This window comes from Tachysurus vachellii, chromosome 8, assembly GCF_030014155.1.
Source record: "Tachysurus vachellii isolate PV-2020 chromosome 8, HZAU_Pvac_v1, whole genome shotgun sequence".
Classification (NCBI taxonomy): Eukaryota; Metazoa; Chordata; class Actinopteri; order Siluriformes; family Bagridae; genus Tachysurus; species Tachysurus vachellii.
The window spans coordinates 10,784,790-10,856,878 of record NC_083467.1 but is presented as its reverse complement, the minus strand read 5'-3'; the positions used below and the strand labels follow the sequence as shown (position 1 = coordinate 10,856,878).

Genomic DNA, 72,089 nt, shown 5'->3' with positions numbered 1-72,089 from the left:
GCTGCAAGTCTGTTGTTCAGTAACCTTTTCTCTTTTTCTATGCTCAGCCTACTTATTACTTCCCAAATTATTTAAAGTACATGGTCTTGTGTTTGCTAAAACATTACATGGAATAACTAAAGGGTTTGAGCACCTTTACTTTTTTTATATACATGTAGGTGTATTTCTTTTCCCATTTATTTATTTATTTAAACTCTACTTTCAACATTGATGGTCTGATTTCTTCTACTTGCATGATTGACATCCTGCTGTTTAAAATGCACATACATAGAGATATGCAAGTGCTTTCATATGGCACTTAGCTAAGTGTTTAATAATTCAGAACACACCAGAATAGCCTGCCGAATTAACAGGCTTCAAGGGACCATGGTTTCTGAACAGAAGTCCAATTTAACTTTGACGTCCCATCTGAGATTCTCAACATTGCGCATGATTAATTGTGTGATGACAGTCTCCAAAAATGTCACCATCTGGATGAGGTAGATTTTATTATTTAGCTACCTATGATGGTGTGTTTAGTTGAGTTCATGCAGCTGCTGATTTAAAGCTCAAGGTCATAGCTGAACCAGATGATCGCCACCAGTTCTTATTACTCCTCACCATCATCTCTCTTGTTAGTCTAAGAGAAATAAATTGATTCAGTTATGGGAATATCAATCTCGTAATTGTTGGCCTTTTCATCCTGAAACAATTAAAGAAATTATATACATTTTTTTCTGCATGTTCACACATAGAGCTTTCAGCACTTCATGCCACTAAGTTAGAAACATTCTAAAGAGAGGTTTGGTGTTTAGGTGTTTGGGTTTTAGGTTTGTTGTCATATCATAGGAGCAGTAGCCGTGTGTGCTCTCTGTCATGGATCACGTCCGCTCTACTGTCTTTACCCTCATTAGAAGTCACTCCATATTCGCCTCGACTTTCGTAAATTTTGTTGTGTTGCTTTCTATTCACTTTATCACTGCGAGTCACTGTATGCGTGAACATCGCAGTAGGCTGTGTGTCATTCGGGAGCAAGTTTTCTTCAAACCCTGATTGTTATTTTCCAGTTTAACACAAAAGTATCCACCTGTGAAGTTTCTCTCGGAGAAGGATCGCAAGAGGATTTTGGTAAGAATACACCTTCTTTTACATTTGAACATTTTATTTTCACTAAAGTCCAGACTAGAGGCCCAGGAGTGTCTTGTCCTCAAGTCAGTGTGTATGGCGTATCATGCATTAAGTGTTTCGCTTATAAATGGAAAAATTTAAAGTCGTCTTTTGTCATTTTCTCCTACAAATTTAAGTCTATACTAAGCTTTTAATTTCTTGTAATGGCATTGTCACATTTTTTCTGCAATGTAGTGCACTCACTAAACGAATGAATCAAGAGAACAGATATTAAATTGTAGTCTAATCTTGGCAATGAGATATGGCAAGGATGAGAAGAAATTCGTCTAATTTGTTTTCACTAGGGTTGTTTAGCATGTGAGTAGCTCACGTCTATATGACGTGTAGAGGTGTTTAATGAGATCGATGAATAAGAGGAAGGCATTCAGTCGTATTTAATGTACCAGCTATGATTACTGATGGAAGCTAGCCCTCACGTTTTTTAGTGAATTAGTCATTTAATTCATCCTTTCTGCTGTAGATCACTGGTGGTGCAGGCTTTGTGGGCTCCCACCTGACTGATAAACTGATGATGGACGGTCATGAGGTAACTGTGGTGGATAACTTTTTTACCGGCCGCAAGCGCAATGTAGAGCACTGGATCGGCCATGAGAACTTTGAGCTCATCAACCACGATGTAGTAGAACCCCTCTATATTGAAGGTGAGTATTCCTGCACTCTTACACAGTCTGAAATAATAAAAAGGAAAACCGACTTGACATTTTAATTCAATTCTTTGCCCAGAGGGATATATGGATGTGGCTATAAAGATAACACTGTTTATGAATAGTTGTAATCCTGTCATAACATTACATTGTAGAGCCGTAATTAAGGAACAGAGATTAAAGATTATACAAAAGATACGTAAAAATAAGATATATACGTAAAAATTATAGGCTGTATATATTTCCTTATTGATTGTTACACCAAATGTGCTCCTGTTGGGATAATTATTTCAGATTTAAAATACAACCTTTGAGTTAAGAGAAGATGAAGATGACGCGTAGCCTTTTATAGTTCATTCTGAAGCATTTTGCATTGCTGTTTTTTTTCCTTCCTTTTCAGTGGATCAGATTTATCACTTGGCCTCCCCTGCATCACCACCCAATTACATGTATAATCCAATCAAGACCCTTAAAACCAACACTATTGGCACTCTGAATATGCTTGGTAAGTATTGTTAGCAGAGTCTGTGTTTTCTTTTTGTTTTGTTTTTTTTATTCTGTGTGTCCCGGAAAAGATAAATAGAACCCCTTCATTCTAGCTTCAATATTGGTCCACCTTTACTCTCTAATTTACCCTTTACCCAATTCTGCATCAGTTTCTCCAGCTGCAAACAGCAGGAAAAAGGAAGTAACAGGAATTACGTGCTCTTCGTGAACTTGCTCGCTTTAATGTACTTTGCACAGATATTGTAGCTTATAAAGAATATTACTGCCTGAGTTAAAGCTCCTCCTTTTTCAATAGCTGTACCTTGACTCTTTGCCTTATTCTTGCGTCTCTCTTCTTGTTGTTCTTTATTCTCAGGTCTGGCGAAGCGCGTGGGTGCTCGACTACTACTTGCATCTACATCAGAGGTGTATGGAGGTATGGGAGTAACTAATGAAAGTGTTCTGCTTAACACTGCATGTGTAAATATGATCAGCTTCAAACAAGGTGCATAACACTGTCCAAGTTCAAATCTTAAACGAAATGTGACGAAAAGATGAAAAAGTAACTGAGTGTTATGCATCTGTAATGATTGGTTATTTTCAGGGGAGCTTTTAAGAAAACTGTGCTTTAGGACACTGTAGTGATTTGAAGCAAAGAGACAAGTGTTGTGTGGTGAGCTGAAGCTGAAGGACACACTTGACTATCTCAATTTGACACTCAGATTGACTCCAATATAATGAGCCACACACACACACACACACACACACACACACACACACACACACACACACACACACACACTTTTAGCCTCCCCCTCTCTGTGCATTGTTCAGCTGGCTAGGCACAGCAGGGTGTGTGAAAGTGAGTTCTCTGGGGCCGTGTACTATATTTGTGTATGCGTGTTCGTGTGTGTGAATAAATGGACAGCTTATCTTATCAAATTAACATTGTAGCTTAATGATTTGCTCTTTGTGTACATGTAGATCCAGAGGTACATCCTCAGAATGAAGACTATTGGGGTCACGTCAACCCGATCGGACCGAGGGCATGTTATGATGAAGGGAAGCGCGTGGCTGAAACTATGTGTTACGCATACATGAAACAGGTACATCTCGGTGTTACTACTGAGCTACTCATTAATAATGGATTTATATACAGTATTCTTTGTTGGGAGAGACCAGTGAGGAACTCACTGGTATTAGAAATGGGGCAAAGAATGATGGGGAGCAAACTAATAAATCTTAACTGGAGCTTAATTTTGTGTAGTAATAGTTTATTTATTTTTTTAGATTTTTTTTTTTTTTTTATAAGAATCATGGAGTGGTAATAATAGGACCAAATCTATGTAATGGATTTTTTTGTCATGTCCAGTAAAGGGTAAATCCTGGAGTCAGTGGGAATTAAAACATTTTTTTCCTGTGGGTGAACTTTCCAAGTGTCTACATCATTACTAAAACAACTGAGCCTGTAAACACACGCTCTATAGTTCTTAATGCTCTAAATTGTAATAAAAGCTCCTTCCTGCCCCACTACTAAGCATTATTCCTCTGGAGGGTTGGCAGTACTGTAGTGGGGCTTTTGATAAACATGTAGTTTTGCTTTATCTGATGCTTTTCATTCTGGAGAACTGTAAGAAGAATTCAGTTGAGGTTTTTATATTCATTAGAGTTGCAGTGCGGTATTGCCTTTAGAGCAAAACGTACTAGATCGTGATTTACAAAAAAAGACAGAGAGGACAAAAGCCTATAAGCTGGATAAATAAACACCTTTTTATCTGTCTATAGCAGTGTGCAGAAATGTACTCGCATCCTGAAGTGAACACAGTTCTGTTCTGTTCTGCATTTACATCTGCATTTGTTTGGAGCTTATTAGCATACAACAGTATTTCATTGTGGATTATGTATATTTGAATTCTATACATCATATTAATCTCACATTACTGTCGCTCTCTCTCCCTCTTTGTCTGTCTCTCTCTGTCTCTGTCTTTCTGTCTCTGTCATGAATGTATTGGAATACTTTTGTTTTTACTGTACACCTGAAAACATTTAGGTTTGAATTGAAAAATCTAAATTTCAGATTTCATTTTCTGGTATTTACATAGAGATGAGTTCAACAACTTACAGCATGACAACTTTAGTTTGAACACTCCAGTTTTTTTTGTATCTTGTTGCCCTGGTGTGCTCTGTTAGATTGATTGTTGGTTTGAGGCCTGGGTTTCATCTGTGACGACTGCATTTGTTGTTAAAAAGATAAGCCAACATGAAGGTCAGCGAGCTAGTCATTGGCCAATATAATTTGCAATATCCTGAGAAAAAAACTACTGGAAAAAGCATATTTTTGGAGGGGAAAGTGCCTGGCCGGGGCTCTATTAAATGAAACAGTAGTATTTCAAAAAAGAAACAGAAGAGGAACATGTAATTTGGCTATAAATGCTGTTGTAATCATAGATTGTAACCTGTACTAAAGCCCATGAGGAAAATGTTGTAGGAGATAAATGCCATTTTGGCAAAAACATTTTTCTTGACTATCTCTCTAAGTGATTGGCAACAGCCTTTGGTGGATCAGGCTGGATCTGAAATCTTGTTGTCATATCATCAGTTAATTTCTTATCTCCTTCATGCAGTCAGAGCCAGGCTTGCTGTGTAATGTCATCACTTTCATTATCTCACTCTTTTTTATACACGCATAGAATTACATGACCATCATGGAAATGTTTTCAGAAGGACAGATAACCGAATAACCAGAGATGATTTTTAGACAAGCTGTCTTCATCTCTTTGCCCCTAATGCAAAATGGGGATGAGGCCTGAACTCCTCAGTTGAAACAGTTTGATGTAATGTTATGTTGTCTTATTTTTAGAATCAAGTTCAGAGACAGTCTGCATTTTGTGTGTAAAGCACAGAGCTGACTGGGTCGTTTTTCTTCTAAATATTTTCCTGATGATTTCCTGATATGGGTGAAATCCTCCAGTTCTTTAAAGATCCATATATCTGTATAACTCACTCTTTTTCACAAATCCATAATGCCAGTATTGCAGGAGTAGGGGCTATTATTATTGTGCCTTTCTTACTTTATCTCTGTTAAACCAGGGAATGCATTGGAGCAGCACGTCCAGTGTAGATTTGCTAGCAGTCAACCCCGTTTGTTACCTCAGGCTAGTCTTTTATTAGCAAAATGTCAACACATATGTCAAGTTCTCCTGCCATCTCCTTGTCTAATCAGATTACTACTTCTCATATCCACTTATACTACTTTACCGCTCAATTTACACAAATGTGAACATAAATACCTGCACATATACTTATACTATATATATATATATATATATATATATATATATATATATATATATATATATATATATATATATATATATATAGTATATCAGTCAGGCCCATAAATATTGGGACACCGACACAATTCTAACATTTTTGGCTCTATACACCACCACAATGGATTTGAAATGAAACAAACAAGTTGTGCTTTAACTGCAGACTGTCAGCTTTAATTTGAGGGCATTTACATCCAAATCAGGTGAACGGTGTAGGAATTACAACAGTTTGCATATGTGCCTCCCACTTGTTAAGGGGACAAAATAATAATCATAAATCAAACTTTCACTTTTTTAATACTTGGTTGCAAATCCTTTACAGTCAATTACAGCCTGAAGTCTGGAACGCATAGACATCACCAGACGCTGGGTTTCATCCCTGGTGATGCTCTGCCAGGCCTCTACTGCAACTGTCTTCAGTTCCTGCTTGTTCTTGGGGCATTTTCCCTTCAGTTTTGTCTTCAGCAAGTGAACTGCATGCTCAATCAGATTCAGGTCAGGTGATCGACTTGGCCATTGCATAACATTCCACTTTTTCCCTTAAAAAACTCTTTGGTTGCTTTTGCAGTATGCTTTGGGTCATTGTCCATCTGCACTGTGAAGCGCCGTCCAATGAGTTCTGAAGCATTTGGCTGAATATGAGCAGATAATATTGCCCGAAACACTTCAGAATTTATTCTGCTGCTTTTGTCAGCAGTCACATCATCAATAAATACAAGAGAACCAGTTCCATTGGCAGCCATACATGCCCACGCCATGACACTACCACCACCATGCTTCACTGATGAGGTGGTATGCTTAGGTTCATGAGCAGTTCCTTTCCTTCTCCATACTATTCTCTTCCCATCACTCTGGTGCAAGTTGATCTTGGTCTCACCTGTCCATAGGATGTTGTTCCAGAACTGTGGAAGCTTTTTTAGATGTTGTTTGGCAAACTCTAATCTGGCCTTCCTGTTTTTGAGGCTCACCAATGGTTTACATCTTGTGGTGAACCCTCTGTATTCATGCTGGTGAAGTCTTCTCTTGATTGTTGACTTTGACACACATACACATACCTCCTGGAGAGTGTTCTTGATCTGGCCAACTGTTGTGAAGGGTGTTTTCTTCACCAGGGAAAGAATTCTTTGGTCATCAACCATGGTCCATCAACCTTCCGGGTCTTTTGGTGTTGCTGAGCTCACCGGTGCGTTCCTTCTTTTTAAGAATGTTCCAAACAGTTGTTTTGTCCACGCCTAATGTTTTTGCTATCTCTCTGATGAGTTTGTTTTGTTTTTTCAGCCTAATGATGGCTTGCTTCACTGTTAGTGACAGCTCTTTGGATCTCATCATGGAGAGTTGACAGCAACAGATTCCAAATGCAAATAGCACACTTGAAATGAACTCTGGACCGTTTATCTGCTCATTGTAATTGGTATAATGAGGGAATAACACACACCTGTCCATGGAACTGCTGAGAAGCCAATTGGCCCATTACTTTTGGTCCCTTAACAAGTGGGAGGCACATATGCAAACTGTTGTAATTCCTACACCGTTCACCTGATTTGGATGTAAATGCCCTCAAATTAAAGCTGACAGTCTGCAGTTAAAGAACAACTTGTTTGTTTCATTTCAAATCCATTGTGGTGGTGTATAGAGCCAAAAATGTTAGAATTGTGTCGGTGTCCCAATATTTATGGACCTGACTGTATATACACATACACCACATACCTTAACTGGAAAGCTGAACTTATAATAGGAATTTATTCTTTTCCAACTTCATGGGTATATAACAGTACAGTGAGATTCAGTATTGAGTGAGATTCAGGTCACTGCACTCTTTCTGGCCCAGCACTACACTTCTACACTCCAGTATACTGTGTTCCTTCTGCAGTCTAGAAAGAATTTCTTTTTTTTTTTCTCGGTTTGCTTGCTTTATTTATTTTATTGATTTAATTTTTTTTATTTAAATACTTATATATTGTGATTTTTCCATAAACTGCAGTTGTCCATTTGTTTGGGGTTGTTACAAAATGGGTCATAATGTCTGCTAATTCCCAAATATGTGATTTAATGTAAAATAGATTAGAGTTTCACGTTTTTCCATTAGTCTCCATAGAGCTCATAATGACAAAATGATTTTTAGAAATTATTTTTCAATAGTTTTTTTTAATTAAATATCAATTTTTTTCTTTATAAAATCTCTTTTATATTTATACACACACACACACACACACCACAAATACAAATAAAGTTTCTTTATTGTGTTCTCAGGAGGGGGTAGAGGTGCGAGTGGCACGGATCTTTAACACGTTTGGTTCTCGCATGCATATGAACGATGGCCGGGTGGTTAGTAACTTCATCCTGCAGGCTCTACAGGGCGAACCCCTGACGGTGAGCTTATGTGCACAATGCCCTAAAGTAACACACTGTACTGTGCCAGTGATTTATTCTTTTTTCATGCTGCAACACAATACTCTAAGTGTTTTAATGTATGGAGAATGGAGCCTCTAATGATATCATTTTAATATATGTTGTGTATCTTCTCTTTTTTTAGGTTTATGGTTCAGGATCTCAGACTAGAGCATTTCAGTATGTCAGGTAAAGTATCAGTCACCTTCACTGTCATGTTTACTGTGGTCTGACTGTCACTCTCACTGACTGACTCAAGCGCATACGACTATAAAAGCTATGAAGAAAGGCTTTGCTAGTCAAAGTTTCATAGTGAAACTAGTTTCAGAAGTTTTGTTCCCCAAAGACTGGGTTTTGATATCTTCTGGTTCTTAAGTAGCCATTTTTTTAAGTATTCTGATGTGCCTTTGTTCTATAAGTGTCTGATTTAAATAATCGTATTCAATACAAGTGACAGGTTTGACATGATCTTTTCCTTGCATACTTTTTTAAATGAGATTTTCACCTTGTTTTGCATTCTTTTCCATGCCCAGCGTTTTGGCAGACACCCTTTTCTAGAGCAGCTTCTATATTATTTATGCAAATTGAGAGGTTAGGGCTTGTATAAGGGCCCAGTGGTTACAGCTTGGTGGTCATGGGATTTGAGCTCACAACCTTCCTATCAGTAGTCCAAAAACGGAGCTGTCACTTTCATTCAGAAGGCATTACAGTAGATGAGGACGGACATCAATGGGAGGAATAAAGATGCTGTTTGATGAAGTGGTGGAGCCAGAACATTTTAACTTGGGTTTCCAGAGTAGGATAGATTTTCAGTGTTGTGGTTGTAGACAAGCAAGACATAATGCCAGAGTCTCTGAAAGCTTCGTCATGCTCAGTATTGCTTTGTAACATTTTTATTCCTCTTCCTTTCTTTCAGTGATCTTGTGAATGGTCTTGTGGCCCTGATGAACAGTAACATCAGCAGTCCTGTTAACCTGGTGAGAATTTTACTTATTAATTGGTTGTTTGACTGAATTTCTAAGACATTTCTGTCATTATGTAAGGAACATTTTTACCTACTGTCTAATAGGGAATTTTTACCCACTGTCTAAATTTTCTTATAAGAATTGTACCTTCAGTAATTGACTGAAAATTGAATAATGAACATTATTCTTCAACTATGAAGTCATTTGTCCTATTATTTCCTATTAATTCCATACGTCGATACTTAGTTTGATTTTCCTTAATGATCTAATGCTAACTAATAACTTCATTTCTTGGTTGTATTTATGGTCAGCGTGTTTGTAAGTGTAAATTTTTTTGTATTTCATTTGTAGAACATGTAGATTTCACATTTCTACACAATTCTCACTGGCAGTGATGATGAATGGACAAATAAAGTAATCCAAACTGAATACATGTTCCAGAAAATAGAGCAAAAATAATGACAATCTGTAATTAAATAATTCATTCCTTCATTAATGATTTTAATACTTCACTGACAATGAAATCTGCTGTCTGACATTTCGAAGCTTTTAATATTTGCCATGTAATTTCTCAGCACGCATCAACGAGCGCATGAAGCAGAGGATGATTTTTAAGTGTGTCGCTCTCACATGTCTGGTGCGTTCTGCTTTCAGGGAAACCCTGAGGAACATACCATACTGGAATTTGCTCAGATGATTAAAAGTCTGGTTGGTGAGTAGTAAAGCAGTGGTGTTCTATTAAAGACAGCTAGGATCTCACTCACACATGCTCTCCCCTCACTTCCTCCTTTAACTGATGTCTATTACTGTTTAAATGTCATCATTCTGACCCTGATTCTGCTTTCCTCACTCTGTCTCGCTGTTCAGTGAGTCGCAGTCATATCCAGTTCCTACCAGAAGCTCAGGATGACCCTCAGAGACGGCGGCCAGACATCCGCAAGGCAAAAATGCTCCTTGGCTGGGAGCCTGTGGTGAGCACTACAATGCATTATTAACTGTAATGAAATAAACATGCCCAGAATTTGTTTTTGTGTAGGTGTGTAGTATGTGAACATATTTATAGTTAGACAGTGTTTATATTGAAATTGAAAGATGTAGATGTGTGTAGATGTAATATAACCCCACAGACCTTGTTGGACATGTACTGTGTTTACTATTGCAGTTACTATGGTAACCACATGAGCGATACAAGCAATATTCACTTTTTTTTTTATACAGAGTCAGGGGAACTGAAAGAGATTTGCTGTTTGGCCGAAAAGCTGCGGAAACCTTTTCTGACATTTAAATCCCAATAGAGAAAAGCTTTCTGCAGTCATGAAAATCACAACCTCACAACCTAAGAAAGCTCATTCCTTGTTGGGGGTTTTGTAATGTGTAATGCATGTGTGTGTGCTTCTTATTATAGGTGCCATTGGAGGAGGGGCTGAACAAAACTATTCAATATTTCAGCAAGGAGCTGGAACATCAAGCCAATAATCAATATATTCCCAAACCCAAGGCAGCCCGTATGAAGAAAGGCAGACCAAGACACAACTAGAGAACAGGCTTTCTCTCAGGGATGCTGGGACCGTGTGGCCTCATGTGGCCTCGAGCAGCCAATTCTCACTGAGGGATTTTCCCCATGAACTGGGGGATTTGGGGTTCTTTTTTGCCCTCAGTTTTTGGAAAACTGTTCTATTGAGAACTGTCTCTTTTGATCTTGCTTTTCAAACGTGTGCCTCAGAAAAAAAGAGAGAAAAACCAGACGCCGAGTATCATGTCTTGCACTTTGGATTTTGTCAATTGCCTATTATTTAAGAAAATGGTGAAAAAACTCCTTTTTGTGATTTGTGCATTTATGCCGGCCATTAAGTTTGATGTGATTCTTTTTTTTTTTTTTTTTTTTTTTTTTTAACTAATGTCTTTTTTTCAGCGTTGAGATTTATTATGGAGCGTAGTGATATCCACTTTATTTATCTTGAATGTGCTGCAGTGGGACGTTCTGCGCTAATCCGAAGAAAAGAGAAAACGATGTGAAACGTGTTTTCTGCTTTTTTTTTTTTTTTTTTTTTAAATGTCATTTTGAGCCAAGTCTACTGTTGCCATTGTCATACTTCTTCAAAGAGAACAAATGCTTTTTCTGATTTCAGGTGAAAAACAAAAGCTATTTTAATAAAATATTTACACTGTACATTATACTGCTTTTTAACTCTCACCTTCTTTCATTTTTCTTTGGTAACAGGTGGAAAAAAAAAAGATGCAGTATGTTTGAGTGATCAATTAGCCTGATATCAAGCTTTTTTTTATTTATTTTTTTTCTGTACATCAGCTGACTGATCATTGAATAGAAATGCATGCACACACAACAACAGGAAAGAAATATTAAAAAAAAAAAAAAAAGCATTACATTGCAAAGTAAATGCAGTTTTGTGGACTTAAAACTTCAAGCGTCTGAGCAAGAGCTAGATTTATTTACTTTTTTGGTATGTCAAAGCAGAAAAAAAAGAAATGTTATGTAAAACTATAAATGCTGTACTTCTCTACAAGTTCTACTACTTGCTTTGCATCCTAGCATGCTTTTGATTATTGAGGGGAAGATGAGTTCTCTAAAGCTAAAGCTGTTAGTATCGATTATATTGATGAATTACAGGTGACCAGGATAATCAATAATGTTACTGATTACTGTGAGAAATGTCATCATTCAAATCTGTAATTATTTTTTTATCACATAGTTCGGTTCAATTAGATTTTATATGTATAGTGCTTTTAGCAATGTCTCACAGCATTACAGAAATGTATCACTTGATTTAGCCTTGATGAGGTCATTCCTGAGGAGAAAGGAAAGCTAATAGTAGTCATAATTGACGTTTGCGCCATGTCTGTAAGAGGTGGAGTAGCGAGGGCCCATGGGAGCGTTTTCATCATGGTGATGCTGCCGTCCCTGATCTGTAGAGAGCGCTTGGTCCTTCCAGTAAGCCAGGTCGGCCTCGAGTCTCTGAAATGAAGATCAAACGCCACCTCAGACATCACACGTTTCTCAAGGATATTCAGCTGTGCTCTGACGTTACTGAGTTTGAAAAGATGCTGTGACAAATCTGCATGTGTGATGTCAACCACCCTGATTAGTAGCAGAAAAGAGACAGGAGGGTGGAAATGCTTACTTAGAGGAGGATGAAAGAAAATAAAAAAAAATTACTTCAGATGTAGGAAGTGTGTTATAAATGCCCCATCACTTCTACATCCAAAATTGTAAGTAACCTTAAAATACACATGGTTCCTGACACAAAGTTCACCTTTAGGGGCATTAAAAACCATTTTTTTTGGTTTAAGCCTCCATTAAAATATTTCCAGTTGAGAGGCATCATGAACTTCTTCATGAACTCATAAGCTACAGTCACATGTACAGCGATTTTATTGCTGCTAGTCTCCAGTTCGTCAATATGTTACCATAGTAATAATGTTTATCGGCAACAAATCAAGTGTCTTGCTGCTAAAATGCAAGAATCTGGAGGGAGATTTGGTGTTTGTGTATAAAATTCAGTAGGTGTAAATCTGCACCATATTGTGATATTATTATATATATTTTATTCACTGCTTTTGGTATTTGCTTTGTTGCGTCACTGGAAATGCCCACATCTAATCACCAACACTCGTTCATGTCAGTGGAAGTGATGAGCTTTCTAGAAGATAAATGGCCTCCTGTCGCTTTGTCATTGTAAGTCGCTGTATGTGTGAATGTAGCAATAGTAAGTAAGTAAGTAAGTAAAGTTTATTTATATAGCACCTTTCACAGATAAAATCACAAAGTGCTTTACAAAATATAACAATAAAACTTAAATGTACAATAAAACATTCTTGCAAAGTAAAAAAGAGAAATTTTTAGAGACAGTAAAACTTCAACTCTAAAATAATAAAACACACTACAACAGGGATGAAACCATAAAAGCCCAGTCAGCTAAAAGCTTGTCTAAATAAGAGTGTCTTCAGTTGCTTTTTAAAAGAATCAGCAGAATCAGCCAATAGTGTTACTAAGACCTTTAACTCACCGCCTCGTCATACCCCAGGTACATGAACTGCTGGATCCACTGCTGCACATCAGGACGGCTACGATCCCACAGGTTCCTCTTAGGCCTTCTGAGAGAAGCCAGGAACTGCTTGGCCTTAGTGGGAGGAACCACCACAGCCTCTGCTGCCTTCACCTCACCCTCGACTAAAGAGAAACAGATGGATTAATGGTCAGATTACAGCCATGAAAAAAGGAACAGACCTATCTAAATGATATAAGTATTAAGGAAAAGGCTGGAAAAATCATGAGAACAGATGTTAGATTTTCACTCACCTTCTCTCTTCTTCAGAAGTTTGTGCAGCGTGCTCTCACTTGATACATCTGGAAGCATTCATGAATGAAATAAAATTAGTTTTACATCTTCAGCAAAGTCTTTAGGAAGAAACCACATGTTGTGAGAAGGTTACATTACAGTCTCAGCTGAATTATTCCACTATTCATGAGCACTGATTTCCATAAAATGCACATGCTGCACATTCCTCAACACTGAACACACAGCAACTGGCATATGGAGGTATTCAGCAGAGAGGCCCAAAAAAACTTCTAATTGAGTGTAACTATTTTTATTCTTGTGATGGTCATTTTCTAAGATACACAGACATTTTCTCTACTTTCCTTTTTTTTCCATATTATTACTGAACCTCAACCAGCCTCAACTCATGACCATATATTTTGTTAGAGCAGGACATCAGCTAGAAAGGATGTCTGTTATGAACATTAGCTACTATAAAGTGAATTTTAAGGGATCCCAGGTGATTCATCCCCAGATCAGGATCTTGCAATATCCCTACACAATGATCTGATCTCCCCTTTAGTCACAGCTCGCAGGGTTTAACCATGGATAAATAACTGTCCTTTTCCTTGTATGTTGCTAATGTGACATGCTCATGTTGGTTTCTCTTTTACAACAACAGAAGAATTCGGCCATTTTTATCAACACAGGCTGCTCGGGTACTTGTTCAGCCTCTTGTCATCTCGAGACTGGATTATTGCAGCTCACTGCTGGCAGGCTTACCTATGAACGCTATTCATGTAAATGATCCGAAGTGCAGCTGCACTTGTTTTAAACCTGCTTAAGTTCTCACATTCCACCCCACTGCTGATCTTTCTCCACCTCCTTCTTACCTCAAAGCCCTCATCACTCTTCACACTGCACCTCGCTCCCTCAGATCTACCAGCACTGCTCGACTGGTCCCACCATCTCTCAGGGTAAGAGGTAAGTATACAGCAAGACTGTTTTTTGTTCTGGCACCAAGGTGGTGGATTGAACTTCCCCTAGATGTCCGAAATTCAAACGACGGGTGAAGACCTGCCTTTTCCTAAAACACTTGGAACAGGCATTTTTTCCCTGTTTATGTGTATGTTAAAATAAATAAATAAATAAATAATATACTGAACATGGTATCCTAAGTCTGTAATCTAGTGAACCAGTGTTAATGTATTTATCAATAGAGACTTAAAAGCATTTTGTACATCACTCTCGATAAGGGCGTCAGCCAAATGCTGTAAATGTAAATGTAGATCAGCAGCTCATTTAATTGCCTTTATTCAACTGTAGGTATCTCAACTCAAGGTAACATCAATAACCAGAGCTGATGGATTTCAGCTAAATTTCCAGCTAACTACATCTCAAAACACATACACAAAAGACCTGAAATAAATCCATTGTTTCTTATTTACAGATAATATCCACTCCATAATCGCTCTTTCCCTTTCTCAATCTGTAATACAGCCGGACTCGCTGCCTGCACTTACTGTACATGCTGCCTTTTTGCAGAAATGTAGTCGAGCTCATTCTGATGATTTGCTAAAAAACGAGATCCTGGCATCAGCATAAAGCAAAAACAACACATTTAGAGAGAGAGAGAGAGAGAGAGAGAGAGAGAGAGAGAGAGAGAGAGAGAGAGAGAGAGAGAGAGAGAGAGAGAGAGAGAGAGGCAGACAGACAGAGAGATATGGAATCTTTCCAGGCACATGTTCAAAGTTAAAATTTCAAGGAGATATGAGAAATGCACACAAGCAGATCATTATTTTTCCACATGCAGTACAGATTCTATGAATAAGCAAATGGAAGTTACCCCGAACCCAGCATGTGTCCGTCTCATACGCAGGGTAGATGTATGGTCGTTTTTTCTCTGTTAAACTGAAATATCACTTGCCTGGAATATGATTAAGTCTCATTTCATCTTCACCGTAATCTATAAACAAACACACGTTCTGTTCACATCCATACAAAGTTTTATCCAGTCAATCTTTCTGGACTGTTTATATTGTCATGTTGGTGTAGAGTTTAATGTAGTGAATCATGTTACTAGTTACTTGTTATTCACCTAAAATTTATATTGGCACAAAGCAGCTTTATGTGAATATATACATTTAGTTAAATTTTAAATGTATGTGTTTCCCTAATGAACAAGCCAGAGGTGAAAGAAAATACTCCCTGAGACGATATGGGGAGGAAGAGGCAGCAGACTCATCTGGGTGACTTGGGACAGTGTGATTATAATAAATTCCCTTCTGTCACTGCGTACCATATGGTAAAAATGTGCAATTTGTGAAACCAGGAGCTTTTGCGAAAGTGTAATTACTCATTACAGGTCTAACATGAAGTCTTTTCTGTTGTTTTTCATCAACTGTTCATTGATGGAATTGCAATCGCCATCCAAAGTCCAAACCATCTCCATGGTTTCTAAGTGCTACCATTCGCAGCAATTCCACACAATTACGTCTAAGAGCACTGAGGCAAAGCCTTGTCATGAATGTTAACACTGAAATAATACATGTAATATACAACAAACCCTGCACTCTATTGTTTCCACAATTACCCAGGTGTATAGAAATACTTTGACTGCATGACTTTCAATAAGGAATTGAGCCAAATGACTGACTGCCAGTTGACTTCAGTGGGGACTTGAAAAAGCACAGAGACTATTAATGAATCAACACAGAGCACAGCAGAATAACTTGCAGGTTAACACACCTTCAGGCTCCTAAGGCATGAGTCTGAGCAGTGAGATATGGAACCGCAATTGAAATTTAATTCAAATCGGTTTATTTGTATAGTGCTTTTAACAGCAGACGTTCTCAAAGCTGCTTTACAGAACAAAAGAAATATAGTACAAAAAGTTCAAGATTAAGAATATGCAAAAGTTCAAGATTAATATTAGACTTTAATTTAAACATATTTGTATTTATCCACAATGAACAAGTCTGAGGTGACTGAGAAGTCTGTTTCAAGGAAAAACTCCCTTAGATGGAAGAAGAAGAAACCATGAGATGAACCAGACTCAAAACCCCATTCTCATTTGGGTGACACTGAAAGGTGTGAGAATAATTTATTATAAACACAGAAGAGTGTTTAAGTGAATAACGTCCTTTCTACAGTCCAACAATTGTTTATATGTTGTCCTCAAAGACCACATGTAGTTGTCATCTCCTCTTTAAGTGTCCAAAATCTCCATGAATCAGAATCCATTTGGATTTTAACATCCTGTGACCTTAAACATTTAGCAAGCTGTCAGCTATGAGGGTTGACAAGGACTGTATGTAACCTTTGGTAATTATCTTCAGTGCACATTAATGAGAAGGCTCATAGACCCCCAGGAAGATGTTCTTAAAGTTTCCAAATAGGCCAAGAACGTGGCTGAAGTTCTAAATAGAAAAAATATCAGGTATATACATCATAAAGTTGTGTAAAAATTGTGCCATTTCTTTAATAAATAATCAAAACCGCTGAATGGAAAAAAAAAAGTTGGCTACATTGAAGGGATTTTTGTGCACACAACTTGATGTTTCAATGCTAAAATGCAAACCTTTAGGACTGCCTGTGGGTATTTCACTGTTTTTAACTGCTATTTGTTGCTCATCCTCTTGCTTCCACAGCTATCATCTGCCTGCAAAAGCATGTTTTTTAGTACAAGAATAGAAAAGCAAGGACAAACTCACTGCTTATTTATCACTGAAAGATCTCGTTTATAATGTTCTGATTTTAAATCTATCATCATTTCATCACTGTGCACACAAATTAAAACTGTACTCTTTTATACAGTTCTTTCTGTATCTTAGGGTTCACAATCCATGAGACAAAACCCAAACCGTTTCTATGTAGACCTTGAGTCTTTAAACAAAGAAGCCTCCAGCAAGCCTGAGTGCTAATAGCATTAGTTTGTAACAAATATGCATATTGTTGCATTTCATTGTGTATGCACATCTATAATTGATTACAAACAGCAGAATGCCTGAGCCGTAGTTTGTCTCAAAATACAGAGAAATGCATTTTGTAATGTTTCGTATAGCTAACATGCAGAAAGGAAAGTTTTAGCAGATGTATGTAAAAGGAAGGATTTACCTGAAAGAGGCAGCAGAGTTATTATTGCCAGGAAAGTAAAGAGCCGTAGGTAAAGCTTCGGGTATATCATGATGGAGTCCTTTCTTTGTCTGCACACGTTTACTGCTGAGGGTCCAAACTCAATGGAAGGAGAAAAAAAAAAACAGAGAGGGGGAGAGGAACAACTATGCAAACACTCCCAGTGGAAACTTGCTCAGCTGCCTGAGGGTCGGAAATACTGCAAAACCAAACAGGAAAAAAAAGTGTGCCTATTTTCTGATACTTGGTATTGCTCTTTTATATAAATACTGTATACAGTATGTCTATATAAAACAGAAACAGGTAAAGAAGTAAAGAAGCTACTATACTGTCAGTCAAGAAGCAAATCTCCAGCTGTTCTACTGTGAACATCTGTAAGAGGGGCAAAACCATGAATCCCATAAACTTCTTTAACATTTCTCTCAGCATTCAATTCAATTCGTAATGTCTCTTTCCTTGTCTCAGCAAATTTTTAAACATGAATGTGCCTTGGACACAATGCAAAAGTATTTACCTGAGAAGAAGCCGTGCTGTGCTGTCAAAGCCACAGGCTCCTGGACATTAAGGTAACTGGCTTGGTGGAAATTAAGTCATCCTTATCAAAGCTCATATGCTCAGGTTATCCAGGTGTGGATAATACAGCTGTTTTATGGCTGTAAGTTACTGACTTTACTTTCTCTGACAAAAAAGAGAGTGCACTATTATGCATTTGAACATGTCCAAGAACAAGTCATGTGCAGCTGTAGGGGAGCAATATTTATTTTCTAGGATTTTTACTGTAGGTTTTTTTGTGTCGTATAGTTTCATGTACATAGGTGGGATTTTTTCTTCTTTTGTGAAAGCTTTCAAATACATTAATTATTAAACCAAAAACTATATAAATTCTAGGTAAAACATAACTTTTATTTTTGTAAACAGATCTAATAGTTGGATTTTTAGGCCTCACATGCACCCACTAAACTTCACTATTTAACACTACTGACAAACCAGCAGCTGAGAGGAAACCCAAAATCAGCTGAAATGTAAAAATAAAACATGGCATTCACAGGGTCTAATGTGCTATTCTATGCTACTAAACCTCTAAAGCACTTCCTAATTAATGTTATTATTTCAGGAAATAAGCAAAGACTAGCAATTATTTACTATAGGATTTAACTGCTTGAAATTAATGGAGGATGTAAACACTGAAGCCCTGTTATTTTCTTTAATAGTAGACTTCCTAGAGCATGTTGTGAAACCGGAGGTTTCTTTCTCTTACCAGGAGCATTTAGTTACACTGCTTATGAAGAGAAATGAATTACTTTTCAACATCATGACCATAACAGCACATGAGGAATCGACCAAAACAATGTCTTGTTTACTGGTTATTTATTGTCGAATTCAATTCAATGTATACTTTTCATTCTTGACCTACCATAAGCAGAGAGATAGGAGCTCAGAAATTCAGAAGAATATTTGGATTGTTGTACAAGTATTTGAGAAGGCACCAGCATTACAGACGACCTGTCTCAGCCATCTCACCCATCTCACAGACTCTTCACCTTCCTGCCATCTGGCAGGACATACAGAGGTGTCTGAGCCACCACCACTAGTCTCTGCAACAGTTTTCTCTCTGGGGCAGTCAGGTCACTTGACACCCTGCTGCCTGCCAATGCTCCCCCTTTCAAGTCAAACAGCTAACCAAGTACGTTTACATTTACTTATCCAGAGCGACTTACATTTATCTCATTTATACAGCAGAGCAATTGATGGTTAAGGGCCTTGCTCAGGGGCCCAGGAGTGACAGCTTGGTGGCTCTGGGATTTGAACTCACAACCTTCCGGTCAGTAGTCCAAGACCTTAACCACTGAGCTACCATGGCACCTGAGTAGATCTAACCTTTAATTAGGACACACTGTGCTTCCAGTATTGTTACTACAAATACACAACAGTTTATAGTCCATGTTCTGAGTATTTATTGACCTGCACGCAACTCACACTTGTATTTAGACTTGTATGTAGTTTAGCGTACTGTTATGTGCATCATGATCCTGGAGAAACAACTCTCTTTTCTAATGTATACAAGCTGTATAGACGAATGACAATTAAATCCCTCTTGAGCTGAGATGACTTGAGATGATTTTCATGGTGGTTATAAAATCTCCAACTCAACACCAAAGTTCTCTACAGCAGAATGTAATGGTTTGTAAAGGCTATTTTTTTCTTTTTTTTGTCTACTTTAACACATTATATTAAATCAGATATAATGGTGAGCTTGTTGACTAATGAAAGAATATTTATTTCACAATACATGAAACCTGGGTAAGAGCATTTCAGCTTATTATGTATAAGCTTATTATGTATAAGTACTACCTTCTTTACTATGTATTTTTTCTATGAGGTTGTAAAAAGGAGCTGTTTTGTTTTTTCAGTTATGATACAGGTTTCAGCATTTTAATGTATTAAATATTCTGAATGTTTACTGATTTCACTGTTAATATGTGTATATGTAAAGACTTGGTGGTGGAGTTTGTAGCCAGTCTCCTGTCGTCTTCTAGTAACTTTTGTTAATGGAAGAGAGATGAGACGAATGAGAAGTCAACTCAATATCTCCAACTCCAAAAACTTAAAGACTAAACACAACCTCATAGACAACTGATCACTAGAAATGCACCTGATATGTTCTGCTGGAGAAAAACGACTGCAGTAAAATAAACCTGTGCAGTTTGTTAATTGCATTCTTATTTATTTTGTTCATTTTTATGATGGGTGTCAAAAAATCTTAGAGATAGCGTTAAGTGTTTTTGGTCCAATTCACAAATCACAACACATTATTTCACAATGTATTCATGTTAATCAGATAGCTGTCAAAAGAATAATAATAAAAAGCCTAAGTTAGAGAATTATTGGTGTCTGTGAGTTATTAAAAGCATGTTTGATAAAAGCTTATTAGTTATATAAAGAAACTACATTATTCTATAGTGTTTACAGTAGCAGCAAGCACATGGAATACCAGCTTATGGGAAGAATACATAGCCAAACGCTGTCAGTTGTCAATGTCCTCAGACTCTACTGAATAAGCGATAGAGTCATAACCTAAATAGCTGGTGAGAGGAAAGTGAGCCCAGTAGGTTCTTGCTAAGTCCAGCATTGTATCATATGCTCCCTGAGCTCTTAACTCCTCCATCCAGCCATAGAAGTCTGAAGACCACATGTTCCAGTAGGGCAGGATGTACGTCTCCTCACGCTCCATTTTGCTCACAGTATCTGTGTTAGAAGAAGCAAACAGCTTGTTTTACCTCAGTGTACAATGAGTGAGGAGAACTACAACAGCGTGGAGGACTAGGACCTAAAATAATACCTACCGTCCACTGAATCAAGAGAGCCCTCTCCACTTTCAGATCCTGAGTGAGAGACTGACACAACGCCCACAAAAATATGAAGCATAGGAAAGCATGAATATAGATTTATTGATAAAGATACCCCACTTTTAAATCCATAAAATCTACCTAGACATAATTGGGAATTAACTCTATCTCATGTGGTTGCTTTGAGATGGCAGATGTGTCCATATCTGGAACATTCAAATTCATACATTCTAAGTAAGAAAGTGTGAAATCCATCATATTCCCATATGTACTCGTTGTTCATCCCTTCCAGATGTACCTTCCCTTTTCTGTTCTGATAATTATAATCACTCCCTCACAGATTTAGCACTTTTGCGATCGCAGTTATTACCAAGTAAAAGGAGCTTTTTTCAACTATACCACTGATTTTAAATGAAAAATGAGTCATAAACATGAACATGAGTTAGAATTAGTCAAAACTCAAAACTTGACAAACAAGTGTTTGTAATTTTGCCAATTCAATTGAAGTTTTTGTGAAAAAGTTTTGGAAATGAGTTGCAGCATACTGGAGCATTTCTGGCTGCAACATCTTCCATAAAAAAAAAAAAACTCATGGAAGATCTGAATAACCTTCTTTTTCTAGAAAAGCTTTGTACTAAATGTTAAAGGGAGCATTAATGTGGATTTTGTGCATATTCAGCTACAAGAGGTTAAATGACTTCGGACAATCAGACTGCTGTTGGGAGAAGAGGCTGTTCCAATTCGTTCTAACTGTGTTAAGTGGGTTTGAGGTTAGGGCTCAAACCAGTCAGTATCTTCCTGTTCTTTGTGCACAGGGGCATTGTCACTGTACTGCAACAGGTTAGAGCCACTTAGCTCCAGGAAATGGAAATTGTAATGCTACAGCAAACAAAGACATTATACAATTGTGTGAAGGTCAGATGTCGACATACTTTTGACCATGGAGTGTATTATAATGTTACTCATGTGCACAGGTAGGATACCTGCAATGGCGAGAGGAAGCAGAATCACGGTGTAGAGTATCGCAGAGGTGCACAGACGAGACATGCTGTAATTCTGTCTGCAAGAAAAGGGCAGCGTTTCAAACAAAAACTAAAAGCACAGAACACTAAACAAAAACTAATATATCTGGAATCTTCTCAACTTATCACATTATTTATGCTATTTACTATTTTATTCTTTACATTTTCTTATTTTATTAGCAGATTACTTTACTTCTATTAATATCTTAAAACGATCAACATAAAAGATCAAAAGAATATTGTACACAAAAAGTCTACAAATACGTTTAATACCTTAGATTTGTCTTCAAGATGTGGTAAGCATTTAATATGCAATATTAAATCAATTAAAATGTATTCAAGATATTTTAACTTGCTAACATGTTTTTTTTTTTGCAGTGAGGTTTTCAAAAAACTAAACTTCTGTGTTGTCTGAAAGAAACCATTGCATGTCAAATGAGCAGAATTCTGGTAAAGCGTCAAAAATGTTCAAAAGTTTGATCCAACTTGATCTGGAATTAACATACTGTGGTATTTTGTACTTTAACAGAATACAGTTTCTGTTTATAACAAAATCAATTAGGAAATGTTTGAGTGTTTAAGCACGTTCTGTGATTATACCGGGTAGGACGACAGATTAAAAAATACAAAAAAAAAGAATTAGTCTTCGTAAAGGTGTTTAAAGTCTAAAAGCTTGTAACTAAGTAAACAGGGAAGGACTGATTAAACAAATCAGAGATTATTTACTTATTAAAGAGATGATGATGATGAAAATCATACTTAATTTCCATGAGAGACTTTAAATTAAAAAAAAAATGGCAGGGATAATTTTTCATAAGTAGATTAGGTTCAAAACGCAGTCTTTAAATGTGTTTTTCTGCCTTTCCACTTGTAGATCATGGATAATGCAAACACATTTTATAACTAAATATAGTAGAAAATGTCAACATTGCTGGGTTTTCCCCAAGCCGACAGACATCTGGGTCATTGAGAAACAATCAGGAAATGCAGTCTATAAAAATAACATCCACAAAAAAGACGTACCTGGAGATGCTAGCAGTGAGGATCATACAGCAAGCTCTACACTGGAGAGATCTTCTAACAGTAACCTAAGTGGTCAAGACAGAAGCTAGTTCTTTATCCTTCTCCTCTGGCCTCCCAGGCCACTGCATGGCACCTCACAGCCAAAGTGCCCTGTTTGCTTTTCCCAGGATTGTGTGCCAGTCCAGCAGCAGACTCCACATGCCCATGTGAGTCCTGCACTGAAAGACAGATTTTGACAGTACAGACATAGAGAGGAGCCCAAATAAGCACATATTTCCAGATAAACCTTCACAAACTCAAACCTCTGCCAATGAGAAGTCTTAATTCTTGATAATAAATCATGTAACATGACTACAGTGCCTTGCATAAGTATTCACCTCACACGCATTTTGTTGCAGCCTGGGACTGAAATGGACTTAAACGGGATTATGTCATGAATAAATACAAAAATCTATACAAATTAGTCCATAGTATTGAAGTTAGTTGTGGATCACTCCAGCATTACCTTTGGCCTCGTGGTTGCTTCCCTGATTAATTCCCACCTTAACCAGCACATGTAGTATATGTAATAACCAAACACTGATTGATACTTTACCAAAACAGGTATGTTCTGTAACTCTGGAGCCAGAACACGTAAGGTCATGTGTTACTCTTTTTTTTTTTTGCATACACGTCAACTCCATTCTGCTTATGATGTGACTTCTGAGTAATGGGGTGGGTGAATACTTTTCACTAATCTTATTTGTAATTAATTTGGCAAACTACATTGATTTTCCAGTCAACTTCAATATTATGTAAAATTCTTTGGTGCTTCATGACACATAATTTAGTTCCAGGATGTAACACAACATATAGAGTGAAATACTTATGCAATGAACTATTTTAATATTAGATCTTTTTTATTAATATGTGTATTATTGATGGTCTACAATTCTTATCCTCTAAAAGTACAGTAAAAATGATTTGTACCACAAAAGCCCAATTAACAGACCTCTTTCATCAGACATGATTATGCTATAGGGGTAATAACATAGATGCATGAATGGCAGCAGCATTCTAAACAGCTCAAGCGGTTAAGGCTGTGGGTTGTTCATTAGAGGATTGGGGTTCAAACGCTATATAATGTCTACTGTACATGTATGAAATATAATCACACATGAAGCATATTTGTTACATACATGAATGAGAATGTAATCACATACATTTAAATATTTTGCTTATACAGGAGGAGATAAAACCTACATTGTCTGAGAGGAAGGGAATAAAATATCACCTTGTGAAAACAACATCCTTGTCATTTTTCAGTCATAATGAGATGGAAAAAAAAAAGAAAAAATAAAGCTCTAAGTGAAGAATTACTTAAGTGTAGAGAAATCTAAGTGTAGAGAATTATACTCAGCATTATTAGCAGAGGTGTAAAAAGGACCCATTAACACTGGAGTACAGCGCCGTCCTCAGTCACACTTCAATAAACTAGACAGTGTGTTCATCAAGAGCATTTACGGTCTCCTGAATCTTTTGACTAATCTTAGCTGATCACTGTACATAAGGGTGCATCCAGAGTACATCAGGCTAAAGATGTTCTGTTTGTTTCTCTTCTAGATGCAGTGACATGAGGTGTAATAGTGACACACTGGTGGAATCACATGAAGCACACGAAGCACGCTTAACCCACCTCCAAGAATCACACATTATTAATGTGACATAGTAAGTCATAGTAGTGATAAATAATGAATACTTAAGTGTTTTTGTTTCATTGCAAACACATAACACATGTTCAGGGGTGTAAAATCCTATACAAAATTCATTCAATGGAACAGTGAACACTACAGTGTGTCCTCTAACAAATCTCTCAACGTCGTGAAATGAAATATTTAGCTGAACATCTTCCAAATAGCAAAGAATTTTTTTTATAAACTTCTATCAACCATTTTATTTCATAATGTGCTTTTCAGACTAGTGTCATAACTGGAGGAACTATTGATTATTGAACTTAATTCAAATACCATGTTTAATAAGAAATTCAAATTTGAAAGTGACAAAGTTTGAATTTAATTTTTTTTTTAAATAAGAAATGAAAAATTTTAATTTCTTATTAAACATAGTATCTGAAGAAAAGTTCATGATCCTCCATTTTCTCCTCAGATCCTTAAGTTTCTTGGTAGCAGGTTTCAAATAAAAGTAAAACAATAAAATAAATAAATAAATAATCAGAATATGCAATAAATATATATATATATAAATAAATATATGTTAAATATGCAATGTGCTGTTATTATATATTTTCATGACGAACCGACAGAATGTCATCCTCAAAGAATATTAATCCCACTGGTTAGTAAAATGATGCATACAATAAAGGGAAAATTCCATGTTTTTCTTCTATGATTTTCTTAATGAAAAACAGAGCAGATTTTGATATGTAGTCATTTTTTCACCCCAAAAATGACGTGTGTGTCTACATCATGCTATGAAGAAAGAAGAAAAGCCACGATCTCAGAGAAGCAACTGTTGCTGCTTAACAATCTGAAAAAAGCCATGAGGTCATATCCATACAATCTGAAATTAACCATCTACAGATGATAAAGACAGATGATAATTAGCTCAGAGAAACTCATCTGGAATTCAGAGCAACACCGGTTTTCCAAATATACTGGTCTCCAAATAATGCAGTCACAACCGCATCTGATCATTTGTCATTAATAATGTGTGCCTCATTCATTTAATATTTAAATTGGTATCAGTGACAGGTTGATTTACAGGATGATTACAAGAAACAATGCAAGGCAAATATTATGTTACAGTGCTATAACCTCAGAACAATTTTATATAGCCATGTGTTCAGACACATCCAGAGTGCATCCAAATAATGTGTTAAGTGGGAGACTCAGGTTTAAGCTTCATTCCATAGGTCATTGCTCATAGCACCTGGAAAACTGGACAATTTTTTTGTCAGTGCATTACATCCACTCATCCACTAACAGTTTATGAGAAGTACCTGCACACACATATATTCATGCAAATATCTAATCAGCTATCATGTGGCAGCAGTGCACTGAAGAAAATCACGCAGATACAGACTGGCAGCTTCAGAGAATGTGGAAAAAAAATATCTTGGTGATTTTGACCATAGCGTGAATCGATATAATGTTTTTGCATAACAAAGGGATAAAAATCCAGTAAGCAACAGATCTGCAAACAGAAACAATTCAATTTATTTGTATAGCGTTTTTAACAACTGTCTCAAAGCAGATTTACAGAAGCATAGAAACAGAATAAATTGTAAAGTTTCAAATTAAATTTTATGAAAACACATTGTTGAGGTGGGTCAGTAGAAAAATGGCAGTATGCAGAAAAGCATCACAGAATGCACATGTCGACCGTTTAGGTGAATGAGCTAAGACAGCAGGATAACGCAACATGTCATAAAGCAAAGAGGGTCTCAATCTGGTTTCATGAACATGATGAGTTCAGTGTTCCTCTCCGATCTTCCCAGTCGCTGGCTCTGAATCCATTGGGATGTAAAAGAAGGAGATTCACAGCAGGAAAGTGAACCTAAAAAATCTGCAGGTTTGATGTGTGATGCAGTCACGTCACCATGGAGCAGAATGAAAGGATTTCCAACATCTAGTGGAGTCAATGCAACCAAGAATTGAGGCTGTTTTGAGCTCAGTGAGAGTGTGTATAATAATCTGCATGCACTACTAAGACTCTCTGCCAATAAAACCCAGTAGAATTATTCAGAACTGTAAAGGGTTTTATTTCCCTTAATCTGACTCATTATACAGTATGGACCAAATCAGCAAGCAGGTAGTACGTTCTGTAGATTTAACTTGCCAGTAGTGCAGACAAATCCCTAAGGCTAGAAATGAGCAAAATGGTGTCCCACAGGGTTCTGTTTTAGGCCCTCTAATATTCTCTCTTTATAATTAGGGCTAATTATAAAGAGAGAGTATTAGGGGGCCTAAAACAGAACCATGTGGGACACCATTTTACTTTGACATTGAAAGGTTATGCTTTCCCATACAGCAGATATATTATGTGACTATAATAACTAATAAACCTTTGAGTTTGGAAATGTAAAGAAACACAAGAGGTTTAAAGTACAGCAATGTGTGCAACAAGAAATTCGCAAGCAAATCCCAATGAAATTTAAGAGATCAGCATCACCATTTTATAAGATGCTTTATCGGCAGCATTACCTTGCCCGCACTTTAGTTCTTTTTCTTCCTCCTTTTTTTTTGCTATTCTGGTTAGTTTAAACAAAAGACAAAAATTTAAGGCACACTAAAATCATTTTCTGTTATTCTGCAAAACTTTTATTGAACAAAAGTATTTGAATTCTCATACCACACTGTCCTCAGTACAGTACCATAATCCATAATGCTGGATCTAAACGATTCATATATGCAATTTATCTTATGAATACGTATATATACATATAGTGGAAAAAAAGAATTAAATAACATTGCTCAATAACATTCAGACATATCTTATTCATTCAGATACATCTTATTCTAATCATTAAAAAAATCCCCAATCAACACTCTTCTTGGTAAACAGATGGGTGTGACAAAAGTAAAGAAAATGTATTATTACTCTTAGTGTTCAGCTATGCAAGTGTGGGTGTTATTTTGAGAAGAAGAGACGACGTGGGTGTGTGTGAGAGGGAACTCTGAGTTGATAAGGGCACTAAGCATAGCCATACTGAAGATATGTGGCACATTTGGCTGTAGAAAGAGACACATTCAAACTCCTGGCTGGACTACAATGATGTCTAGCCCCGTCTCTTCTTTAATGCATCAGGTCTGATAGACATAGCCCCTTTTATAAGCACCCTGAACCTAAAGAAACCCTGAAGAGCCACTTATGGTAAACATCTGAGCTGAGTACAGTAAGAACTGAGAAGGTTCACTCTGTGAGCACTGAGTAAGTGAAATTGTTAGCTGGCATGAATAAAAGTCAGCATTAGGAATCGGCTTCAAGGCTGAAACAGTCTCAGGAGGATATGAGTGCGCACAGTTCAGATTAGCAGTAGGTCTACTGAGCTCCAGGTCTAGTGCTGAAGTACATTTATACTGAATTCTGCTAGAGTTGCATTGGCAGACATGCAAAGAAGCTGATGTGCTCTACATACTGGCTCTTTAGGTGGACACACAATCTGGGCTGTGTCCCACTCTGCACTTCATGCATTTTTCCCTTAAAAACCAAATACATAAAGCAGTACAAAAGATCAATATATGAATCTAAACCGGTGCTTAGCTGCTCATCACATGCTATGACCAAAATCCTAGTCCATCCTTACTGTTGGCCTGATATGCCACAAATTAATGCACAAAGTGTAGCACAGAAACAGTCTAGGTTGGAGTGAGATAGGTTCTAAACGCAGATGCTATTTTACCAAACCCAGTAGAAGAGCAGAAGAGCTGTATGCCAAAGGCAGAGGGAATGCTAACAACAGTCACACAGTGAATCAGACCATATTTATTTCTAGGTCCTCCTCAGAGGCTGGAATTCGATCTTTAATCAAAGAATGTTTAACAGGCTTATGGATATTTCAACTTAAAAGAACATCCACTTTCTCCATGACAGGGCCTGGCAAGAAAGCACAAGTCAAAATGTCCTTTTTTTGCTCATGAAAGGATCCTGCCCTCCAGCCCAAAGGCTTGCTTAAAGTCCTATGAGGTGAAAAATTAGCGAGAAGAAAATGGCAAAAAAAATAGTATAGGGAAGGCAAAACGAGTCAGGTAGGACAGAGCCATGTTCAGGCAAGAGGTTTCACCAAGTAGAGTTTGTCTCCCTGATCACTGGTGAAGATAGGAGCTTTTTTGTAGTGCTCCACCAACTCGTCCATACTGTTGAAACGCCGTTGGCCAATGCAGTAGACTCCATCCTGCAGCTGCACCTTGAAGTGTTTATTTTTCCTCACTGCCTTCAATGATACGGAGAAATCGCTGGGCTGTAAATGAATGAGAAAGAGGGAGAGAGAAAGAGAGAGATGTGTTTTATTAAACAATATTAGGTAAAAGGGTTCAACTGCATTTTCAATACTTCTCCACTAGATAGCAGCAGTAACCTTTACTGTCAGCTCATGAGAAAAACAACCCAAGTGCATATTTTTTTAACTGCTTCTTCTTGTAGACAAAGCACGCAAGTAAAAGCAAATAGCATTATGTCACCATGTCAGGATTTTCTCTGTGCTTCCTGTTTGGTTACAGAGGGAAAGTTGATCCTCACCGAGGACTCGCTGTCTCTTATAAGGAAGTCTCCCTCGACTCCTCGCTCATTAAGTGCACACTCCGCCTGATGCCGTGTCACGTTACCGTAGTACCACTCCTTGCCTGCAAACTTGCCTGTACGGGAGGGACCCATGTGGCTGATGGGTGGGGAGGCAAGGCCTTGTCCAGCAGGCATGTCATTCAAAACCGCCACATAGTTTTTTGGCACAAGGCCGATCACACCCTTGCTGTTCCTACACCTCCACCACTCAGGGTCATTCTCAGGCTTCTCCACCACCTCCATGGTCTCACCCTTCTCAAAGTTCAGCTCCTCATCTGTTACTGAACTGAAGGGATATAGAGTCTGGACCACATGGAGTACTGAGCTCCCTGAGCCTGCCATCCGGCCATTGACAAGTCCCATCCCTTGCCCCGCCCTCAGGGAACGAAAGCTCCCTAACGTGTCCCCGCCAAAGCCTGCATCTGCGTAGGCCGGTTCCTCACGGACATAGTTGGACGGGAACCAGCCCACACGGCCGTCGTGGCTTCCCCTCCACCAGCCATCGCTGCACTTCTCCATCACCACCACTCGTTCTCCTTTAACTAAACTCAGCTCGTCATCGCGCTCTGCTGTGTAGGAGAACTTGACGACTGCCGGAATGTTCAGATCGTAGATCCGCTCCGCAGCACTCATTCCACTTCCTCCTGCGCTCCCGTTGGATGGGTACTCTGCATCTGTGCTGGGTGTGGGAGATGTATCACGTGCACTTGTCTTCCTTTTCGTTTTGCCGAGACCTGAAAGACAAAAGATGTGTTGGATGGTCATACACGAAGTGAACAGAACTAATTCAGAAGGACGGTGTAAGCTTGCAGTGTCATCAGCAAACGGTTTCTTACAATGATTTTTGCCGAGCTGTTTCATGCATCATCCATCTGATGGATTAAACAACATAAACAATTATACAACCCTTAGGTCTTGTTATAATTTTACACATGAAATATTTATTCTTCCTCTGGCTCCAGTGGCAGCAGTGACAGTTATTTAGCTAGACTGTTATCTAAAAGATCTAATAGAGGACTACAGGCTAAATCAGAGCTCCAGTATCTTTAGAAAACGCTCTTTTAGTGGAGTGATTAGGTAATGAAGAAAGAAAGAAAAATAGAGAGAAAAACAGAGAAAAAGAAAGACAGAGAAGGACAGAGAGAAGGACAGAGAGAAAGAAAGAATGAAAGAAAGAAAGAGAGAAAGAAAGAAAGACAGAGAAGGACAGAGAGAAGGACAGAGAAAGAAAGAAAGAAAGAAAGAAAGAAAGAAAGAAAGAAAGAAAGAAAGAAAGAAAGAAAGAAAAAGCCATGGTCAATGCTGGTCTCTGTAATCTAGCAACGTTATCAAGATCTTAAGTGCATTCAGAAACAAAGTCAGCTACAAGGCACAGATGCACGTGCTGTCTGGTCGACACAGAGTGCATGCAAATCATTTAAAATGCACATCTATCTATGGAAGAGGTACTCGTGTCTATTTAAATCTCTTGCAAATGGGACAGATGCATTACCTGTGCTAAGTAGGACAAATTCTGTTGTCAGATAGTGGCATCTCCTATACTCAGGCAACGTAAGCAATTCTCCTAGACCCTATTACCAGAACAACAGAACTGGGGGACATGATAAGTCTGCCCTTGTTGTATGGTGAGTGAATTGAGGCACAGTGAGTGAATCGAGTCCTGCTGACTCTCGGTCAACCAGCATCTGAGGCAAGAAGGACAGAACTGGTCTCCATATGCCAGTAGAGCATGGGGTGGAGGGGTAGAAGTGAGTGTGTCAGGGATTCATTTTTTTAAATCCTCACAACAACAACAAAAAAAGCTATTAGCTGGTGACCAGAACAATAACAGAGACGCAAGGGAACATTTAAGTCCTGTCACGATTCTCCAAGAGGCTATCACACAATCTGAAAGACTTTTTTATGTCTCTATTTAGTGCACCTGCCTCCAGTGTACTTGTCAATTCATTCGTACTGGATGTCAACTGTATACAAAAACAGATTTCCTCAAAATGCATGCAAGAAACTGTGAACTTTCTTTAGACTCTTTCAGCAGAACAATCTTTGGCAGCATCATTATATGACCATTTGGAGAGTCATAAAGATCAAGATTGAACATACAGTACAATACAAGTAGAACAACAAATCTAGTACTAGCACTAAAGTATAAAAACATGTGCTGTACAATTGTGGGAATAAAATAATAAAAAAATAAAAAATCCACAGAAGTCTAAAACACGGGTCTAGTAGGGTTAGTTTAATCTGTGAGTGGTACAGTTACTGTTCAAATCTAAAAACAGACACAGACTTTATTGATCCAGCTCAGTCTTGATGTACGGCAGACAGAAGCCTGCAGAGGGAGGACATGGCCTAGTGTATACAAAGAACATTGCACAGTTCAAACAAAGTACCAGTCAAAACTTTTCCTCTGTTAGTGATCTGAGAATGTGTTTCCTGGGGAGCTGCATGCAACTTCTGAGGCTTCTGCTGACAGGGAATGAAGGCAGCAACACAAACAGAACAAAAAAGCTTTTGGGAAATCAGAAAATAGAAGCACGTCCCACCAAGTGCATTCAATACGTGAGCTGAAAAGAAGAAGAGAAGAAAAGATAAACTGAAAAAGAGTAGGACGAGACGAGGCGAAAAAGACCTTGAATGCTAGAATATTATGTGCTGGTAGGCTAAGACCAGACAAAATGTGAGCTGCAAAGGTTCTTTTTTTAAGGAAATTGCAGAGGGAGAAAGCTGAAGACTAAAGATCCGAGGATGAGTGCAAGACAGGAGCAAGCCACCAAGTGACCAAAACTTTGTAGCATGGAGGAGAACTGCTAAATCATTTACTGGTAAAGTGTGTGGATGGGGCTGTTACTGTTTTTAACACTCCCTTCAAATCCATTATACTAAGTCTACATGACTTAAGTCTCTCCTACAATCTTCACAGCTCTTTTTCTTCAGCGGTTTAAATGTGTGCTATGTTTTTTACTCTCTGTTAGCAAATAAAATCCTTTATCATGATGGTGATGATCGTTGTGGGCGTCAGCAAAGTCGTTATCATAACTCATGCTATTTTTAAAGAAAGGCACTTGGGCAAATTTCAGAGTCTTCCTAAGAAAGAATAACTACCCTTTTCCACCATTCGTCTGCACCTAAAGCAAAACGCTATGAGAGGTTGTTTCCATCCTGAACACTCAGCTTCAGAACACAGGACTGCTTACAACAAGGGTGTGGGGAGTGTGAGTGAGGAGGCCCTTTCAAAAAGATCAGCTAAAAAGGGTGGCACTGTGCTGCTTGCCTTCCACCTACACAAGGGGAAAAAACATGAGACAAAACCTCCATTCATTAGAGAACAGGGTTAATTATGCTTGCAATCCTACAGATAAATGGTGCGCATGAGTGCACTTCATGAACTACTACTTCAAAATCAACATCCAAACACCTTATAATAACCAGCCTACATGTGAGGATAGAAGAAAACTTTCCATAAAGAGGTAAAAACTAAAACTGATTTGAAGAAGAATAAAATAAATGTCATACTGGACACCTAGAAATGGAGCCTGTGTTCACTTCGGTCAGTAAAAATAATTACATCATTCTTGTGACCTTTTGTACGGTTTATTTCTCACTATCATGGGAAACTTGATGGGGGGATTATTATTTCTCACCATCATGCTATGTTGCACCACTTACGGAACATGGCGGTGGCTTTGGGCTGCTTCTGTAGAGATACACCCTGCCCTACACTGATGAATGTGCAGCAAAACGCTGGATATTTTTCACTACGGCTTTTCTTTTCTAGAAGTTTTATACCGCTGCTTTAGCTGGGGTTTCTTTCTCAGAAGGCCGTAAAGGATCTCTTTTCATTTACTACCATCACAACCAATTAAGGCTGATTCTAGGATTATCGGCCATTTTTGGGTTTGCATAGGTCACGTCCCATTAACGGTGACGATTAATGGCCATAGACAGGAAGAATTAAACTACAAGGCTTATATAAGGAACCACCTCATAAAACAATGTAAACCATTACACAAGTGGCCGCCTTTTCTTTCAGAAATCTGTATATTTCCTAAAATCTGTGGATCGGTTCCTATAAAGGGAACAACCTGATTTTTTATACCCGTTGAGGGACATGAGAATGTTGTGTGATCAAATGTTAATACTACATAAGCAGAGAAGAACGGATTGTGTGCTGAGGTTACAAATCTATTTACTAAAGAACCCGGTTTTAAATGATGAATCATGAATAATACATATTCAAAAGAGTTTTAGTTTCAGTTTTACAATGGTGTGTATACAGAGATTTAGAGAAAACTTTCATTTCCAAGATTGAAAAGTGGGGGGGAATAAAATTCGGTAATCCAGCTGACAATGTAAACTTGAGCAGATGTCAATTTAAATACATAAATAAACTTGGGATAAAAATGGGAAGCTTATAAAGCATAAAAGATATACTACTAATAGCTAATAACCTGGGCAGAATTTTCTTATATAACTAGTAACTAGTGTTGCATTAATTGCAGCATTAGACACAGTGCAGGTTTGACGTAAAAACACTGTTAGGACACCCAGTCACTTACCCAGTGTATCTTTCAGGTTCTTCACCAGCGAGGCTTTCTTAAGGCTATTCTTACGCTCAACGTAGTTAGATGGGACGTAGCCGGTACGATTGGAGGCATTGCGGACTCTCCACCAGGTTTTAGAGTCATCCAGGAGCCACAAGCGCTCGTTTTTCCGGATGTCAAGTTCTTGGTCCTGCTGAGCATTGTAGTCCCACTTGGCTATAACAATCACCTCCTCTGTCATCTTTCATCGAGTCAAACTGAAGCCATAGAAAACAGGAGAGAAAATACTCTTTGAATACTTTCAGATTTGAAGAGCATCAGACTTTTCTTAAGACGTTACTCGGCTCCTAACTCCCTCTGCCCTGCTATGTCTCTAGTTTACCTGATGACACAGCTGTGTTAAATAGAGCGCATATAATCATGCCTGTCCTTTGTCTGAAGCATAGTAATGATTAAGGCTGATTAAGGTCTACCACTCAGAGTCTCCGAGCTCATGTCTTTCTGTGGCCTTTTTTATTCTACAGTTTTTTCTACTTTGTGCATTTTCTCCAACGATACTTCCATCCAATCCGTTATTATATCAGTGATTTACTTTTTTTTTCCAGTCACCATTTAATCACACCTTTAAGTTTCCTCCTGTATATTTTATCAACATTAAAATGACATGAACTTCATCTGACAAGCTTTATAATAACGATTAGATATTGACAAAGACAGAAATGGGAAGAAACAGCCACTTCTGTTAGTTGTACATAAAAAAAAAGTGTGTGTGTGTGTGTGTGTGTGTGTGTGTGTGTGTGTGTGTGTGTGGAGACAAAATAAGACCTAGTAACTTAATCTATTCCATTCATGATGGAAACATCTTCCCGCTGAGATATTATTAAAAATTACAGAGCAGGTCAAAATATGAGCAGCATTTTTCAAAACATATTTCTATGACTTAAGGCAACCGCTGCAGCAAGCATTGAAAAATTAATAAAATGGTTAATGAATCTGACATTTCTCCAATGTATTGCATGGGTTATAAGATGGCACTGTTGCATGGCAGAATATGCACTGAATAGTAATCAAGTGATTAAGTATTCATGGTATTGCAGGCAAGCACACTTAAAACCCTGCACTCCTGTTGCGAGAGACCCTCAGGCATGGCTACTCAGTCAAAACAGCCATTAGAGAGGCAGCGAGCATGTTTAAGTGTGTGTGTGTGTGTGTGTGTGTGTGTGTGTGTGTGTGTGTGTTCAAAGACAAGGGCTATCATACAGAAAGCTAGGGTACACATCTACTTATAAATGACTGGATACATGCATGCGGTCCTGGATTTTAAAGAACAGTAACATAAGTCATAATGTGTGGCCTCTTATCAGATAACATATATAGAAAAACAGAGCCATAGAACTACATTTAGGTTGATCTCCATTCTCTCAAATTTTATTTATTAAACATTATTGCAGACATATGGCTAACATATGTTAAATATGTTGGCTAAATATGACCAACATGCCATACGCACATACACATGAAACAGCCATACTGTATACACCCACAGCCCTGCACACCATATACATGCTTAATTACACACACACACACACACACACACAAAAACTTAAATTATAAAAGCATTGTTATATTATCTCTCTCCTTATTTTATTCTAATTAGGAGCCACTTGACACTGACTGTGTTTGACTTGAGCTTTAATGCAGACCTAAAGAGTCATTTATTCTCTGCTGACACACAAGGTGACAGGGCTGTGGACGAGACTACACTTCGGGTGTCAACTGAAGAGGAAAAGGAAGTGGGAATAGACGCTGCATTAGCACTTCAGCAATTACTATTGTGCTCTGGAATAAATGCCTGTTAACGACATCCGTGAGCGATGCAGCTTAACAAAGCATCTACACTTCACTGTAAACAGAGATGGCACCAACATGGTATGTAAGATCGGATATCAGAGGGAGGGGAATTAAAAACAAAAACTACATGACCTGATTCTGGAAGAAGCTAGATTATTAGATAAATATTTATATTTTTATCTGCTGATTTTTTCCCCTGTTTCACCCCAATTTGGACACTAATTCTTACCCATGAGGCAGGTCTCTATTATACAACAGCTACCAAATACCAGGGTGGGAGAAAGGTAACATGAGACACATGAAGCCAACAAACCACTTTTTATTTTTAAACTGCTGCTCATGCATGTCAGGGCAAACAGGGTAGAAGGATAGATTGCAAAGTGCTAGCTGACCTCATCTACATCCATGAGGTCACAGACCCCAGTGTTTCGCTAGTGTTGCTCTGATGGACAGTAGAGAGAGTGCATGCCAAACCTGTGGCTGAAGCACCATCGGGAGTTGAACAGACGCTCTCCTGATGATATAGTGTACACTTTCCTCTCCATTTATGTACCGTTTCTAATTGTATCATGTGTGATTGAAATGTTCGCTGTCTCAAACATAAAAGCACTTTTGTAAGTCCAGGACTCTACAATTTCACTCCTGCTCCCACTCCACCTTCTGAAGGTACTACAAAGGCTTACCAAATAGAGAAAAGCTTTTTTCACCTTCTAAGCTTCTGCTACAGTATGGGTCAGTGGCAAGAGGTTATTGTACTGGATTTGGCACATGGACAGAGTACAACAACCGAGAATACTCTCAGTATGTTTAAAATCCAGTGCGTGGGAGAACTTTAAGCTTCCCTGGATGCTGTGACACTGTGGAGTGAAAACAGATAAAAACACAAAATAGCACAGAGCAAAGCCTCCCTAAAGCATTTCCTGGTTGATCCAGTCCAGGCTAAAGAAACTGGGATATTAATATTACAGCGACATTAGATTTTACTTAACGGAAGAGAATGTGGGATGCTAGGTGGTTTTGCTTGGGTTATCTAACCAATACACACTATAGCGCTAAACACTTACCAAGAAAACATTAAATATGGAAAAATAAGAAAGGATGGAATAGTGAAGTTGTGATTGCTGAATTTGTTTTAGGGCTAAATGTTACATGTTACTGTACAGTACTGGATATTATTCATCATCATTAGCCTTATTAGACCCCTGTGTTGTCCCCATGTCTTGAAAAGAACATTCATTTCTCTCGACTTTTCTCTCAACGTTACCAAGGTATCCATGGAAATGGGAGGATGATAGATGGCCCTCATGCCTCTGATCAGAGGGAGGGAGACATGCCGACTCAAATATGTACATCTGCTTAATAATGAAGATCATTAAGAAGAGCGATGTCTAGGCCACAGAGAAGGACATCAATCCTGACAGCTGAAAATTCATCCAAAGCCACTTGGTAGCGATCAATCTCCCTCGGTTTAATGTCACCTTAAAAGCACAGTGAAGCACATGAGATCCGTTAGACGGTAGTGCTGCAGCGTAAACAAAATACATCAAAACAACAGTCAGATATAAATACAAGAACTTGAAATAACCCCAAACAAGCAGCTGCTTTTAATACAAAACTCACAAGATGAAACAGTGCAGATTCAAAGCCATGGACCAAAGAGCTGCATTAACTGTCTTTTGTTGAGGAAACGGGAAAGCCATAATTTAACCTTGAGGAGATTTGGTCATTGGGGCACAGGCAGTTTCCCATAACCTAGCAGCACTTAGCCTCATATTCTGTTTTGCACTCTAGGGATTAAAGCATTTAACACAGATAATACATCCGCTAGGCTGGAGTTCAGCAATCTCAACATGCATTTCACCAAGCTCTCTGAGTCCCACCCTTATTGCTGATTGCACTATTTTACAGACGTAGATGCTTTAAACACTATGTAGCAATACATTGAATTAAAATTAGTCATATAAATGAATCATGTAAACCAGGGTTTGTATCCTCCTTTTTTTCCCTTTTTTGTACCCGACAAAGTGCCATCAAAGCCGATGAAAAGAAAATCAGAGGTCAAGGGAAAGATGCTTGAAACCTTAAACGATTAAATGGGTCCCCATCTGGCTGCATCAGCATTTTACACCAACTCACATTATGGAGCTTGATGCACAAAGCCCCTTAAAAGAGGGGACACAAGAGACAAAATGAAAAAGGCCAAACTGGCAGATCTCTTGTGTTTGCCATCTGGGTCAAATTGAATTGGGAAAGGACTCGGACCCTCCTTTTATTTTCATTCTTTCATCCGCTGTCTTCAGTTCCTCCATGCTCAGAAAATCAGCACATTCTTCTCCATTCATCACGCTCTAAAACAGAAGAGTTCATTTGACAACATCCCTGAAATGGGCTAAAAGAAAAGAATTAGGCTCTGCAGGAGTAGGTTACGCTCCAAGGTCTGTACCTTCATGAAGCGGAGGCATTGCTCATCAGCCTAATTAGCTTAACATACCCACAGAATGTCTCTGATTGCCGCAGAAAGTGTTTACTGCAGTGTTTATTTGTGACACAAGGTCTGCAATTGACACTGTATTAAAGAGATGCAGTGTCCATCACATGGACGATCAACCAATGAAAAGTCCCTTAAAATCTGCCTGGCCTGTAGTTCTGACATGTTCACACAGCAGTTTTGTGTGTACCTCTATGGTAAGAACCCTGATGCTTGCAAGTTTCCCCAAAAAGCAAAGGAGATGCTGGAGAGAGCACACTTACAGATCATACACTCGCTGTCCACATTACTTACATTTATGCCACTAACCAATCAGTCGATCATGTGACATTAGCATAAAATCATGCAGATGCAGGTCAAGAGCTTCAACTAATGTTGACATCAAACATCAGAATGAAGAAAACGTGTGATCTGGGAGATTGCTGCCAAATGTGCATTATTATTGTGAGTATTTCAGAAACTGTGGATCTCCTGGAATATCTTCTGTCCAGTTAGAGTGAGTTTAAGCCCACAACAGCCTCAGATTCTTGTGCTTAGAGGAGAATTTCTACTGTTGTAACTCATCCACCTCAAAGCTCAATATTCTGTGCATCGTCTGTGCATTTTCTTTACCACGGTTGCAAAGAGTGATAATTTGACACAGAACTGGTTTTCTCACCATTCTGAATAAACGCGTTAAGAATGTGTGTGTGTGTGTGTGTGAACTCCAGAAGATCTGCAGCTTCTGAAAACCTCAAACTACCAACATCCATGTCCTGGTTAAAGTCACAGAGATCACACTTTTTCGTCATTCTGATGGTTGATGTGCATCTGCATGATTTGATGTACTGTGCTGATTAGATAACTGCATGAATGTGCAGGTGTTATTAATAAACTGGACTCTGAATGTACGTGATAACGGGAACTACCCTGTCTCTGATATTCTGCGACATTAAATCTAACTATAATCTCTTAAAATGTATGACAGGCGGTTTATTAATAAGCACTGTAATACGCAGGAATGTGTATATAGTGTGTGCAAGAAAAATGTTTTCCCGAGCAGATTATTTTCAAATGACCTCATGTGTCAGTCATCTGTTATTTCTTACGAAATAGCCGACAAGCTGTTTGAACTTAAAATTTGATGTTTTGATTAAATGTTAAATTATGATACAAATATGTAATACTGGTGAGTCTTTAATTAACAAAATCTTGACCAGTCTATTTTGAAGCTTTGTGAATGCTGTAAATTCAGTAAAAGGACCTGCAAAAAAACAATTCTGTGACACTCTGATCTGAAGCAGACAAGAACAAGACAAAAAAAAAATTAGACTAAGCAACCAGTTTAGCTACATTGTGCATTGCAACACCGCATTCAACCGCTGCAGTCCACACGTCCACAACACACCCCATGCCGTTCATTCAGCCAGCATATTTATAAGACAAAACTCTGAAGGTTTGCCAACCCAATGACTTTTACTGTTAACCTCATCTCATTCTTTTTAACCATCAATACTCTGTGTTATTCTTTCATGATTTTTCATCTTAGTCATTCAGCTAATGAACGCATTATTGTTGTACCAAACAAAATCTCTATTGTCAACATGGCTCAATATGCGACATACAATCTAGATCAGCTTGGGATCTCGGCCTAAAATGTTAAGCTTCCAACACACTACCCAAGACTACTGACATTCTTTCAGTGTCTGGTGGAAACCTTCTTAGCTGGCTAAGGTAGAGCTCATGCCGTTTATGCTTTGTAAGTAAAAATAGACAGTGTATTGCAAAAGAAGTCTGTGTGACATAAGTTTGTCCGCAATAATCAAAGGTGTACAAGACAGTAGTGAGGCCAGCTATGCTGTATGGGTTAGAGACTGTAGCAGTGAGGAAAAGACATGAGGCAGAGATGGAGGTAGCAGAGATGAGGATGTTGAGGTTCTCTTTAAGAGTGACGAGGATGAACAGGATTAGGAACGAGCACATCAGGTTGGCTGTTTTGGAGACAAGGACAGAGAGGCTAGATTGAGATGGTTTGGACATGTACAGAGGAGGGAGATGGTTATATTGCTAGAAGGATGTTGGAGATGGAGCTGCCAGGTAAGAGGTCAAGAGGAAGGCCAAAGAGGAGATGTATGGATGTGTTAAAAGAGGACATAAAGGTAATTGGCGTGAGAGTAGAGGATGCAGAGGATGGAGTTAGGTGGAAACAGATGCTTCGCTGTGGCGATTCAAAATTTTCAGCAACAAAAAAATGAAAACAACAACAAAGATGCAAAACGTTGATTTGCCTTTTTATTCTAAAACTAAATAGATTTTTCTGAAGTTCCTCAATAGATTGTATCAGGCTATGGAAGATGATACATCTGGTTCTTTTTCGATATCCCGATACAGTCAAATATGGTTAATACTGTATAGTCAAAATCTCACAGATGCTTCTGCTTGCTTATTTTCCTGCTTCTAACATGTAAACTGTGAGAATGGACGGTTCGCTTGCTGCCTAATGTGTCCCACCCTTTGACAGGTGCCACTGAAACAACACAATCAATATTATTCACTTCACCTGTCCGTGCTTTTAATGATCTGGCTGATCAGTGTATAAGCATGCATGTGTGTGTGTGTGTGTACAAAAAAAATGAAAATGTCAGAAGAAATGAGTTAATCAATCACCATTAGGGCTGATATTCAGTCAGTCATATGCCATTGCAAGGTAGGATTGTTGTGCCACTCTCATTAAATCCACCGCCTTCACTAAATATCCATCTCCATCTGTGTCAGAGGTCTGACAACTCTCACGCTCATCCTGTAGACCATGGTCAGGATCCTTATTGTACCTCTCAGCATTCTCTCATGTCACTTATATTCACCCTTAGCATTTCCTCACCCACCCATTAGCTCTCAGGCTATTGTTTGCACTGTTGCCATGGCAGTGTATAAGGCAGGAGTGAGGGTCAAGACATTCAAACTGACCTGGCAACACCAGACCACATCAACACACACACACACACACACACACACACACACACACACAAACAATGCAAAGCAATGTATGGTGCATATAGAATAAGGATTACTAATTAAGATCATATCTGGTGTACTTTTTTGGAACTAAAGGTTTAAAGAGTGTAATCAAAATTTCTGACAATTTTATGATTAGTCCTGTTTGCCTCACACCTCCATGGTTAGTGGTTTGATTCTTGAATCCATCCTGTGTGTGTGGGGTTTGCATGTTCTCCCCTTGCTCGGTCGTTAGGGATAAATTCATACATTTAAAATCTCTAGCTTGAATTTTTATATTTCTATTATGCTGCTTTTTGTCCATTGCTACAAGCGCTATACAAATAAAACTGACTTAAAGTGAAGAATTGATAGGCTTCTGGGTTTTTTTTTCCTGTGAAACTGTTAGAAAGTACTGATATGATGAAATAAGCTGATGGTAGATCTCGCCTAAATGGTTATATAAGAAATTCTCATCACTGCTCCTACTGCTGCGTCCACCCAAAATCCACCTCCAGCCGAGAGACTGAGACGCACTCGCATGACAACGCTGCTCTCTGGCTCGAAATGTGACTTGATTTGAATGGAGTGCATTACGAATGGCAGAAGAGTGATTTCCGTATTCGAGCAGTTGGCCAGGGGTTTGAAAAAGCGTTCACATGTCTGACTGAGTCCTGACTGAGGTTTATCTCATCTACTTCGACGACACATTCCACCCTCTGCACTTGACTGCTGATGGTGACAGACTTAATTATTTCATGAGATGCGCCGAAGCTTCGTTATGAAATAAATAATCAGAATAAATGACGGCATAGAAAAAGAATGAATCGTTATTAAGTTAAGAATCAACACATCATCCATACCTAACGTACCGTAAAGTATGTGATAAGGCAAACGCTCCCATTAAGCTTACTCATGAATACCTCATGCTTTTGACCTTCATTGCGCTGCCAGTCAGATCTTCACTCTGTCGTTGCTTTCTTACTCCTTTTATTTACTCGTTAAAAGTGCCAGTCCTCATCTATATTTTTTTTTTACATTTTAAGTTCTGAGAAATACAATTTTCTCTTCTATGTGATCCAATGAAATCTGAAGCATGTCCTCACAGTAGAGAGGCTGAATGTACCATATCACCTGTGTCACAGGCAAGCTGAGAGAAGACATAAGTCCCTGGCCTATGAAAAACGTCCCTCAGCACAAAGTACAACTAACTGGCTCATAAGCAGGAAGGATTACAGAGAGGAAAAGAAAGACCTGAAGGCTTATATGGCTGCCATGGACCTGACGGAGATCTTCAGACTCCCTCCTTCATTCCATGTAACACACACAGGACACACAGTATAAGACCAGTATCTTTGTCTGTGTCTCTAAATAAACACATTTCAGAATAGAGCAAACAGGTTATAACATGACAAGGCAACTGAATAGGACAAGAGGCAACAGGTTCTGTCTCATTCCTACGTGCTTGTACTTGGGGGAGATGTTATCTGTGCGGATGGCAGTGATGAAACACTGCTACAATTTAAACAGAGAATAGAATTAAAAGACCTGTGTAACAGACAGGAAGAGGAGCGTCTTCACTCTCTACATAAACTCCACACTGCTCACACAATATTTAACTACAGTCGATAGAGAGGATGTGAAGTCCTGATAGAAACACCATGACGTATAGAACAAATGAATCCTTCTTAAAAATGGGATTGCTAGCACAATACTGGGCTAATAAAATACATTTCTTACACTCTGACTCCTGGATGTACATGTAGCCCGACTCAAATAAACAACTCAGACATAATTAACAATCAGAATAAATAAAAAAAGGTTTGCACATAGCTATTTAGGATAAATAAAGACAACTCTTACTCTTGGGATACATGAATCTTACACTACAGTAGCCCTGCTTTAGTAAACACCAATCTCTATTATAAAACATTATTTAACAAAGAATTCTCTGAAAAGAGAAAGGACTAGGGATTTGTTTTGCCTGCAAAAGACGCATCTCTATTTTATTTGTGTGCCGAACAAGATATGAAAGCATATCAACCAGGATTTCATTCCATTTTAATTAGATATTCATTCCTTATGTAGCATTTCCCTTGAGACAATGCATGTACACGCACTACAGTCTGTAGCCACACAAATTCTGGCACATGACATCCTCCATAATCCCCTGAAGCGAGAGACGTATGTTCCTACTTCATTTTCTCTCCTCTGCAATGCCACTGTCTCATGACAGACAATGTGAGGAGAACCACTTAATAATTTCTTCCAGTCTGAAGAGAGGAAATGTTCCTGAAACCGATAGGTCCATATGGATGTCTGCGTGTTTTTCTCGTCCATGACTTCGACGGTAAATCCCAGCTAGAGGCATAACCCGAGGCAGTAAACAGACATGTGCATAATTTCTTTAATAAGTTGACCGGGCCACTGCGAATCTGCAGAGAAACATGTCAGAAGCTATTTATTTACACACACAGAAACAGCAACATGTCAACATAAACCACCGAATGGATATCTATGGCCAGAAAGACAGGATGCAGGATGGATTACACCCCATATGTGTGAGAGGCGAGTTGAACAGTGACTAAACATCTCACACTTCACTGGCTGTCTCACACTGAGTGTGCCCTTCACCTTGCGTTTGTTCCATTGAGCTCATTCTGCTCAGCATGCTGAATAATTCCCTTTGAACATTCTGAGCCAACAACGCACACCAATAGTACAGATACACATACACAAAAGACAGGAACAATGCTCAGGGCACAACAGGACCACTGGAATTTCAGCTATGGATTCAAACTAAAAGTAATGAAGAATTTGAGCATTTCAGCATGCGCAAACTGTTGCCACAAAGATTTAAGTTTTAAATTGTCCAGACTTCTGTAGCTCTGGGAGAAAGATCTTCAACCCAGATCTTCTCACCTAACATCAGAGCCTGATCTCACTAATGCTTTTAACTCAGGATGAGCAAGTCCTCAAAGACGTGTTCCAACATCTAGTGCCTTCAAACCTTTCCAGAAGAGTAGAGCTTATTATAACAGCAAAGAGGGGATTACATCTGGAAAGAATTTTTCTAGTACAAGCACATAGAGGATATTATTATTGGTCAGGTGTCCACACAGGACATTTCAGTATGAGAGCAGTGTTTTGTGTCTGTCTAACTAACAGAAACACACAAGTGCACTGAGGAGGTGAAGATCAGAGCCACGAAGTCACTGCTGTACAGAATTAATTAACCAGTTATCCTAATTTATTGAGCAGCAGTTTTTGCTGTCTCTTATAGAAGAAAGGATGTTGTGGCACATGTTGTGGTTACATTTTGAATATCTGAGATAACCTTTAGCTTAGAATACAGATCATATTTAATTAGATAGCAATAATTAAGTTACAGCACAACACTGAACTTGGCATTAGTCTGCAGAGACCGGGCACCAAAAGCAGATCGTGTTCTTGCCTCCAACAGGGTTCAGTCTGGCAATATGTCCAAATACACAGATTGCACCAATGAGTTCATTGGTGCACTATAGTTCTGCTGAGGCAGCAGAAATGCTCCATAACGTCACATCTATAAACTTCATCTAGTTATTATCCATTTCTATATCCCCTCGCAGAGGTTCCCTCTCTGCCCACCCACACACACACATACAGTATACACACACACAGGTTTTCTGGTCTGCATTCAACATCTTGTTTCCATCTCTATTGTCCTGCACATTATAGCAACGGCAGCACAGAGACAGCTAGAAGGGAGGATATGTGGAATTTATGAAAACTGCAAAAGAACACCATCGAGTCCCTTTTGTTGCCCCGACCATCCCTATGAACCTTATGAACCTTTTCCAAACAGCTCAGTTCAGCCCAGGGACTGCTCGTTCCTTACAGCCTCACCTCAGCAGCTCAGTGTCTCAGCTACATTAAGCAGGTCTCTATTCCTCTTCCCCACAGCAAAAAAACTCAGTATGTGACTGCTCACAAGACTGCACTGACCGATACAGGGGAAAGTGTTAGTCAGACCCCCAGCTCTGTAATTACTGTTCCACTCTGAGTGAGCGAGTTACCGTGGCCTCAACGATGCTACAAGAATCCGCTGCAGATTTTGAAGCACGCAATTATTTTATCAATAACAAACTCCCTGACCATCAAACCAGTATGTACTTAATGAACCTTCCTTATCAGATTTAGTCACCTCAGATTTGAGGTTCTAACAAATTTCACTCTTCTGGGAAGGCTTTCCACTAGATGTTGGAGAATGGCTGTGAGGATTTGTTCGTTTATCCACATGAGCTTTAGTGAGATCAGACACTGATCAGACACTTTAGTGTTCGGTGAGGAGGTCAGGTGTGCAGTTGGTGTTCCAGTTCATCCCAGATGTGTACACTGGGATTGAGATCAGGGCTCTGTTCAGGACAATTAAGTTCTTATACACCAACCTTGGCAAACCATGTCTTCAAATACCTCAATTTGTCATGGTAGAACAGGTTTAGGGCCCTTAATTCCAATCCAACTCTAATACCACAACATACAAAGACATTCTAGAAAATCGTGCTCTTATAAACAACGTCACAACGGTGTGATGTTCATGTTTTCACATACTTTTGGTTGTATAGAGTATCACCTGATATAAAATTATTTAAAATGAAAATCTACAATGATCCTTAAACCACATAAAATATGTGTGGTTATGTAGCAAAGTCACTTCTAAAAGATCAGATGGCAAGTTGAACAGGAAGAGCAATGGGAGTGAAAGCAGTGGACTCCCACTGGAACAATATGTGCATCAGCTGCCAAATCAACATGGAATGAGACATTCGACCAAATGGACAAACATGCTTGCGCGGGACAGAGAGGTCAGAGAGCATATTGCTTCCTGTGAAAATAATAGCTGTATCACAACAGTCTTCTGTGAAGTCTGGGCTTCAGCATGGTAGAAGTGAGAGCGAGGCTGGAAATGCTATTAAAAAGGTGGAGGTTCGGGGCAAAGCAGTGATCATCGTGCCCTGCAACTAGTTCAGTTAACAGGTCAATTCTCATTTCCACTAAAGTTATACGTCAGAGAAAATAAGGAAACAAACAAAAGAGTGTATGGATTTATGTGTGTGGTTTGTGAAGCACTCAGTCACTTCGTATAAGCAGACAGAACTGGCAACAGCCCAAGTCTCTGATTTCAGCACAGCAGGTTCAGGTTAGGTCACACACACAGCCGAGTTCTCGTCGCTCCATCAGCCCTCAGGTTCTCAGCATTTTAACCACTCCCAATACACACATCCAGACAGATCAAACCCTACATGACTAGCCTCTATTCTATAATTACCATCTGAGGTGATGTTTTCTTTCACAGCTTTGGCAAACACAGTGGTATTTATTCACCCACTGAAATGTGCTGCAGCTTTGTCCTGCTTTTCAAGGATTTTAAAAAAATATGATGTTTGCAGGTTTTTTGTGAAAAAAAAAAACCCTTGCTGCACGTCGTAATCCCTGTATAAACAAAGCAGCCAAATGAAGTCACTAAGCAAGGGAAGACTGGCACTGGCCCAACACACGCTGGCAGCTTCATCAGCATATGCTGTGCTTCACATTCTAACGTGGGAAGAATCGTATAAGCTGGTGTTAGAGTCTGCAATAAGATGTGATCGATAGGAAAACCTTGTTATGTAAAGCTTCTCATGAGCTGATTCTATTCAGATCTGTTCTGTTCACACTTCGTACGTGACCAAAACTCACCATTTACTACATACACAACAATAACACAATACCCTCTGAGACGACAGGCTATAATGATCGTCTGCTGATATCTGGGGTCTGTTCTGTTATGTGATCTCGGGAAGCCACGTTAGCTATTTACATGACGGCAAATATAAATAATGTAAATGTTAGAAAACAGCAGATATACTAAAAAAATGCAAAAAGATAAGCCGGTTGTGAATATAAGTATGCCTAGTTTTACAACAAGTAAATAAAGTGACCTCTTAAACAAAAGCAACTGTCTTTGTTCCTAAGGCTGTTTTAAATCACAGTAATAGTATCTCAAGTGCTAGCAAATAACTTTCGCTTAATAATGAACTGTGCTCACACACAGGAAGTCTTCTCTTACTTAAGAGGTATTATTGTTCCTCAGCACCACAGAGTGTTAAGTGTTTATCCAAAATAGCACAGAAAATATTTTATTCAATTTAACATACTTGTAAATGATTCTTGATTCACTCTTTTGTCTTTCTCTCTGAACTGATGCCCAGATCTCCGCAATCAGATCTGTGAACGCATATTTCCAGTGAAACACCAAAAACATTCAATGTCAGAAAAACAAGCTATTTTTATTGGAAAAGGCCAAACTTTACAGAAAAAAAAAAACAGGGAATAATTACACAATGCAAACTAGCACACGGAGAACACGCACACTGTTTCCAACAGCTCCCTATGAGCGGTCATAAGAGGTGAGGAACAGTAAGCACATGCTCATTAGCTAGTCGCTGACAGTCAGCTCTTCTCAGATAATTGGCGGTGCTTAAGCATGTCTAGGTCTGAGCCAGCGAATCTTATTCAGCACATTGCAACTCAAGCCTCGATCTCTGAATCACTGTGATGAAACCATAACAATCACAGGATTATAACACACCTGAAAGACATTAAGTGAAACACCGTCATCGGTGTAAAGACTCCGTCTAAAGTCTCTGAGGCGAGCACTGTGTGGAGGACAGGATCACTGAAAGGGAAAATGTAAGAAACATGATGGTCACACATCTTCAGGGTCATGAAAAGGTGAGTTTCAATGTAGGTCACTGAAGGACCACTGCAGTGGTGTAATAAAGTGGTTTCCCTAGAAATGGTTGCATGGCAACGGTAATCTTGTAATCATAACCTCGCCCATGTTCAAAGGTTATTTTAAAAGGGAAGGAAGGCTGGAGTCAGGTAGATTATATTATGTTTCAGTCTCAATGTGCAAACTCACCTAATTGGTACCTGGACGTCCTCCTGTACGATTCCTACATGTGCCTGAACTCAAAAAAGCAAAAAAGCTGAGGAGAATCTACAGGAGAATAGAATTAGATCCACTCAAGTAGTACAATAATGGTGCATTTTACTGGTGTCAAACGATCACCAGACTATTCCAGTCTTCTTAATAATAACTCTGTATTAGTGAGAAAAAAAAACAGGTCTCTTTGACCTGCACCATCAAGACTACAGTGAATGTATCTTCAGATCTCCATCATTTGGTTTTCCGACATAGCTGACTTGTGCCATAGTCTCAGGAACACCGTTGTTTACTTTTCCTTTTCCTCTCTTCCCAGACACTCGTGGGTTAAATGTTTGCATATATAGAAATAGAAAAACCTGTAACAAAGTTTTAGCAAAGTTTTTTTGTGTAAGCCAAAGTGAACTAATTAACAAAAATCTGCCAGGTTTGAAAACGTTTAGGAAATAGTGATTTTATAATGTGCTTGTTTATTATAAAGGAAAGTGCAAAGATTGTTCCTAACACATCTCACTGACATGAGTGAAGCCCACAAAATTCCAAATTAGGTCAAGCGCAAGGGCTGGAAACAGGAAATGGCACTAAACAATGAATGAAAAGATAGAAGAGGAAGTTATTTTGATTCACTTCTGTGCCAATAAAAAAAAGGTGAATTGGGTGTGAATTAAGTGAGATAAAAGTGAAAGTGAAAATGAAAGAGAAAAAAGTATGTTAAATAGAGATGCTGCTGTTATTAAATTGGTTCGAGTGTCCCAGCTGACGAGCTGAACAGCCTCGACTAAATCGCAGTACATACCGCGGAGCCAAATTATAAGCCAGCGTTCATCCTCTGAAAATATTGTACCGCTTTTAAACGCCATTTCCCTCAAGTGTGTTCTGTGCTAAATCCTCCCATCAGATGAAGAACATGTTAAGGACTTACGGCTATGTGCAGGATGACCGGCTCATCGTCTATTTAGATTGGGACATATTTTTTTTTAATAAATGCCAAACATGAAAAGACAGAGTCACAAAATGTCTTAACATGATCGTGTGTTTTTGACAGAGGTGCCTAAGCCCTTCTGTAAGTCACTCAGTATACAGGCTTCTGCTCAAATGTAAATAATAGCAAATTATGTTATTTGATCAAGTCAAAATTTAGTTGAGTTACAATTTACAAACACTCAGGAGTAGAAGAAGAACAGAAGTATGGGATGTTCACAAATACCACATTTCTTTTGAACGCTCAGACAAATGATTTACAAAAAAAATGATGTCTTACTAAATTCAGCACAGTGTCTACATTAAAGTGTGTCCATCAAATGTCAACATAGAACAATTAACAAACAACAAGCTCATTTACATGATTGCTTGCTTGTTTGGATCTTTCTTTCTTTCCCCATTCTTCCCTTATCCTTCAGTTCTCTTTTCTCATGTCCTCTGGGTTGAAGTCACACCGGTGGTTGTGACCTTTAGTCAGAACGCTGGCTGGAAGTTGTCAGGTGTTGGTACTCATCATGGTGCTCTTATGTGAGGGAAATCCTCTGTGTATTACTGTAGAACAGCTATTGCATTAATGCACTACAGACCTTAAACAACAACTAAGAGCCTGTTCTCCTGAAAAGAAATTATCTGTAGATTTTCCAAAATAAAACCTGAATGCTCTCACACACACTGCCTCGCATTCTAACACGCACAAGCTCTCACGCACAAGCTCTCATGCACGCGCTCTCACGCACAAGCTCTCATGTACGTGCTATCACGCAAGCGCTCTCATGCACTCGCTCACGCACACGCTCTCACGTACATGCTCTCACGTACACATACACACTCTCACATACACACATGCTCACATACACACATGCTCTCACATACACACATGCTCTCACACACACACATGCTCTCACACACAAACACACGCTCTCACACACACAAACACACGCTCTTACACACACACACAAACACACGCTCTTACACACACACACACACGCTCTTACACACACACACGCTCTTACACACACACACAAACACACGCTCTTACACACATACACAAACACACGCTCTTACACACACACACAATATCACGCACACGCTCTCACGCACACGCGCTCACGCACACTCGTGCTCTCACACACAAACACACGCTCTCACACACTCAAACACATGCTCTCACACACTCAAACACACGCTCTTACACACACAAACACACGCTCTTACACAGACACACAATATCACGTACACGCTCTCACGTACACACTGTCACGTACACGCTCTCACGTACACGCTCTCACGCACACGCTCTCACAAACATGCTCACACAAACATGCTCACACAAACATGCTCACACAAACATGCTCACACACACACACAGTCGCACACACACGCTCTCACACACACAAACACACACATTCTCTTACACACACATTCACACACACAATATCACACACATGCTCTCAGTCTGGCTGCGTGCATGAATTAAACAACCATATCTGTATAAAACTAGCTATTTTTTGTGTGTACAATCAGCAGGGGAGATGGAGCAGAAAAGTCTGAGCTCCTACTGCCTGGCTTACTCTAGATCTCTGTGGGCTGGTGTTGAATTTCATCCCCCAGACTTACGCCACAGTCCAAACTCAGCAGTCATTTCAGTGAAGAAACTCAAAACCATCCTTGTAGTTAAGAGAGAGTATGAGTGTGTGTGAGACCTTAATGGGCCAATAATAAGCCCCTTTAAGGTGTTAATAACAGCTGAATGAATTAACGGCCAAGTCACTTTACATGCTAATAGAAAAGTGACTGCCTGGTGTTTTCAGTAGTACGACGACTCCACTACATACTGATAAAACACAGCTTATGAACCCACTGTTCACCCGAAAACACATGGCATCATATGTGGACTTGTACGAGTGTTTGAGTGAGTTAAAGAAAGGGGGAAAATTTTCATTGCATAGCATATAAATGTCAGAAATAGGGATGTGCACTGATGCAGGTCAGTATGGAAATAAAAAAAAAAAAAATTAATTAAAAAAAAAAACTAATTTCTTTAATGATTGCAATAGAATTATATTTATTTAGTAACAGTAATGTAATAAAAAAATAATAAAATTAATAACCTTTTATAATACTACTTTCATTCACTATTCTACTAAAACAGCAGTATCCTATTTGACAGTTTATAGTACTACACACATTAAGTATACTACTATACTGTTAGTATCCTATATGGCCTTACAAGGTACTGCACCTGCTCACTACACTACTACTGCTGTAGTATTTAATATACACACATGCACTTCATACGTTAAAATGTCTTACATCCTGATATATGTGAAAACACAGTATGTCCCATAAAACAAAATCATTTTTACAATAAATCCTTGGGTACAAGGTAGTTATGCATCAAGACTCCTCTCTGTTCAGGAATGAACTTTCGCTAGATATCAGAAAGGCTGAGTCACTGTCTAACCTACTTCTTCCTGAACGACGTAAACTAGCAATGGTTTAAGAAAAATAATGTTTGTCTGTGTGTCAGTACTTGTTATATTACCTCCCAGTAGAAACTGATGGTATTCTTAGTCTGTGCCCTAGTGAACCAGTATCGATGTCTTTTATTGATAGGGACTTAAAAGCACTTTTGTTCGGCGCTCTGGAAAAGGGAGTGTGCCAAGTGCCGTAAATGAGGATTATGAATGGCTACATAAAGAAACGTGGCACGCTACATCAAAACTGTAATTTCCCTCGACAAACCCACCCCGGTGACTAACAGGAATCCATGCAACATGCAATATAATGAATAAACTTGATCTACTGAAAGGCTGAACAACTGAACATCAGTCTAAATGAACATCTGGATCAGAAGGTTAATTACCAAGAGCATTTATCCAATTCGTTAATCAGTTATAGTTTACAAAGAATCTGTAACCCAGTTCTCTTCTATATAAGGGGTTTAGACTCCAGGCTTTGCAGTGGCTTTAGATCGAAGAGTCAGCATTGCTGTGCATATTGAACACAAAAAAGAAGGTTTATTTATTCCACTTTAATAGGAACATCTGTACACCTGCACAGCTATGCAGTTATTTAATCATCCAATCATGTAACAGCAGCACATTGTGTATAAATACAAGCAGATACAGGTCAAGAGCTTCAGATAAACTGCACATTAAACATCACACTGCAGTAAAGGTGTGATCTCTGTGGTATGGATGTTGGTGCCAAATGGGCTGGGTTGAGGGTTGAGGATTTCAGAAACTGCTCATCTCAAGGGATTTTTGCACAACAGTCATTAGAGTTTACACAGAATGGTGAAAAAAAAAAAACAAAGACCTCTTGTGTGTGAAGGGCCTGCAGACTGAAACACCTTGTTGATGAGAGAGATGAGAGAAAAATAATATAGATTTAGATATAGATATAGTACAGTTCTATACAGTTCTGTAGGGTTGTGTACAAGAATTCATGAGCAACTATATTTTCTGCTGAAATGTGGATGAACAGCAAAGCGCTGGGAATAAAGATCAGTTTAACAGACGCCCATTTTACAGGAACTCAGGCACAGGTTCAGGAACAGAGGGACAATTATTTGCACAATTGCTCACAACACAACACAACATCAAGGGTAAATCTGTCTCACAAATCAGGCAATAAGCCGTTGAGTGCTACCCGGAAAATAAGTGTCCATGTAGAAAACAATGACACGGGGCTTTTCCTAAGTTACTACAGCTCCAAGAGCGTGGTAAAGTGGAATGTTATTTAGTTCAAACATTTTCCTTTGTTTGAACCTCAGTCCTCACTAGATATATGATGAGCCAGGGGCATGCTTAAAACCTTTAGGGTAAATATAATCACACCCTGAGCAGTTATCATTAGTGATTTCTATTAGATGGGACAGTTTATGGTTTGGCTAGCAATCTGGAGCGTCTTACATTAAGACGATTTACCCATTAAGACGATTCTGTTTTTGGCAAAGTCAGGGAGTAAGATCGAGCAGCTTTCACTACAAACCAGAAAAATCTGCCGTTTTTCAGACAGAATATGCGCCGCTTCCTGTACATGTCCATACGATCACTCACAATGGACTACAGTCGCGTACTAGTGTATTTCCCCGACTGTATATTTGTTCAGCAGCTCTTCATGCAGCAATGCACAAAGCACATTTAACTGCTAACATGTGACACATCAATATATTTACCAAAGATCCGAACCGCAAACTATCTGGGGTTTGGCCGTATTCTTGTAAGACATGGCCAAGTCTGTGAACACTGTAATTAAGCCCATTTATAGAGACGCTAAAGTATATTTAGGTCATAGAGCTGACGGATCTCGTCATGGAGTAAGCTAGCTATGAGACACACAAAACACTGGCCTTGCAAATTTCACAGTTGGATACGCTTATCAGCATGCACACACTATAATTTTATACGTATCGTGGCTAAAGCGGCATGCTAATTCAATATTTTTTCACCCTCGTTTTGGTTTGAACTGTCTATCCTCTTAGTCAAAGCCATGCCATGTGAGAAAGGAAGCTGTAGGAAATCAGACAGAACCTCAGTAACCGTTTTGCTCATGCTGTTTTTATTCAGGATGGCAGTTAATGTGTCGGTCCTCAGAATGATTAACCTTGTACAGCACGGGTGGGGCTCAAGAGCAGGCCAAACAAAGCCGGCAGTTCAGGAGATGTTGTGGGGTGTGCTGAACCCCACACAGAGTGAAGACATGCAAAAACACTGAGCGGCTCTTTGTCTCAAACTCGGTGACTGGCACTCAAAGGCTCTGGACGCGAAGTGTACCAAGCCATCTAACAGCACCGTCCCAATTTAGACCGACAAGAAGATTCTGGTTTATTTTGAAAACACTGTTTATATCTGTATAAACAGTTTATGTCTGTATTCAACAAATCCATTTAACTAATGTGATTACAAGTCAGCTTTATTCCGATTCAGAGATTTATGCAAATGAGAGCACATATAGCATAACAATATACAGTGAGTTATCCCATGTTTATTTAAAAAGGATACCAAATATTCACACATCATTATTCCTAAAGTAGCAGAATACCTGTGACACATTTCCACATGTTCAATATGGAACAAATGGTTCTGAACACACTCTAATGTAGGCTAATGTAAGCTAATTAAAGTCAATACGACAATATATTGTGTGATTTTCTTGAAGATATATTACTATCTGTCGTTCACTAAGCAACCGAGTATAAAAGGTAAATATTGCTAATGCTTGTTTGTCAGTATGAGGAAGCCTAGTCATGTGCCTTCATTTTTTACATACAAAAAAAAAAATCTTTTTTGACAGACATATTCTGACTGTGTTGAGGAGGTAAAAACAGTACAGACTAAAAGTGAAAGACGGTACTCGAAACTCATTTTAACTCTATGTTATAGCACTGAACAGAAGCAGCCCAGCGGGTCCTGACTGTCATTTGGAGAAAAATTAGTTAGTTAGTTAGTTAGTTAGTTAGTTAGTAAGTCAGTAAGAAAGAAAGAAAGAAAGAAAGAAAGAAAGAAAGAAAGAAAGCATTTTCTGTTTCTATTTTTACAAGAAATTCACAAGAAACTGAGAAAAATACAGAGTCCTAAATCACTAAAGCCCTCTTCACACTGGATTCGTTTTCTACAGGCTGCTGTGGGTCTTCTGTTTCATTCGGCCTGTCAGTCATTTTTACACACTGAGCATTCCTGTAGCTGGAAACGATTATGCAATCTTTTCCCTAGTGTAAAAGGATCAGTAAAAACAAGCCCCGGATATCTCAGTCTGGGAAAAACCCTTCACAAATTGTCAATTTGTACTTTTTCTAGATCTTTCTGAAAACTATATGTTTTCCTGAACTGAATTCTGTGCCCTATTCGCACACATCATAACCACAAATAATGTTTTTTTTTTTAGCAGTTCAGAACCTTCTGCTTACTTCGGAAATAAAAAAATGCAGAAAACTGCATTTTATTCTAAATTGTATGAAAGATGTCACACCTATGTCTAATTATAAGTATAATTATAGCCAGTCAGTCCTGTGTGCATTGGTTCAGCCACAAAATAAGACATCAGTAGGCTGCAACAGACAATTAAACCAGTATGAGGATTACTAGTGTGCCGCTGTCCAATCCACAGGACTTGTACAACTGCAGGGTGAAGAAACAGGCAGGTAACATCATGGCAGTCCCTTCCACCTGGACACAGTCTCTTCAGCCATCAGGCAGACGCTACAGATCACTACGCACTAAAACTATCTAGGTTTCTTCTCAAAGGCCATATTCATTTTGAACAACAGGCAAACCCACCGTTATGTGTCCTGTCTGTTAAACAGCAATATTCTAAATTGCAATATCTTTTACTAGAATCCATGTAAATACATATATTTTTCTATAGTTATATAAATGTACACTATTCACAACTGTAATAAACAGTGCTTACTAGCATTCTGAGTTCTGTAAAGAACTCAATTGCACCTTTGTATATTATGAATGAATGCATGAATGAATGAATGAACTGGGGACAGGAAAGCCTTTATTTGGGATTTATCTGGGAAGCCAGCTATGATACAGCGCCCCTGGAGCAGAGAGGGTCAAGTGCCTTATTCAAGGGCCCAACAGTGGCAGCTTGGCAGTGCAGGGGTTTGAACCCGGATTCTTTAATCAACAACCCAGAGCCTTAACCACCTAAACCACCATTACCCCCGGGGTGGCTCAAGTGTTATAATGCCCTAATTATTTATATTACATGTTATATGTTTATCCTAAAGAATTTATATTTTACAATGAGAAGTGTTTTTCACGTTGATTAGCAGCATCATTAGCATCAGTCTCAGTCTCGTCACCTGAGGGAAAAATCAGCAGTCTGATCCCTCTGCATTAACATCGATGAGGAAATAATCGCTGATTCATTCAGTCAGGGCTATAGGCTAAATTTCTTGTTATGATGGTGTTTAAGCGTAAGCATAGTACAGAGTTAGTATTAATATGATGTATAAATAGAACACACACGATGAACATGAATACACTCATCTCTGGAATCTATGTGAAATCACTCGTAATTCCTGCAGGCATCCACCCACAACATTGCTTAATATGTCTGGAAATCTTATTATAGTATTATTAAAAAGTACCTGAAACTGAAACTGAAACACAGTCAATTCTAAAAGTCTGTTTCCGGTAATTAACACGGTAAAATGCTTGAGTTTGTCTATAATGAATAGCTATTTTAACAACTGAGAAGTTGTGCGACCGGCCACCTCGCCTGCTGCTCACAGTTATTAAAGCTACAATCCTTTCATTTTATTTTTTATGCCATTGTGCGCTGGGATTTCATTTAAGAGTTGCAGGTGGTGACCTGCATCAGCCAATCACTCAACTGGATATTCATTCACAAAACAGTCCTCATCCAGAACAATGCTGAGAACACAAACCTTACCTTTACTTCCTTAATGATTCCATAGTCAAACTTGCCCTGGTTAGTTCTGTGAAGATGTTTTAAGAAAATCTTAATTAGGAACGGTTTGGGCAATTTAGCAGGATTTATAGTGGCAAGATGTTAGTCATGTACGTTAAATTCAACTAACATACCACAATAAACAGACACTATTGTCAGTGACTGGTGCGTTTTAAAGAATTAACGTATATTAAAAGTCTGTTCAGCTAATACAGAAAAAAATAAAGAGTGGAATTACTATTATAGGGCTTACACTATGCGATTTTCAGTGATCCCCATGTCACAATGTAGGATCTCAGTTGTCAACATGTCACCTGATGCACACAAGAAGACTTGCCTGGAGTTTTATGTCATTAATCCTTGACATGTTTAGACTCGTATTCTCTCGCTAAAATGGCATTTAGCAGCAACCGAAAACGATCTGTTGTTTAAAACATGTGTGGAGTAAGTCATGGCTGGGCATCCAGTTCAGCTCGCTCCTATTGGTTCTTGGTTGGCGCTCGTTGTAGGAGATGTCACACTGCAGGTAAGTGTCTGACAACTTCTGACGCTGCCAGAACTTCATCCGAGGAAAAAACTGATCGCAATGGTCATTAATCGGCTGTCGGTAACCAGGTCAAACCAGGCATCAAAGACTACAAATTTTAGCCTAGGATTCTAGAAATCTTGTAGGATTTTCAAAATTTGTCTCAGACGTCCAAATCATGGCCAAAATCTGCCAAATTCATAGCCAAATTTTAAATCCTGGCTTTAAAATAGTCTCAAATATCTTACATAAAAAAATGTTTAAATTCTATAAGTAATTTCTATCTTACAAACAAAGTACAACAGTTGCTCTCATTACCATAGGAAAATCCAAAAGTGAGCATGCAAAGCTCAAGAATGATGAGGGTTTTTTTATATAAACAAATAGATAAAAAGGTCTATTATTTCCACATATAAAAGCTGACTAGATTCAATCGCACACAAAGATGATACTAATGCTGGTTTTGCCATGAGGTGAAGTCATGAGCTGAAACTGATCTCATCCGTCAGTCTAGCTGAACTGCTACAGCCAGAACAGCTAAAGCCAATAATACTTAGTTTTATGGGGTTAGAACGTGAGTAAATGCTGAACAAGAACAAACACTTTATATCCAAAATATGTGTCTGTTCAGATTTATAATCCACGCATCATACAGCAGTTTCACATATTCAGAGTGAATGAATAGTGAGCAGATGATAGCTGTGCCTCAAGCTATGTCTAACAGCGCTGCCTTATATTTGTTCATCGGCTCATTCTGTGATTAAGATGAAAGAACTATTTTGTGCACTTTTCCTGTTCATATTTCAATGTACAGGGATTGTGGGTACCTAATACCCTTTAACTCCCCTTTGAGCGTTTTTCCACCTTTACACATACTGCCACAGACCAACTCTCTGTCACAACACAATTTCCTCAGAGTTCAGAAAGACAAATTATTCCTGTTCAGTGGTGTTTGGATAGTGCCATTGTGCAATGGCCTCTAGCAGTGTGATAGATATTTGTTCCCTTTTAAGGGATGTATTGGAAACCTCAAGAGCATTAGTCAGTGTATTTTTGTCCTGCTTCTGTATCTCATGCCTCTGAGTTTGTACAAAAATTGATTGTGCAAGAACAGTCATATATATGATGCTGAATGATGCATCAACAACAATCACTTGAGAAAACCGAACGATACGTTAAAGGTTAACTGAACGCAGCCAAGGCAACTCCCTTACAACATGAACAGAGGATTCTTAAAAAAGCACTGAAACGGATAAGCAGACTATCTCCACCAACTGTCCAATTAGGTTTCCTTATAAACCTATGAGAACAGGATTACTGCCTTCAAAGTGCTGCACTATTCGATTCACTAACAGCACGCAAGTCGACAGGTGATATCCTAACTGGTTTAGAATTTAATTACTATAATGCGAGGAGGTCTGAGAGTGTGTTTAGTGAAGGAAGAAAACGGAAGGCAGTCAAAGTAACAGGGAAGCAGCACAGTGCACAATAGCGCCTGGAGTCATTTATTAACTAGCTTTTAAGCATATCCCAAGTCACTGAATGCCTTAACCTATCCTACGAAGGTACATACAATATAATCCTCAGTTCTCAAACAGATTTTTATCCTAGCATTAATCGCACAAACTTGAAGATATCAGCATCAAATGTTTTTGTTTACTTTTATGTCATGTCCCACTCCACAGTGATGGTTAAACAGCCTAAGGGGAAATATATTCATAGAATAAAAAAAGGAACATTTTTCCCACACAAATGTTTACACCCTCAAAGTAAATGGTGATATTAAACCCATTCCTGCTCTCTGTGATGCCCCAAGTGCTTATTCATAAGCATCTGAAACTTGAAGCCATTATCTTCAACCACTAATATTCTGTGTAAGCTTATCCCAACAGAGGGAAAAACTTCTCACGCTGAAACCATGTCCTGATTCATTTTATATTAAACGTGCGGCAATAAAATAATTCATTTCTTTATACTGACTGAAATGTCCATATCCATTTCTTGGGTGAACTGAAACAGCAGTGTACTGGTAAAAAGGGTTCAACTTAATGCACAGTGGTGTGACATGGAAATGCTATACTGACTATAGCATGCGTCAAGGTGTGACCTGGCTGGTGGTTCTTATTAGGTGGTCAGTCGCCATTCATAAGTGACAAAGGATAAATTCAGGACCAGTTTTGAAAATTATAAAGTCATTAGTTTGACTTGAATAATAATAATAATAATAATAAGTTCGGACAAGCAGTAGAAAATTAATGAATAATAATAATAATAATAATAATAATAATAATAACGCGTTACAATGTAAAGACAGACCATCACAACTAGCCAAAGCACTAAATGCACTTACCTTGCTTACAATCTCATTATACATTATCATTAGATTATGTTGTCTACCACTCGACAGACTAATCATGTAGATTTCCAGACATGGATATAAATGAGCAAGCACACTAGAGCATTTCACTTGCCCAGTGGGCTAGATAATAAATTTATGATTATTCCACTGTACGAGTTCCATGTGATAATACTAAACACTCTGTGCAAGTCGCACGAATATTGCTTTATTGCCACACTAACCAATTACGTGAAAATTTTAAGGCTTCATCTGAGATGAATTCCCACTTGGACAAAATAACAACAATGAAGTTTTTTTTTTTTTTTTTTAAAAGGGCGCATAAATTGAGATCGGAACCACATCACAACTTATCAGATCTGTATGAGCTATTTCATCATGAGAAATAAAAGATTCCAAATCAAGTAGACAAATACCAAATTCGGGTTCACACCCTCATACAAAATGTACAGCTTTCAAACATGAGGAAAAAGATCAGATATGGGTCGTGTTTCCAAGCAATATGAACACATCCTGAACCAATTAGTGGTCAACAAACACCTAAATAACAAAACAGATCATATGTGAGAAGAATTATATATACAGTATATAGATATAGATATAAACATAAATGGGTTTGTTTGGAAATGAGGTCCATAACATTCACTGAAACATTTCAATAAGATGAATAAGCTTATAGAGTTATTACTTTATTATTATTTACTCGTTTATATTTGTCCCTATAAGTCAATACTGAAGTTTCTGGTAGTTTTAGTTAGAAGCAGTGGTTAACAGACTGAGTTACATTCAGTGAAATAAACTGATATGCAGTAAGTAACCTGCTGTCAAAAACGAGATACACGTGAATGTGAGAGTTATCTCGAAAATTTCGGATCATTATTCGAGTTCTACAGAGTGTGTGTGTGTGTGTGTGTGTGTGTGTGTGTGTGTGTGTGGCTGGAAAGAGTGTTTATTATATCCGTCGTGTTCTCTCTCTCTCTCTCTCGCACACACACACACATACACACTCTCTCTCTCTCTCTCTCTCTCTCTCTCACACACACACACACACACACACACACACACACACACACACACAGGGAAACTGGCGCAGAGCAAATCAGTGTGTGACAAAAGGCTACTGGTCGCTCAGCCACCAATCATTTGATTTCTGATCTATTGTGAGTTTACAGTAAAAGCGACACACAAGTATACAACATGCCCCGACACATAAGAAAGCCCACTACACAATTCGGGTCACTTTACACAAGATAATCAGTGATAAACGCCACATTTCTACGCGCTGTATGAAAGGTGTCCTGTTGTGATTAGCTTCATTCGGACCCACAAACAGCCTGAAAGTACTGAGCTGTAGATGTGTGTACAAAACACACACACACACACACACACACACACACACACACACACACACACACACTCACACAACATATTTACCTCGGACAACTTTAGCAAACCCTGAAACTACACTTTAAATCCGCCTCCGCTTACCAGCTCCTGACAGGTCGCGTCCAGAGGTGACGGGAAACACTAAAAACAGCCCTGTTCGTGGTCTGAAGATGCTGCGTCAATCCGTTTTGTCAGTTTTCTCACAGGTTTTCAGTGTAGTGTGTTTGTATGCGGGCCCAAGCGGCAGCAGCGGCAGCAGCAGCTCCCTCCGCGCGACAAGCTCCGTCCCGTGACGTCACCAGGGCCGTGCTACAAAGAGGGCGGCGCGCGCACGGCGTGGTCCGGTTGGGACAACCATCTATCCACATAACACCAACACTAATAATGTTACTACTGCTGCTTCTCTTCAAACAACGTCTTCACACGAACCATTACATCTCTAGCTTCTGTGTTTCTCATTGTTCTTTTTTGTTTGTTTGTTTTTTGTTTTTTGTTTTTATTGAACCGAATCTAGAAACTTATTTTGTGTGTCAAATAACTACAAGATAAAAGATAAATGCTCTATAATATGGAGTTCCCAAACATCTGAGTCATTCTAGTAAGCTAACAGTAGTCAGAGGAATGACACACCATCTAAGATACATCAGCACTGATATATGATTAGAGATGCGTCACTCATGGTGGGTTGTGTTGGAGCTTTGGAAATCCATGGGCCCTGGTTCGATCCCGAGCTCAGGGTTTAGTCTTTATGGACTTTATTCGTATGTTCTTCTCATGTCTGTGTGCTTCTTCTGGGTTCTCTGGGTTCTCTGGTTATGTGTGTGCATGATACCATGCAACATTCTGGTCCTATCCAGGGTGTTATCCCACCGTACTCCCAGTGTTCCCAGGATAAGCTTTAAATTTTCCACAGATCTGATCAGGATTTGAAGTGGTTGCTGAAAGTGAGCTGAGTGCTATGCGCCATTGCCGTGACGTCATTACAAATGTTAGCTCATCTATCACAGATACATTTCCACAGATACTGTAAATGACCGCAAGTAGTTTATCAAAAATGAGTCATTACATAAATGGTATAATATAGAGCTTATTGTAGCATCACATTTACACAGATGACACATGTTGAATGTATAAAAGATGAGTTATGTAATCTGTATACTTTCATTTACTGTACATGACACTAAATACATTTGTGTATAATAGCATTAGAAACCTTAATTAAACAAGCAAGTGTAAACTTTATATAAGTGTTGAGTAGCGTCTGTGCGTTTCAGTACAAAGTGTGATGCTTAAGCTACAGCTATGAAATACGTTTGTGCTATGATTGTACAGCCTTACGGCCTGTGGGTAAAACTGAGTCTATTCATGCACGTAATAATGCTACGTTATCATCTGCCAGAAGGCTGCAGAGTGAGCAGTGATTTGAGTGGCTAGGATCTGAGACACAGTGTTAAGAAAATGTCCTGAAGGGAAAGAAGCTCGGCATCAATGATAAGTTGGGAATTTTGTACTACACAGGTAGGTTTTTTGTACTACACATGTAGGAGCTGTAATCTACAAACCACATTATCAGCATTCAAAACCATAGTGCCATAAAGACTGGACATCAAGCTCAGAGACCAAATACATCACTGCAGATACTGTAGGTTATAGTAAATCATTGCAGATGTTACACCACAGATACGTCATGGGAGAGATTCGTGAAAAATACCTAATTTTGAAAATGTAACTGCAGGTATATTATTGCAAAAGGCCCATGAACAAGTAACAACTTCAGATAGTTATATTCTGGCAAGAAACTATTTATATTTTATATTTAAAGCTAGTGTTGCCAAATTTGATTATTATTATTAATAATGCTAGGCATTAGCTAGCGGTATTGTTTTTAGCATGTGTTTTCTGTGTTCTTCTACTATGAACTCACCTGAGAGTACATTTAAGCACCTGCATGCTTTCATTTTTTTATGCTTTGCCCTGTATTGTATATAACGCATAAAAATAATCAAAAGGAATGTTTATTAATTTACTTTTAATACTTTTATGGCTTGATGGCCTGATTTTCCATTCCATATTGTATATATTTTCATTATACTGTGATAGATTCATTAATCTCTCATTTAATTATCTGAAGTTCTCACTCTCACTCATTTTCTACCGCTTATCCGAACTACCTCGGGTCACGGGGAGCCTGTGCCTATCTCAGGCGTAATCGGGCATCAAGGCAGGATACACCCTGGACGGAGTGCCAACCCATCGCAGGGCACACACACACACACACACACACACACACACACACACACACACACACACACACTCATTCACTCATGCAATCACACAGTACGGACAATTTTCCAGAGATGCAATCAACCTACCATGCATGTCTTTGGACCGGGGGGAGGAAACCCCCGAGGCACGGGGAGAACATGCAAACTCCACACACGCAAGGCAGAGGCGGGAATCGAACCCCCAACCCTGGAGGTGTGAGGCAAACGTGCTAACCACTAAGCCACCGTGCCCCCATTATCTGAAGTTTCTTATTTAAAATACAATCAGTTCAAAATGCAGGGTATTTTTTTTCTCATTCCTCACAGTGAGGAAAATAGATTTAGACTTCACAGGAGCTGATAGACATGGAGTAGTAATTTGTGAGCTATTGACTTTGTCAGCATGGAAGCTATGGTCACAGTCGCTCAATATCACCTGAAGGACATGCACTGTACTGCTCTGACCACCCTGTAGAATAAGTAAACCCAATGACAAGTAACCATTTAAAGAATGCTAAAAGGCAGATCAATGATGTCAAGATCCACTTATTCTGCAAGTGGGCTAGCACTATGTTGAAGAAGTTTTAGTATCAAAGTTACATTTCCAATCTCAGTTCATACCTGTAACATGTGGGGATATTCATAAATCTTAATAATGTGTATCATTTATCATTTCAGTTCCCTCCGTACACAGGGTACGCCGTCCGAGGCTAGAAGTTTCTGCTTGTTAATATCACAGCTTCCTTGTTTCATGTGGCCAGATTATTATGCCAGCTGGCTGTCTGAAGACCAGCAGGACAAAAACAGTGATGCCTTTGATATTTTATTTCTCGTTCAGCTGTCTGTTAAGATCATGGGCTGTATTCACAAAGATCCTTATCTTACCACTTACAACCATTTTCCACTGAGCTTATATGGAAATTGTTCCATAAATGCTGATTGTTTAATGCTGTAGTGAATTGCGTGATTGTTAACATTTTGTCCTCCTCTACACTGAAGGTGTATGCAGGCATCTCGGTGCAACATAGCACTATAAATTGTGTCTCTAGGGCTCTATGTGTTTGGAATCTCTAGCACTCCATAGGATGCGTCCAGTTCCCACTGGTTTATTACTGCAATTATATATCAAAAAAATACAAGGCACTTTTATCCACCATGATTCAAGTTCCATTTTTGTCGTAGAGGCTGAGCCGGTTCCTTCCTGTGTCTGGTACATGACTTGTGTTATAATTTGGAATATAGCAGCAAACCAAGCCTCAAAGCAGCTGTTTAGTGCTATGCAGGTGCTCTCTGATGTAAGCAGAAGAGACCATCGGTGACATGTCAGTCTAAACTATGAGAAGTGTCTCATCCTTATGGTACTTATTCTATACCCAAAGAACCCTCATAAAATTCCTATGTGGTATGATGTAGCCTCAACAAAAATTAAGTCAATGAGCTATCAAACTTTACTTACGTTATAGTCTAGTATCTTGTCAATTTCTATAGTTACCTCCATAAAAGGCAGTTGACAGTCAACAAATTACAGTCATCCAGTGTAAGTTCTAGCAGCTCATTCTGAACAGTATTAGATGTACCTTTGTTTAACTCTGTTCACTAGAACAGAATAGCACAGAAGAGATAATATAATTATTTTGCCCATTATGGCAAAATTTCCAGCCTAATTACATGCAAAAATTCATGCAAAAGACCTGAAACCAGCCCAAAAGATTTCAGATAAATGGAAAGGCATTTCCATTTAATGGGGGCACAGTAGTGCACATGCAATTCTGATGTCCTCTTTGTTATCCCCCTTCTATCTCCCAGTCTTTGTAAATCATATCTACACTAACTGCACTTACATTTATATAAAACAAGCCTCTCACAACATCTAGAAAGTCAAGAAACTCAACAGAACTTTGGCCTATCTGTCAAACAGCCACGTTAAAATAAATTGGTCACTCAAAAAGATCTCAGTTGAATTTAAACTGAAGTTTGGAAGATTAACTTTAATGAATAATATATGTGCTGGAGCTCTTTAGCTACCCCTGAGGACGAGTTGCCACTAATTAAGAAAATCAAAATGGCGTGGCTTTTATTTTTATGTGTCACATCATTATTTAAAAGTGACCACTGGCTTAAATTAACGTTGATTAGTATTAAAATGCTTTGTCATCAAGTTCACCAGAAGCCCCATCTGATTTCATATGCAATGTTGATCTGATGCAGCTCTGCAGATCAAGTTCTCAGGGTCAGTGGAAAGTCTTCCAGATACAACCTGTGACCACAAATCTCCAGGGACACATGAAGTGCCCCAATCTAAGGCTTCCACAGCTGTGAGACAGGCTGTTCTGAGAAGTGCTTGAGTCTGTTTGTGGACTGAAAGCTCTGGGGAGCTGACCTGTATTCTGGATTATTGTGGACAGTGATTTTGAGAATGAGACAGCATCAATATCCAGTTAGACCTTCTGCTCATCAAGAAAAAACAACAACACATATTTTACCAACATTGTGGAATTTTAACTTTAATGATATTAATCTCTTGAATCACATTGATAATGACAACAGAAAAACAATTTTTACAATATAATTACCAGTTACAGTGATATGAGGCAGCAACACTACCTACTGCACCGCCATGTACAGGGGCAGACTTAGCACTAGGCTAAGGTAGGTAACCACCTTGAGACCCTAGAAGCAAACGGGTTCCACAATAATAATGCAAATTATATATATTTGTTATTATTAATGGTTATAATCACAAAATTTCAAAAAGGGCTCCATTCCTATAGTTTATTTCTTTATATATCTATTACAAAATTACTTTGACTTCTGGACCAATTCATTCTTTTAGTTTCTTCTGGTCCAATTAATTCATTACACATTGCAGATACAGATATCCTAGCTATAGTAAAACATTTTTAGTAAAGAAAATGGTTGAATGAATGGGGGGGCACGGTGGCTTAGTGGTTAGCACGTTCGCCTCGCCTGTGTGTGTGTGTGTGTGTGTGTGTGTGTGTGTGTGTGTGTGTGTGTGTGTGTGCCCTGCGATGGGTTGGCACTCCGTCCAGGGTGTATCCTGCCTTGATGCCCGATGATGCCTGAGATAGGCACAGGCTCCCCGTGACCCGAGGTAGTTCGGATAAGCGGTAGAAGATGAATGAATGAAAGAATGAAAAATGGTTGAATGCCATCCTACTAGTGGGAAGATGATAGAATAATTGAGGTCAATTAGTGTTATGTTTTCTCTGTGTGATAAATGTGCTTGTAGGATACAGAAGTCCATGACACAGAGACAGAGTTAATTGATTAATGAGATCCTTTGTGAATTTGGAACAAGCAAATCCTTCTTAATTAAGGCTCATTAAATGGGGTTGTGGGTAATGGCTTGAAATGAACTGCCTCCTAAAACACAGAGATTTGTTTGCTTGCAGAGTCTAAACTGGCTAATGGTTTAGATACTATTTTCCTCACGACAAGGATGCAACGTTGTCTTAAAAAATACATGCCATACTTCAACATTTAAAGTCACATACAAGCATCTGTATATATCTACTTCTTTGTGCTTAATAGTCTTGGGATAAGGTAAAAAGCTCTCTGTTAAGTGCGATTCAGCTGTTGAAATGGCTGGGAAGGAGAGAATCATGGGAGATGAAGAGAACATTATGTTAGACTAGAGTCACTCAACCTTGACCGAACACTATTATTCAACTCAAACCCTGAGGCATTAAAATAGACCAGAAATATTTGGTATTCCAGTAAAGCAAAAAGAGATGCAGGAGTGCTGTTTCACCATGAATACCTGGAAGTAATTTGAACCTGAAAATTTGTGCTTTTATTCAAATGCAACATTAGTTAAACTATAATGCAGGAGTCATATTGCCAGTGATTGTTTACCTTGCAGGTGTGTCCTACAGGCTAAATTCTTGCAGTTTTAGCTCCCTCTGCTGTTTCATGGTGACAAATCTATCCACATAGTTTTTGACACTGGTAAGATTTATATGGCTATATTTTAATTATTATCAGACATAAAACATTTATTTATTTAAAACATTTTATTTATTTAAAACATTTTATTTATTATTATCCTTATTAACAATAGCATTATTATTATTGTTATTATTATTCCTACTAATAATAACAACAACAACAATAATAATAATAATAATAATAATAATAATAATAATAATAATAATAATGTGGCTCATTACTCTTTTAAAAGGTTCTTTCATCAGGAGTTCTTATGTAAAGAGTACTACGTGTTCTGTCCAAATAAATATTTTCCATAGACCACTCTTTGACAGGGAAACACTCCTAACTAGGCTTCAATAGGGAATCATTAAAGATTCTACCAGAAGGACAAAGAAAGGACTTTTAAAGCTTCTATATTTCCTAAGAGTTTACTCCTATTCTGAAGTGGATTTTTTTCTACCAGGGGGTGCTCTACTATTGACCTCAACATCTCAACTAGTTTCAAAAGCAACTGAAAGCAACAGTATAAAGTTTTATTTATAAAAACTTATCTGGTCCATCTCTATTCAGATTAGTTATTTTACAACTCCATGATCCTGGCATAATTTGCATATTTATCTTAATTAACCTAAATCTGACTTAATGATAAATAGTTAATAAACGCAGTTCTTGCACAAAGAATTGTATTTTAAAGAAGAAACTTCCTGGTATTACTCTCTGCATGTACATTAGGCACACACATGTGCATATACTACTAAACAAAAGGGCTCTTCAAGGGTTGTTTGAATAATTACTTCCACCTCTTGGACCTTTCAGATACCTTTACCATTTTGAATAAACTAATTGTTTTAGGGATCTAGATAGGTTCATGATCTGAATCAGCTGTTTTCCAACTTTTCCAGTTCAGATATCAATAGCAATAGTGTTTGTCTTAAAGGGAAGGAGATAGCATTGCTTAGATATAATAAAAAGCATTTAAATGGCTGGATGGAATCATGGCATAACAGTTGATGAAATTACAGACATCTATGTCTAAAATTATTAGCTGTATTATAATGGATATTCTGCTGTTTATCTTCTCATCATATGACGGTCTATATCCACTAATTATCTGTAAGACAAACTTAGGCCTGGAATGAAATATCATGGAGACTAAGAAGGTGTGAAATGTTTTCTCCTAATGACCCCTCACCACTTTCATTACCAGCTCACCAAGGAGGGTCATATTACTATGAAGGTCATTCCACTTGACTTCCCTTCTGCCATCCCTGGCATCATCCTCTCCTTTGATTTCTGATTGAACAGTCAGAATGAAAGAGAGAGAGAGAGAGAGAGAGAGAGAGAGAGAGAGAGAGAGAGAGATCTACAAGAACTCAAAAATACATTTTGTGAAATTGAATTCAGTGACTGACATCTGACATAGTTGATCTAGATCAATGTAAGAAACACTTAGTGTACTGTTCCTAAATATACGTATATGAAACAAGCCCGAGACGTTTTAACTCGACAGTACATACAGTATTTATCTAAAACTTTATGGACACATGACCATCACACTTATATGTGTTTTATGAAAATCGCATTCAAGATTTAAGCTGTTTTAAGATTTTTGCTGTTATAAAATAAGCTCCACTCTTCTGGAAAGGCTTTCCATTAGTTCTGGAGCATAGCTGTGGGGATTTCTGTTCATTCAGCTACAAGATCATTAGTGATATCAGGCATTGATGTTGGGTGAGCAGGTCTAGGGTGCAGTCAGTTCATCCCATGTTATCCCAAAGGTGTTCAGTGGGGTTGAGGTCACTTAACAAACCATGTATTCATAAGGCTCACTCTGTGCACAGAGGGCATTGTCATGCTGGAACATGTTTGGACCCCTTAGTTCCAGTGAAGGACAATTGTAAATCTTCATCAGACAATCTAGACAACTGTGTACTTCCATCTTTGTGGCAACAGTTTTGGGACGAACCACATTTGGTTGTGATGGCCAGGTGGCCACAAATCATAAGCCATACAGTTTATCTCTGACTGAAACTTACAATTATCTGCGAACAAAACAATGCATTTATGACATGAATCCGTATGTTAGACTATAATGCACTTGTGTAGTAGGTTTATTCTACCCTACTCAACTACATTTACGGCATACAGTAAGTTCATCATACAGAATAGAATAGAATAGAATAGAATAGAATAGAATAGAATAGAATAGAATAGAGGGGGGCACAGTGGCTTAGTGGTTAGCACGTTCGCCTCCCACCTCCAGGGTTGGGGGTTCGATTCCCGCCTCCACCTTGTGTGTGCGGAGTTTGCATGTTCTCCCCGTGCCTCGGGGGTTTCCACCGGGTACTCCGGTTTCCTCCCCCAGTCCAAAGACATGCATGGTAGGTTGATTGGCATCTCTGGAAATTTGTCTGTAGTGTGTGATTGCGTGAGTGAATGAGAGTGTGTGTGTGCGATGGGTTGGCACTCTGTCCAGGGTGTATCCTACCTTGATGCCCAATGACGCCTGAGATAGGCACAGGCTTCCCGTGACCCGAGGTAGTTAGGATAAGCGGTAGAAAATGAGTGAGTGAATGAGAATAGAATAGAATATAATTACAAAAAACTGTCCAGTTAGAATAAAATAGAATAGAATAGAATAAGAAATACGATTATTACACTATGTCTCCTGTGTTATGGGGCTGAGTGGGAATCTGCTATAGTTTCTTGTTATTGTCAACTAGATTTAAAAAAAAAAGTTTTATGAAATTGTTTTATATATTATGTTTAATTCTATTTAATATTTAATTATTCTAATATGGTATTGATTTATCCCCGCAATAAATATGTAAATTATTAGTGAATGTCATGGTCATGTCATGGGTTTTAGAAGAAGTAGAACAACTACCTGTATTCATAGCATTATAATGGTGCTACTCCAGTAAGTAATCACAGTGTGTTTGCTCTAAATACAATAATGAGCAGCTGAAATGTACTCTTCTATAAATTAATCTTGAGTGGCAGATGTGGCAGTCATGGTTCATTAGAGAAATAAATTTTAGCTTGACACTAATATAGTCTACATACACCTGTAAATTACATAATTTAAAAGGTTTTTCAGGTTGTAGAAACAGATTCTTTACAAGTTCTATGGGGAATATGAGTTAAACCCTGAAATGGAATAACGAGAGGTAAATGCCACCAAGCCCTAGTAATTTTATCCAGGATTACCAACCTTCAGATCCAGCACAAACTGTTCTGTGAGGCTGGTATGAATTCAGCAAAACATTAATTTGATACTCTGAGCTATTAGCCCTAGCTATTTCTCTTTTCTCTAATCACAGTTGAGAATCTGGAGAGATACATGTCTCAGGTTCCTGCTCTCTGTCTCCAAATGCTGATCCCCAGCTGTCCTGGCCTCAACACTGCTTGATTTAGTGGGATAAACACTGACAGGGAAATGGTATCTCTCCACCTCTATTAATATGGAAGGTCAGATCATTTGCCAAAACATAGTGCAGAGTATTTACTGTCCAGTGGGACAAACTGAGTATAGGGTACTGTGTGCAGCATAATAAAGACACACCGCTAATGCTAGGATTTTTGATGTAGGTGAACACATCAATATTATATGATATTGAGTCAAGTGGAAGATTCTTTTGTCTATTGGATAACATATGATAGACCAGTCATTTATTCAGAGGAGACAATCTGGAACATCTGGCATGTAGGGTTATTGATGCATGTCTGAGCACTTTTAAAGTCTAGAGAAGAGGATGGAAAAAGGGACAAGCTCCCAACACCTCAAAATAACCAGCACAACCACGCAGTTCATATCCACTATGGTTAGAGAGCCTAGTGTGCCATACAGGCTCAAATAACTCCGGGCGTTGCTGTTGTGACTCTCATACAAAGAGGAGAACACTATACCAAACCACAGCATGAATTTTACAACAATGTATTCAAGATCATATCTCATAAGCACCATATGCATGTAAAATCAACAAGCAGAACTGATGAAAGACATTTCAGTGCTTATTTCAGGACACCTATTCACAATATCCTCATTCTGAGCGTTCAATCAACATGCTTAATACTGTTTGACTTTATAGTACACAGTTTATAATGGGACTTAGACTGACTTAGAATTCCACTATCATGGGTCAACCAGAAGTGGACAGGTTTTAATCTTCGGAGTTTTGCCAATATTGGAATTTTTAAAGAGCAGGTTGCATGATGCTATACAAGCATTATATTTTAAGCATGTGTGAATTAATAAGAATTGAAATAAATTCAATTTCTATTGTAGCATTAATTCAGTTAATTTTTCAAGAAGCAGAAAATGTAGTACTGTACGCTTGCTTGTGAGTGAGTTGATGATGAACATTCTCACATATGGACTCAATCAGGATCATTCTTTTTGATGCAAACCTCAAGCAACAGCCTACAATTCTTTTTCCAAGAAGTTTATTTTCAGGCTCCAATTGTTCAGTACACATTATGCTGTAGCCTAGTCAGGATTTGCTTGTGTGTGTGTGTGTGTGTGTGTGTTGGAACACTCTTTTGAAACCCTACCTCATGGTTAGGAAAGCCCTCCTCTTCCCTTAACCTTGCTGTGGAATGAGATTCTAAAAATAGTTTCATCGCTGCTTAGGGGAGTTTCTAGAGATGAGAGGGGACACAGTGAAAAGAACTGATGTGGAAAAAGGGACACTGTCTGGTTATGTAAGAGCAGTTTGGTACTATGTGTTAGATTGTGCAGTAAATTATTTGGTGTATGGGTTGGGAGACTGGAAAACATTACATGTGGGCAGATGATTTGAGAGCGCTGGAACAAAAACTACATCAGCAGACATAGGAGGAGTAAGAAAGAAAGCTGGGGGGAATTAAATTAGCTCAACCATTCACAGGACCTACACCCCCCACTATGCACATTAGACAACATGAAGTACAAACTGAAGTACAAGGAAAAGAAAACAGTAAATATCATCTGACTTTAATTTCCTGCCTCATGACTGCACATGGATTCGGCCAGACTGAAACAAACCTCTGCTTAAATGACTCCTTATCTCAAGCATTGGTTAACTCAGTAAGCACAAAATAGATATCCATGAAAGAGTAAGATAGACGCACATGTATATGGGTTGACGTGTGTCCTTTCTGCGAATTAAAAAAAAAATTGGCTGAGGATGGCTGAGGATTCCTCTTTATTGTTATGGGTTATTTTGTATAGATTTGTGAGCTAAAATTGAAGTTCCAGGCTCTAACACTACAAAATGTGGAAAAGTTGAACTAAGAATATGAATGCAAGACGTGTTTAGAAATGAT

At 38.6% G+C, this 72,089-nt stretch overlaps 3 protein-coding genes across 5 annotated transcripts in view; 1 reads left to right on the top strand and 2 right to left on the bottom strand.

Annotated features, from left to right (window-relative positions):
• uxs1 (UDP-glucuronate decarboxylase 1) overlaps nt 1-11,159 on the top strand; it is an 18,097-nt gene extending 6,938 nt beyond the window's left edge. For both annotated transcript variants that reach the window (XM_060876234.1, XM_060876235.1), the window contains 11 exons: nt 1,047-1,107; nt 1,628-1,808; nt 2,212-2,316; nt 2,674-2,733; nt 3,282-3,403; nt 7,880-7,999; nt 8,163-8,206; nt 8,934-8,994; nt 9,637-9,694; nt 9,850-9,953; nt 10,388-11,159. In XM_060876234.1, coding sequence (XP_060732217.1) covers nt 1,047-1,107; nt 1,628-1,808; nt 2,212-2,316; nt 2,674-2,733; nt 3,282-3,403; nt 7,880-7,999; nt 8,163-8,206; nt 8,934-8,994; nt 9,637-9,694; nt 9,850-9,953; nt 10,388-10,519 — 1,048 coding nt within the window. In that variant the 3' untranslated portion in view covers nt 10,520-11,159. The remainder of the gene's footprint in view (nt 1-1,046; nt 1,108-1,627; nt 1,809-2,211; nt 2,317-2,673; nt 2,734-3,281; nt 3,404-7,879; nt 8,000-8,162; nt 8,207-8,933; nt 8,995-9,636; nt 9,695-9,849; nt 9,954-10,387) is intronic.
• A 151-nt stretch (nt 11,160-11,310) lies between these two features.
• Nucleotides 11,311-17,492, bottom strand: ecrg4a (ECRG4 augurin precursor a). The gene is made up of 4 exons (XM_060877285.1): nt 17,376-17,492; nt 13,301-13,348; nt 13,008-13,171; nt 11,311-11,956 (listed from the first exon to the last, which is right to left on the bottom strand). Exons 1-4 carry the CDS (start codon nt 17,443-17,445, stop codon nt 11,807-11,809), a joined length of 432 nt encoding a protein of 143 aa, XP_060733268.1. The 5' UTR covers nt 17,446-17,492; the 3' UTR covers nt 11,311-11,806.
• A 9,589-nt stretch (nt 17,493-27,081) lies between these two features.
• On the bottom strand, nt 27,082-60,905 carry nck2a (NCK adaptor protein 2a). 2 transcript variants are annotated; one of them, XM_060876233.1, is made up of 4 exons: nt 60,616-60,905; nt 33,621-33,862; nt 29,023-29,798; nt 27,082-28,744 (listed from the first exon to the last, which is right to left on the bottom strand). In XM_060876233.1, exons 2-4 carry the CDS (start codon nt 33,844-33,846, stop codon nt 28,550-28,552), a joined length of 1,197 nt encoding a protein of 398 aa, XP_060732216.1. In that variant the 5' UTR covers nt 33,847-33,862; nt 60,616-60,905; the 3' UTR covers nt 27,082-28,549. The 2 variants fall into 2 exon arrangements, with proteins under 2 accessions (XP_060732216.1, XP_060732214.1); XM_060876231.1 differs by having other exon boundaries at nt 60,670-60,905.
• Between the last annotated feature and the right edge of the window lie 11,184 nt (nt 60,906-72,089).

Coding starts and splice junctions, on each gene's coding strand:
- ecrg4a (XM_060877285.1), bottom strand. CDS start 17,445: ATGATATACCCGAAGCTTTACCTACGGCTCTTTACTTTCCTGGCAATA. Junction 13,349..17,375: donor AACTCTGCTGCCTCTTTCAG/GTAAATCCTTCC, acceptor GAATGCTTCCAG/ATGTATCAAGTGAGAGCACG. Junction 11,957..13,007: donor ACCTGGGGTATGACGAGGCG/GTGAGTTAAAGG, acceptor TCTTCATTTCAG/AGACTCGAGGCCGACCTGGC.
- nck2a (XM_060876233.1), bottom strand. CDS start 33,846: ATGACAGAGGAGGTGATTGTTATAGCCAAGTGGGACTACAATGCTCAG. Junction 29,799..33,620: donor GAACCTGAAAGATACACTGG/GTAAGTGACTGG, acceptor TTTGTCTTTCAG/GTCTCGGCAAAACGAAAAGG. Junction 28,745..29,022: donor TAAGAGACAGCGAGTCCTCG/GTGAGGATCAAC, acceptor ATTCATTTACAG/CCCAGCGATTTCTCCGTATC.